The sequence below is a fragment of the Rutidosis leptorrhynchoides genome, chromosome 4 (assembly GCF_046630445.1).
Source record: "Rutidosis leptorrhynchoides isolate AG116_Rl617_1_P2 chromosome 4, CSIRO_AGI_Rlap_v1, whole genome shotgun sequence".
Taxonomy (NCBI): Eukaryota; Viridiplantae; Streptophyta; class Magnoliopsida; order Asterales; family Asteraceae; genus Rutidosis; species Rutidosis leptorrhynchoides.
Window position 1 is genome coordinate 76954731 of NC_092336.1, and position 72089 is coordinate 77026819.

General features: G+C 34.9%; 1 non-coding gene across 1 annotated transcript; it reads right to left on the bottom strand.

The window, feature by feature from the left end:
• Positions 1 to 54437: 54437 nt before the first annotated feature.
• On the bottom strand, positions 54438 to 54544 carry LOC139845775 (small nucleolar RNA R71). Its single transcript, XR_011758533.1, has one exon. It is a non-coding gene; the product is annotated as a small nucleolar RNA R71 (small nucleolar RNA).
• Positions 54545 to 72089: the final 17545 nt, after the last annotated feature.

The window sequence follows — 72089 nt, forward strand, 5'->3', positions numbered from 1 at the left end:
AATAAGTATCTAAGAGCAGAATGGTCGGTATAGACTATTGTTTTTGCTAGAACGAGATATGATCGAAATTTGTCAAAAGCAAAGACAATAGCAAGGAGTTCTTTTTCAGTAGTTGTATAGTTCGTTTGTGCTCCTTGTAACGTCTTACTAGCATAATATATAGGTTGAAATCGTTTTTCAATCCTTTGTCCTAAAACGGCTCCCATTGCAAAATCACTTGCATCGCACATTAGTTCAAATGGTAGATTCCAATTTGGTGTGATCATGATCGGCGCATTAGTGAGTTTTTCTTTAAGAATATTAAAAGATTTGATACACTCATTTGAAAAGATGAATGGAGCATCCTTTTCTAGGAGTTTATTCATAGGAGTGGCAATTTTAGAAAAATCTTTTATGAAACGTCGGTAAAAACCGGCATGCCCTAGAAAACTCCTAACTCCTCTAACATTGGTGGGATGTGGAAGTTTAGCAATTACATCTACTTTAGCTCTATCCACTTCAATTCCTTCTTTTGAAATTTTATGTCCAAGAACGATGCCTTCTTTAACCATGAAATGGCATTTCTCCCAATTAAGAACTAGATTTGATTGTTCGCATCCAATTAGCATTCGTTCCAGATTGACTAGACATGATTTAAATGTATCACCGAAGACTGAAAAGTCATCCATGAAAACTTCCATGCATTCTTCTATCATGTCATGAAAAATCACCATCATACACCTTTGAAAGGTTGTAGGGGCGTTACAAAGTCCAAATGGCATGCGTTTGTAAGCAAAAGTACCATAAGGGCACGTGAATGTGGTTTTCTCTTGGTCTTCGGGTACTATTGGAATTTGAAAATATCCGGAAAATCCATCTAGAAAACAATAGTAACTATTTCCGGCTAATCTTTCCAACATTTGATCTATGAAAGGTAAGGGAAAGTGATCTTTTCTGGTGGCGTCATTTAATTTTCTATAATCAATACACACACGCCATCCTGTTACAGTTCTAGTAGGAATAAGCTCATTTTTCTCATTTGTAATGACAGTCATGCCACCCTTCTTAGGCACGCATTGAACTGGGCTTACCCATGGACTATCAGAAATTGGATATATCAAACCTGCATCTAGCAGTTTAATAATCTCTTTCTTAACTACATCTTGCATATTAGGATTTAGTCTTCATTGGCGTTGCACATACGTTTTATGACCTTCTTCCATAAGGATTTTATGTGTACAATACGAAGGACTTATTCCTTTAATATCATGAATCTTCCATGCAATAGCTGGTTTATGAGCTTTCAACACAGAAATGAGTTGTGATTTCTCATTTTCAGTAAGAGAAGACGATATTATTACAGGTAATTCAGATTCACCATGTAAATAAGCGTATTCCAAATGGTTTGGAAGTGGCTTTAACTCTAATTTCGGAGGTTCTTCTATCGATGATTTGTATCGATATCTGTCTTCTTCTTTTAGCATTTGAATTTCTTCTGTTGTTGGTTCATATCCATTAGCTATTAGTGTAGCTAATATTTCAGCTTCATCAATTGGTTCATTACCTTCTCCTAAAGAACATTCTCCTGTTCCTTGTAATTCTGGAAATTCTTCTAATAATTCTGCATGTGCATCTATAGTTTGAATATAGTAACATGTATCATCTGCAGATTGTGGTTGTTGCATTGCTCTATCAACTGAAAAGGTAACACTCTCATCCTCTATACTCAGGGTCAATTTCTTACCGAACACGTCTATCATTGCTTTAGCCGTGTTTAACAATGGTCTTCCTAATATGAGAGGAACTTGAGAATCTTCTTCCATGTCCAAAACAACAAAATCTACTGGAAATACTAAAGTACCAACTTTAACTAGCATGTTCTCCATTATCCCTCTAGGATATTTTATTGATCGATCGACTAGTTGTATGCTTATTCTTGTTGGTTTCAATTCTCCAAGGTCTAGTTTAGCGTATAGTGAATACGGCATTAAATTTATACTAGGCCCTAAATCTGCCAATGCTTCTATTGAACTAAGACTACCCAGAAAACATGGAATTGTGAAACTTCCTGGATCAGAGAGTTTTTCGGGTATCTTATTCAACAGCACTGCTGAACAATTTGCATTCATAGTAACAGCCGAGAGTTCTTCCATTTTCTTTCTATTCGTGATCAGATCTTTCAAGAATTTAGCATATCTAGGCATTCCTGAAATCACATCAATGAAAGGAAGATTTACATTTATCTGTTTAAACATATCCAAGAATTTGGATTGCTCGGCTTCAAGTTTCTCTTTCTTCATTTTACTCGGGTAAGGAAGTGGTGGTTGGTATGGTTTAACATAAGGTTTATCCTTAACTTTGTTATCTTCATTAACCTTCTCAACTACCGGTTCTTTTTCCTTATCTTGATCAGGTTGTGGTTCTTGTGGAGTAGGAATAGCTTCATCAGAAGTTACAGGTATTTCAGGTGGTTTAAGTGTTGTACCACTTCTTGTGGTAATGGCTTTAGCTGTTTCATTTCGGGGATTAGCATTTGTATTACTAGGTAGACTTCCCGGTTTTCTTTCACCTATTAATCTTGCTAGGTTACTTACTTCTTGTTCCAGATTTTGAATAGAAGCTTGTTGATTTCTAAATGCTTGAGCATTTTGTTCATTGGTTTGTTTTTGAGATGTGAAAAACTGCGTTTGAGTTTCAACTAGCTTCGTCATCATATCTTCTAAATTCGGCTTTTTATCATCGGTTTGTTGTGGTGGTTTGTTTTGAAAATTAGGTCTTTGCTGATTGTAAGTATTATTAGATACTTGTTGATTGCTAGGACCTTGTTGGTTGTTGTATGGAATATTTCGGTTATAGTTCTGATTTTGATTGTAAATAGGTCTTGGCGGTTGATAATTATTCTGATAATTATTTCCAGGCCTTTGATTTATGTATGAAATATTCTCTCTTTGTTCCATTGTTAATTCAATACTGAGACAATCTTTTGTCAAATGTGGTCCTCCACACTGCTCACAACTAATTCGTATTGAGTGAATATCTTTAGTCATCTTTTCCATTTGTCTCTCCACAGCATCTATCTTTGCGGAAATGGAATCTAAGTCATGGCTAGAATCGGCTCTAGCTGCTTTAGATGATCTAATGATATCTTTTTCTTGGTGCCACTCATGTGAGTGGGAAGCAGTGTTATCAATAATTTTGTAAGTATCAGTTTCGGTTTTCTTCATAATAGAACCACCAGCTGCTATATCTATGTCTTTCCTTGTAGTGATGTCGCATCCTTGGTAGAATATTTGTACTATTTGACAGGTGTCTAAACCATGTTGCGGACATCCTCTTAATAACTTTCCATATCTTGTCCACGCCTCATATAGAGTTTCATTTGGTTTCTGTGTAAACGTAACAATTTCTGCTTGAAGTCTTACGGCTTTAGATGCAGGAAAGAATTGTTTAAGAAATTTGTCAACTAAAACATCCCATGTATCGATTGCCCCTTCAGGTAACGATTCCAACCAATCTTTGGCTTCTCCCTTTAAAGTCCAGGGAAATAACATGAGATATATCTGTTCATCCTCAACTTCTCGGATTTTAAATAGTGTGCAGATTCTATTAAAGGTACGTAAATGTTCATTTGGATCTTCCTTCGGCGCACCACTAAATTGGCATTGATTAGTCACCATGTGTAGAATTTGTCCTTTGATTTCATAATCTGGCGCATTAATGTCTGGATGAGTAATTGCGTGACCTTGGCCAGTGCGTTTAGCTCTCATTCGGTCTTCCATACTTAAAGGTTCCAGATTCTCCATAATTGAATTTGTTGAATCGAAATCACTAGAGGATTCTGATTTAATGGTTCGTTCCTCAACAATCTCTGTTTGAATGATTGGTGGTTCCGGAGGAAAGTTTAATGGTTCAGGATCTACGAACCGTTCCTGAATATTCTCCGGATTCTCAATTGTGAGGTCGGATTCAAAAAATGGATTATCGGAAATTTGAACTGAAGTACTTGGTCGACTGGATGACGATTCTAAAGAAAAATCAACGGCGACAATATTTGCTAGATGTCTTGATCGAGTTACAGGTGGTGAACGTACAAAAGGTGGTGAACATCTTGCTCGGTGCATTCACTGAATATCCTATTAGTTTTTAAAAAAGAAAGAAAAATTATATAAGTTATCCAATCAATAGACTTTTCTGATTTTGCCCACGTTTCGAATAGCCAAAAGATGCAGCAGAGGGGCAGGATTCGTTTGGTCTCAATATAATTGAGTACTGTTTGGCTCCAATAACCCGGTCCACGTACAAATCCAACTATTTCTACGAACCAGAAAATTTTGATGTCTATCAATTTAACCACTTAAAATAAATTTTCGTAATTTTAAGAAATTTAGAGAAGAAGTAGAAAAAATTCTAAGTCCTAAAAACTAGAATGGCGAGAAATAAGAGAGAAAAAGAGTGCGCGTCGAAAAGTGTCGAAAAATGAAAAAGACGAAGAGTGGTTTGTAAACACGCGGTTAATCCAACCTTATAACTATCACTATCTTAAAATTAAAACTACAAATAGAGATCACTAATTGGAATTGTAATTGATACATAGGTAAACGGCGTCGAAAGATAAATAAAAATAAGAAAGTAGCACGAAAAATGGCGTCGCAAAATTCTAAAGCGCCTAAAACTTAGTTTAAGGAATAAGCACTTAAGGGATTTTACGGCAAAGCCTAAAAATCTAGAAATAAAAATAACTATGGCAAAACTAAACTTAATACTAAAAGTTGTGACTGAGTCTAAAAAAAACTAAAGGTAATAAAATTTAAATTAAAAACACTTTTTAATTTTTTAGACAAAAACTTGATGTTATGATACCTAAACCTTTAGACAGGGATCTAAATATTAAGTTGTACCTAAACCTACGATTTAAGTTGTAGTATGGTACCAAAAACTTCACGTAGTATGGCGGTAAGTCGTTGATGTATTTAGCTAGTAGCTAAATTATTAAATTTTAGAAAATTTAATAAGGATAATTATTATTAGACTCGATTTTAATATTAGACTCGATTTACCACTACACGATTTTCAACGATTTAATATGACAACTTGATGTTGAAATATGACAACTGGTGAGACACAACTTTGGATCTATCGAGAACGGCCACTTACTTTTAAAACACTTTTTTAATTTATTTTATTTGTTTGCAATGTTTTCTATGGTCTCACTCTCCTATCGTAACTTTTAAGCCACCTCAATCCCTAGACTAATTTATCACAATTTTTATATATTTCTCCAATGTAACAAGTTATGCGGAGTATAACTTTATCATTTGGTTTATGGTATTGTTTTCTTCATGTGTTTCTTTGACCCGACCCTTTTTTAATTATATAAAAATGCCATTAAGATGCTCTATATTATTTTTTTAGTGACTGAAAATGAGTTTGGAAATCGAAGCAGATAAAAAACAAAGCCCAAATTGTTTATTCATAACACTTGTGTTAAATGATACCAACTAATACGGGTCAAGAATGATACCAAAACACAAACTTTTGTTTTTTTTTTTTTTTATATGGCCAAAAAGAATATGAGTTCTCTAAGTCTCTTTTTCTTTTATTATTAAATGTGTTATGTAATTTAGAGAAAAATCGTTGAGTTAGTCAACAAAACCAATGTGCATATGTCTTTATTTATAATCAAGAAAGCAGTTACTTGAAAACAATTTTGGATCTCTTACCTAAAGGTAAACAAATCTCATCTACTTTTTTTTTCTTGTGTTTCCTTTTATTCTCAGCAAATCGGCTCCAAGTAGTACCAAAATCAATTAGTAATTGTTTTTCTCTCCTGCTGGTCCTTGTTGTGATCTACCAAAAGCAACAATTAAATAGCACTTTCTCTTGTCGGGTAATTATATCTCGAATACAAAATAGCCACTTTATTTAATAATCGAAAAGGGATAATAATACCTAACCACTTATTTATTTATTTATTTTTTTACCACTACATCAACTTGAAAATAATCGAATTTCTTGGTAGTACTTTTAATAATATATTTTTCTTTTCTTATTTTTTTTTCGGTTTTTTAGATTTTTATATTTTAATATTTAAAATATGTATTTTTTTATAAAAACTAAATAGAAATTAATAAAAATCTTTTTTTTTCTGTGGCGTTTTTCTTCGGCTGTCCCCGGCAGCGGCGCCAAAAATACTTGATGTCGTAGGGGGTGTATACAAAATAGTATTATTTTTAGTGAGAAATACTATTAAATATGCTACAATTTTACACAAGTTATTTATTTATTTATCGAGTGGGATATACTTAAACCTTGCTACAACACTTATAGGCAGTGTACCTAATCGTATTATAGTATAGTTTTTAGTAAGTCCGGTTCGTTCCACAGGGAAAGCTCGAGAAGTTTAACGCACACAAAATAGAAAAATAGAAAAATGTATATATGTACTAGTAGTATTATTATATAAAAGGGGGGTTTTTACCGTTTAATGACCGGTTTGTCGATTTTTAAGACTTAAATCACAATTAAAACTTAATGTAAGATATAAAAATAACTAAAACTTAATTTAAAGAGTAAGTAAATGACGATAATTTAAATGACAGAAATTAAAGTGCAATAATTAAAAGTGCAATTAAATAACAATAAATAAAAGTGCGATAATTAGAAGTGCAATTAAATATAAAATAAAGGAAATTAAATATGAAATAAAAGAATTATGCTTATTTAAACTTCCGTAATCATGATGTTTGACGTGTTGATTTTAGTTTTATGCCCATGGGTTAATTGTCTTTGTCCTGGGTTATTTAATATGTCCGTCTGGTTTTTGTCCATAACAGTCCATCAGTCATAAATATAAAGTGCGAGTGTCCTCGTCAATTTATCCTTATACCCGAAGTTAAATATTCCAACTAATTGAGGACTTAAACTGTAACAAGATTTTAATACTTTGTTTAATAATTACACCAGGATGTCGACTGAGTGTAACCCAAGGTTTTAATATTTTGTTATCAATTATACCAAGTGTCCTTTTACATAATTTCACCCCTGTTTTAATTATTCTAGTGGCTATTAATCCATTCCCGTGTCCGGTTAAATGAACGATTATTCGTACATATAAATACCCCGCCCATCGTGTCCGATCGAGTGTATATGGTAATTTATAAGGACGCCCAATTGTAAATCTTTATATTAACATTAACAAACTATCATTTAGTTAAACAAATATAAAGCCCATTAATAGCTCATAGTCTAATTTCCACAAGTGTCGTTCTTTTGTCCAAACCCCAATTATGGTACAAAGCCCAATTACCCAATTTTAGTAATTAGCCCAACATCATGATTACTTCGGATTAAATAAGCATAATAATAACTTAGCTACGAGACATTAATGTAAAAAGGTTGAACATAACTTACAATGATTAAAAATAGCGTAGCGTTACACGGACAGAATTTCGACTTACATACTCAAACGATCTCTATCATAAATCTTATTATTATCATAATTTAAACTTAAAATTAAGATTATTGTTATATCTTATTACATTAACATTATGATAGAGAATTATAGATATTGATATTAGATATAGAAAAGGGATCGATATATTTAGAAAGATAGATTTAGGATAGAAAAGGGTGTAATCCTTTCAACGGAATACGTCGCCTTTTATAGGCAAAATGTTAAATTGAATTTTCGCTTACGACCCCTGAACTATGCTCAATTAACAACTTTTTATTATTTAATATTATTCTTATTATGAATTATTTAAATATTATATTTTATTCTTGTGCATAGTTGACTTGTAATTTTTACACCGTTGCGTCGAGCGTTGAGAGTTGACTCATGTCCCGGTTCCGGATTTTCGAACGTCCTTTCGTACAATTTTATATCGTGTACTTTGCGTTTTGTAACTTGTACTCTTGTCATTTTTAGACGTTCTTCATCAATAATTTGAACCTTTTTGATTGTATCTTGTACTTTTGAGCTTTTTGGACCTTTGTGTCTTCAATTCGTCGTTTTCGCCTTTTGTCCTCGCACTTATTTAATATAAACGAATATTACTTGAAAATGGAACAATTGCAACTAAAATCTTGTCTTTCTTGGGGGATAATGCTATGAAATATATGTTCCTTTTTAGCCTTTTCACTGGCTACTTTGAAAAAGAATTGCAAAGTAATTTTCGGTAATAATAATGTCAAAGGATCTAGCACAGTTTTGAAGTCAAAGTATAACTTTGAAAGATGTAGGAATCTAAGAATGATGATATCGATTATATCTCGACTTGGATTCTGATATGTTAAAATCAGAATATGTAATTGAATTTGAATGAGTATGGTTGTTTTGATTTCTATGAAAAAAATATATCTCGTTGTGAAAGTAGTGAGTATAGTTGATGATTGGTTGAATCAGAATCGAAGAATGTAACATATTAATTGAGAATTTATATATCACTCGGGTATTACCTACCCGTTAAAATATTCTCACCATTAACAGTTTGTACAAAAGAATTTTTAATTACAATCTTTATGAAAATATACCTACATATATATTTTCCTTAGATGTAATCATGGATTTGATGAGTTAACATAATACTAATCTCATCTGGTTTTCAATTAGGACTATAATATATAATCTCTAAAGCTTTAGATATTACATAGTTGTCGTAGAATATTTCTCCAATGAAGTTATGAATCAATACTTCATCAATTATTTTTGTTGGTACTCCTTGGTATCTATGGTGCGTATAACGTTGATGCTCGTGGAACATCTTGTGATGTTGAATCATGGGATGTGGATGTTGTTGATGGTAATAATGGTACTATTGGTGTTGATGATGGTGGTACTGTTAATGCCGGTGATGCTGCTGGTGCTTATGGTATTGAGGCTTGTGATGTGGATGTTGTTGGTGGTACTGGTGCTGCTGCTGGTGCTTGTAATCTTTGCACCATATTCTACAACGCCACTATTCGAGCGCGAAGATCGTTGACTTCTTCTATTACACCGAGATGATTGTCGGTTGAAATGAGCGGATGAATAAGATCTAGAAGTTTAGATAATATATAATCGTGGTGAGATACTCTGGAAATGAGAGAGAAAATGGTGTTTCAGACTGGTTCGCCGGTAAGTGCTTCATGTTCTTCGCCAATAGGGCAATTTGGTGGGTGGAAAGGATCGCCTTCTTCTTGTCTCCATTGACTGAGTCGGCTATGAACCCATCTCCAATCCATCCAGAATAGATGATGGCTAATGTGTTGATCCATTCTGGTCACATTGCTTTCGGAGCTCTAGTAGAAATCCATATCGGAATTGTTGTCGGAATCTAAGGAATTTGAACTAGATACGTGATCCATCTTGTATAATCGGGGAATTGATTTTTGATATGAGATAGATTATAGGATTTAGAGTGGTATTCTTCAACACATAATTTACATATGTATATATAATACCAAAATTCCATAAATTACGGAGAAATTTTTGGAAGATGTCAGGAAAAGTTTACAGTAATAGATACGCTAAGATATGAATTTTTTCTATACACTATTCATGCAATAATTACAGGAAAACGTGTCTAGACTTAAGAATGATAAGCATGTAATTTTCGACAAGAAATGATAAGCAAAACTCGGTAAAAACAGATACGGTCATAGTCCAGATTCACTAGTGCATCCTAACAATTACCAGTTAAACACACTAATATAAATTTTGGTTCCCTATGACCTCAAGCTCTGATACCAACTGTGATGATCCATCCAAATCCCTTTAGACGAATACATCATTCATTGATTTCACAGTGAGGTACTGACCTCTACATGATACGTTTTGTAAACATTGCATTCTTTTGAAAATGGCATACCATGATTGAATATCATATTCCAAGGTTTTTGATGTTTAATGATTTCTACATATAGACAATCACCGTAATTAATAGTTTACAATACTACATCCGTTGATAATGCGGTCAAAATAAGATACATGGTGATGATTTTGTGAATGCAACGTTTTCTTGAATAAAGCATGTATGACTCCATGCACATAGCTTGTATAATAGATAAACAAATAGAGAAAGACTTCTAGGAACCTAAGAATAAACATGCTTAAAAATGTCAACACAAAGGTTGGTGAGTTCATAGTTTTAATGTTGCGCATAATCTGTATATAAAGGTGGATCACAAGATTTCAGTTGTTTTATCCAGAAACATTTATCAAAATATTCTACAAGATTGAGCACCCTGGTAACTAAACTTTAACGTATATATAATAAGTACCCCTGTTTTAACATACATGCAACCAACATGTACAATACAAGCAAACCAACGTGTACTAACTCAAATAGCATACATCTGTTTTATAGTTCAGGCTAGGGTTTCTATACCTGGAACAGACGGGGATGTCAAGCCCTATGGATCCATATATAACTACTCGCGCCCACCAGTTCTTATAATCGGCAGTTACTAGTTACCAAAGTTAAGGGATTTTTGGTTCAAACTCGGTGTAGAATTTAGTATGTACTTGTATCCATTGCGTTTAAAATAAAGTGCATGTATTCTCAGCCCAAAAATATATATTGCAAAAGTAATTAAAAAGGGAGCAAATGAAACTCACGCATATAAATATTGTAAAATAGTTAATAAAGCATTTGCATGTATTCTCAGCCCAAAAATATAAAGGGTAAAAAGGGCAAATGAAACTCACCTTAGCAGCACATAAGGTCATTCACCGAAATGTGACCGAAACTCGGAATGCAAAATAACCGTAGATCTCAACCTAGAGAACATATGTTGGTCAATACATGTCTAACAAGCTAGGTCAGGTCATAGTGTATCACAATCCTAATGCTCGAGACCGACATGTAAAAGTTAACAAAAGTCATCTCAAAAGTCAACCTGACCCAATATGATCTTTAAATCTATATATGTTTATTATTTCACATAGTTTTCCAATACTTGTAAAATCAGATTATAGTGTTTATAAAGCTTTAAAACATGATAAGACAGTCAACTTTGACAATTGTTCGACAAAACGAGACGTGTCTTTTAAAAGAGTTCATTTACTCGACTATTAATATCTAAAAATCCAATTTATCAATATTATAAACAAGTTGTTTAAATATTAATTGCAGATTCAAAAGCAATTTCAATTAAATTCAATTATAATTCAGTTGATCATATCTTTTAATTCGTTCATCAAAATCACGCGATTTCTAAATGAAAAGTTATTAATTTTTCGCCAGCTTTCAAATAACATGCATATCATATACCTTATATCATTAGTATATGTATTAAATTCGTGATTCATCATAAAACTATCTAACGATGAAATTTAGCGTACAAGCATGCATAAACATATATACTCAAGCACTAGACATGGATACACTATTAATATATAAAAGATAAGATATGAATGCTCACGTATCAATATTGTGATTCAATATTGCAGGAAAAGTATGCAAACACAACGGAAATGATAAACGCTAGGTTGGCCTCACGAACAAAACCCATGAACTATACTCATAACCTCCATAGTTATAACTCATAATTTCCTTAGCTTTATCCCGCTCGAAAAGCTAGTTTTGAAATAACTCGCTCATGACCTCGTCGTAGTATTTTATGTATAATATTAATAATACTCCGAACTATAAGATTAATAATAATATTAATCTTAATAATAATAATAATAATAATAATAATAATAATAATAATAATAATAATAATAATAACAATAACAATAATAATAATAATAATAATAATAATAATAATATTAATAATAATAATAATAATAATAATAATAATAATAATAATAATAATAATAATAATAATAATAATAATAATAATAATAATAATAATAATAATATATGTAGAGAGATCGAGAGATAGAAGGTGGATGGATTCAGCAAAGAAAATTCGGGCTTTTATAGCCATTTCTGATTTTGACTGCTCCGCGATCGCAGAGTTTTTATGACTTACAGCTCCGCGATTGAGAAGGCGCACTTCCAGCTCAGAAATTTTTATTTGCAAGCTTGTCGACATAATTTTATATTTATATATAATATATATAATTTATTTTAATTAATTATATATTATATTATATTCTCATGCATAGTTGACATGTAATTTTAGCTCCGTTGTCTCGTACATTTAAGCCCGGTTTATGTCTCGGTTCCGGTTTCTCGAACGACCTTTCGTACGCTTAGAAAACTAGCACTTTACGTTTTGCGACGTGTACATTTATCAATAATTAGACTTAATCAATGTTGATTTGCTTCCTTAAATCAACATCTCGTTATCAATTAAAATATAAATAATAATATCAAAACGTTTTATATCTAAATTACTATTATATATTATTACAACGTAAAATATATATTATTTTGAAATACTTATTTAATTATGAAATAATAAACGAGTGCTATAAACCTTTTAAAAAATATATATTTCGAACCCATATGTTGTTGTAAGGTGTTCCCTGTTCGGGTTACCCAGGAAGGGCGAGTAATCTGACCCCATACTCTAGTGTATACCGCCCATCAGGAATACTCCCTGGCTGTTTCCAACCCTTCCCTGGCCACCCCAAGAAATGAACCTGAGACCTCTTGCAAGGATCTCAGGGCCCCAACCACTTGGGCCACCTTGGGATGGTTTCGAACCCATATATATCTATGTATATATACAATATAAACACGTTGCAAGTTATATTATATATCTAATTCCAAATACAATCAAAAGGGAAAGATTTTCTAAATCAAAGTGGACCTCACATCAGAGACCCGTAACAATCGTAATAGCTATGTGATTGTTAGATGCTATCAAAATATCTTCTACTTCGATCATTTGATAATATCCTTTAATTCCGTCGATAAACATATAAAACATATATTGAGACAAATACGTTTAATGTAAAGTATTATACACTTAATACTTTGTTAACGTTTTCAAGTTATAATATATATATATATATATATATATATATATATATATATATATATATATATATATATATATATATATATATATATATATATATATATATATATACACACACATATATATACATATCTTATGTTTACAATCGTTCGTGACTCGTCAAAATTTGGTCGAGGTTAAATGAATACATGAACACAGTTCAAAATGTTTGAGATTTAACTTATCAGACTTTGCTTGTCGTGTCGGAAACATTAAATCATTTAGGGATTAAGTTTAAATTTGGTCAGAAATTTCTGGGTCATCACATTGTGGTAGTGTTGGTATGTTCTAACTCCGAAATTCATTATTTGATTTTGATATTCAAATTAGGGTTTGAGCGTAATTTTGTTAGAAACCCTTTAATGGTTGTGAGATGGGTTTGTTTTGGTTAGTAGATGGGTTTTGACCCGTTATTGGTGAGTTAGGGTTTGATGACGAATTTGGTCATGGTTTTGGGTGTAAATCACTAGATTATAAATGTGTTAGTGTATAGATGTTCATAAGAGCATGTTTGTTGGATTAAATGGGTGTTAACCTTGATTTGGTGTCAAACTAAGTTATGGGTCAAGATTTGATGAACCAAGCATATAAATGTTTGATTCAAGTGTTAATTGGTGTTTTGGAAAGTTAATCACTAGCCGTTAGTGATTAAAGATGTTTTGGGACTTATGTCAAAATGGGTTAACTTTGAATTGGGTCAAAATTGATGATGACACTAGTTTTGGTCAAATGGATGTTAAACACTTTTGTTAAGTGCTAAAGGACATTTTTGGATGTAATAAATCGTTGAAAGTGATTTTGGATTAAAATAGTATTTTAACAATAAGTCAAACGTGGTCGGATGCAATATGGGTCAATATTGCACGTGTTGGGGTTTTGGTGTAAATGGCGTTTGAAATGGTCACCATCTAAGTAGTAACCTAGTGTAGGGACCTAGGTTGGTCTAATTGGTGTTAAGTGTAATTTGAGTTAAATTGTACTTTGTAGAGCAGGTTTGAATTACCACCCGAAGTGGTAATTGGTTTGTGTCCATTAGGTGTTAAATGGGTGAGATTTGGCGAGCAAGGTGTGATCCCTCGGCTAAGGGATAATTGTGTCGGATTCTCTTTTAGAGAATGTATATTTATGTGTATATTGTGCCTATGTGCGATATAGGTTACTATTTACTCGGATATGAGGACGGAGTTCATAATACCCTACGTGTGCGGGCATTCTAAGGAGAGTGGAATAATTATGCATATATGTATATAGTGTATTTATTTGTATGCTATGGCATGATTCACGGAGCCGGAAGTGCTATAGTATGTGCGAGTGTGCTATGATGTGAACCACGAAGTTGGTAGTATCATGGTACGTGTATTGTAGTTTGAACCACAGAGCCGGTAGCACTAAGGTACGTGTGTTATAGTGTGAACCACGGAGCCGGTAGCCCTATAGCACGGAAGTGAGAGATCACGTGTGAAGTTTGAGATCACGGAAGTGAGAGAATGAAGTTGTCGTTGCGGGTGCTCTCATAGTGGAAATCTAGGTTGTCGTGAAACTCTAATACTATTATTGGATCTGTACGAGTTCGTTATCGCTAAGATACTGTATTTTCCCTGTCGGGAAAACGTGATCGTGGAGATCGTCAGTGGATTATTTCACTTTATGGACGATTGTGAGGCGGAGAGTGTCGGTTCCGATTGTCTCACATAGAGACACGCGATTGTTGTTTGTTTGCGTGAGTGTGTTCTCTAGTTATGTGACCCGTTTGTTGCATTGAAATGTCGAGGCCATCCTTAACGGACGGTCTAGGTAGGAGGATTCACCCGGCGTAGGTGAATATTTTTGTGGGCCATGTGGCGAATTGCGAAATTTTGTGATGATAATTCGCTATTGAAGGAATTCTAGTATACGAATAGTTTCCATGTTAATACTAGGAAACCGTCTTGTGTGGCTGTGTTGTAGGCTTTAGAGGAGGAACCCTGCGTCGAGGGTTGATGTATTGTTCAGCACGGGGTGTACTATTGTCGCCCTGGATTAATCTGGAGACTGATGGTCGTGTGCGGATCGATTGATGGGAAAGTTTGTGTCCCTAGTGCGATTATTTGGTGATACCGAAATTTCTTCGTTGAATGAATGACCCGGTGGTGGAGACGGGGAAAGTTGATTCTTGATTCAGAGAACATTCTTGATTGGCTAGTTTACGAGTCTTTTATGCACGGAGTTTTGACGCGGTATAAATCCTTCTCGATTTGGATTTAATGCAAGACTTGGTTCACGGCGTAGTGAATTTAGTAGATCGCGTTGGGTGATACAGTTGTGGTTGTAGCTTGTTGTGAGTTGTAGCCGAGAGAATTTGAAGGAATATATGGTGTTTTCTGTATTTCCTAAGTCCGTATTTTGGACGTTGATCGAATGAGATACCGCTGGTTACGGTAATGCACGCTAGTGATTATTAGCGTGTGGCGAGGTATTCGGGTTAATGGAAAATTTTATGGACATCGAGTTTGGATGTGTGTTGGAGGACCATAGAGTGTGGGTCCGGTTGGTTAAGTGACAGAGATCACGGGGACGTGATCTAGTTTAAGTGGGGGAGAGTTGTAAGATCCTGAATTTTGTGCGTCAGAAAATACTCCTGAAAGTGTCAGTAAATGTGTGTATCAGAAAGTGCCACTGAAAGTGAGCCTAACCCTTATGCATTTTCAGATTTTGCATCAGAATCAGACTTAGTCAATTTCAATCCCTGAACTTCAGAAAGCTGGCTGACTTCGATTTCATTTGAAGTGCGCGGCGCGCAAAACCTGCTGACAGACCCAGTTCGTGATTTTAATATTTTAAAAGGGGCATTTAGGTCTTTTCACTTGAGGGTCGGTTTTTGAGCCACAAAACTGACCCAATGCTTATCCTATCCTCATTTCACCTCCTTCCACACATTTTCCATCTAGAGAGAGAGAGGTTTTAGAGAGAGAATTGGGGATTTGGAGAAGAAGAAGTGTGATTCGGGTCGGGTCTCAAGAGTTAAAGTTGTTCACCTCATTCTCGGCTATGTTGTGGTAGTGTTAGTATGTTCTAACTCCGAAATTCATTATTTGATTTTGATATTCAAATTAGGATTTGAGCTTGATTTTCTTAGAAACCCTTTAATGATTGTGAAATGGGTTTGTTGTGGTTAGTAGATGGGTTTTGACCCGTTATTGGTGGGTTAGGGTTTGATGACGAATTTGGTCATGATTTTGGGTGTAAATCACTAGATTATAAATGTGTTAGTGTATAGATGTTGATAAGAGCATGTTTGTTGGATTAAATGGGTGTTAACCTTGATTTGGTGTCAAACTAAGTTATGGGTCAAGATTTGATGAACCAAGCATATAAATGTTTGATTCAAGTGTTAATTGGTGTTTTGGAAAGTTAATCACTAGCCGTTAGTGATTAAGGATGTTTCGGGACTTATGTCAAAATGGGTTGACTTTGAATTGGGTCAAAATTGATGATGACACTAGTTTTGGTCAAACGGATGTTAAACACTTTTGTTAAGTGCTAAAGGACGTTTTTGGATGTAATAAATCGTTGAAAGTGATTTTGGGTTAAAATGGTATTTTAACAATAAGTCAAACGTGGTCGGATGCAATATGGGTCAATATTGCACGTGTTGGGGTTTTGGTGTAAATGGCGTTTGAAATGGTCACTACCTAAGTAGTAACCTAGTGTCGGGATCTAGGTTGGTCTAATTGGTGTTAAGTGTAATTTGAGTTAAATTGTACTTTGTAGAGCGGGTTTGAATTACCACCCAGAGTGGTAATTGGTTTGTGTCCATTAGGTGTAAAATGGGCGAGTTTTGGCCAGCAAGGTGTGATCCCTCGGCTAAGGAATAATTGTGTCGGATTCTCTTTTAGAGAATGTATATTTATGTGTATATTGTGCCTATGTGCGATATAGGTTACGATTTGCTCGGATATTAGGACGGAGATCATAATACACTACTTGTGCAGGCATTCTAAGGTGAGTGGAATAATTATGCATATATGTATATAGTGTATTTATTTGTATGCTATGGCATGATCTACGGAGCCGGAAGTGCCATAGTATGTGCGAGTGTGCTATAATGTAAACCACGGAGCCAGTAGCATCGTGGTATGTGTATTGTAGTGTGAACCACGGAGCCAGTAGCACTAAGGTACGTGTGTTATAGTGTGAACCACGGAGCCGGTAGCACTATAGCACGAGTGTTGAGGTGTGAACCACGGAGCCGGTATCGCCTCGACAAGAGTATGACTCGAGTTGTGATGTGAACCACGGAGCTGGTTGTAGTGACCCGAACTTTTCCATGTTTATATATATTAATTGAGATTGATATTTACATGATTAAATGTTTCCAACATGTTAAGCAATCAAACTTGTTAAGACTTGATTAATTGAAATATGTTTCATATAGACAATTGACCACCCAAGTTGATCGGTGATTCACGAACGTTAAAACTTGTAAAAACTATATGATGACATATATATGGATATATATATATATATATAGTTAACATGATACTATGATAAGAAAACATATCATAAAGTATATTAACAATGAACTACATATGTAAAAACAAGACTACTAACTTAATGATTTTTAAACGAGACATATATGTAACGATTATCGTTGTAAAGACATTTAATGTATATATATCATATTAAGAGATATTCATACATGATAATATCATGATAATATAATAATTTAAAATCTCATTTGATATTATAAACATTGGGTTAACAACATTTAACAAGATCGTTAACCTAAAGGTTTCAAAACAACACTTACATGTAACGACTAACGATGACTTAACGACTCAGTTAAAATGTATATACATGTAGTGTTTTAATATGTATTTATACACTTTTGAAAGACTTCAATACACTTATCAAAATACTTCTACTTAACAAAAACGCTTACAATTACATTCTCGTTCAGTTTCATCAACAATTCTACTCGTATGCACCCGTATTCGTACTCGTACAATACACAGCTTTTAGATGTATGTACTATTGGTATATACACTCCAATGATCAGCTCTTAGCAGCCCATGTGAGTCACCTAACACATGTGGGAACCATCATTTGGCAACTAGCATGAAATATCTCATAAGATTACAAAAAATATGAGTAATCATTCATGACTTATTTACATGAAAACAAAATTACATATCCTTTATATCTAATCCATACACCAACGACCAAAAACACCTACAAACACTTTCATTCTTCAATTTTCTTCATCTAATTGAACTCTCTCAAGTTCTATCTTCAAGTTCTAAGTGTTCTTCATAAATTCCAAAAGTTCTAGTTTCATAAAATCAAGAATACTTTCAAGTTTGCTAGCTCACTTCCAATCTTGTAAGGTGATCATCCAACCTCAAGAAATCTTTGTTTCTTACAGTAGGTTATCATTCTAATACAAGGTAATAATCATATTCAAATTTTGGTTCAATTTCTATAACTATAACAATCTTATTTCAAGTGATGATCTTACTTGAACTTGTTTTCGTGTCATGATTTTGCTTCAAGAACTTTGAGCCATCCAAGGATCCATTGAAGCTAGATCCATTTTTCTCTTTTCCAGTAGGTTCATCCAAGGAACTTAAGGTAGTAATGATGTTCATAACATCATTCGATTCATACATATAAAGCTATCTTATTCGAAGGTTTAAACTTGTAATCACTAGAACATAGTTTAGCTAATTCTAAACTTGTTCGCAAACAAAAGTTAATCCTTCTAACTTGACTTTTAAAATCAACTAAACACATGTTCTATATCTATATGATATGCTAACTTAATGATTTAAAACCTGGAAACACGAAAAACACCGTAAAACCGGATTTACGCCGTCGTAGTAACACCGCGGGCTGTTTTGGGTTAGTTAATTAAAAACTATGATAAACTTTGATTTAAAAGTTGTTATTCTGAGAAAATGATTTTTATTATGAACATGAAACTATATCCAAAAATTATGGTTAAACTCAAAGTGGAAGTATGTTTTCTAAAATGGTCATCTAGAAGTCGTTCTTTCGATTGAAATGACTACCTTTACAAAAACGACTTGTAACTTATTTTTCCGACTAGAAACCTATACTTTTTTTGTTTAGATTCATAAAATAGAGTTCAATATGAAACCATAGGAATTTGATTCACTCAAAACGGATTTAAAATGAAGAAGTTATGGGTAAAACAAGATTGGATAATTTTTCTCATTTTAGCTACGTGAAAATTGGTAACAAATCTATTCCAACCATAACTTAATCAACTTGTATTATATATTATGTAATCTTGAGATACCATAGACACGTATACAATGTTTCGACCTATCATGTCGACACATCTATATATATTTCGGAACAACCATAGACACTCTATATGTGAATGTTGGAGTTAGCTATACAGGGTTGAGGTTGATTCCAAAATATATATAGTTTGAGTTGTGATCAATACTGAGATACGTATACACTGGGTCGTGGATTGATTCAAGATAATATTTATCGATTTATTTCTGTACATCTAACTGTGGACAACTAGTTGTAGGTTACTAACGAGGACAGCTGACTTAATAAACTTAAAACATCAAAATATATTAAAAGTGTTGTAAATATATTTTGAACATACTTTGATATATATGTATATATTGTTATAGGTTCGTGAATCAACCAGTGGCCAAGTCTTACTTCCCGACGAAGTAAAAATTTGTGAAAGTGAGTTATAGTCCCACTTTTAAAATCTAATATTTTTGGGATGAGAATACATGCAGGTTTTATAAATGATTTACAAAATAGACACAAGTACGTGAAACTACATTCTATGGTTGAATTATCGAAATCGAATATGCCCCTTTTTATTAAGTCTGGTAATCTAAGAATTAGGGAACAGACACCCTAATTGACGCGAATCCTAAAGATAGATCTATTGGGCCTAACAAACCCCATCCAAAGTACCGGATGCTTTAGTACTTCGAAATTTATATCATATCCGAAGGGTGTCCCGGAATGATGGGGATATTCTTATATATGCATCTTGTTATTGTCGGTTACCAGGTGTTCACCATATGAATGATTTTTATCTCTATGTATGGGATGTGTATTGAAATATGAAATCTTGTGGTCTATTGTTACGATTTGATATATATAGGTTAAACCTATAACTCACCAACATTTTTGTTGACGTTTAAAGCATGTTTATTCTCAGGTGAATATTAAGAGCTTCCGCTGTTGCATACTAAAATAAGGACAAGATTTGGAGTCCATGTATGTATGATATTGTGTAAAAACTACATTCAAGAAACTGATTTCGATGTAACATATTTGTATTGTAAACCATTATGTAATGGTCGTGTGTAAACAGGATATTTTAGATTATCATTATTTGATAATCTACGTAAAGCTTTTTAAACCTTTATTTATGAAATAAAGGTTATGGTTTGTTTTAAAAATGAATGCAGTCTTTGAAAAACGTCTCATATAGAGGTCAAAACCTCGCAACGAAATCAATTAATATGGAACGTTTTTAATCAATAAGAACGGGACATTTCAGTTGGTATCAGAGCGTTGGTCTTAGAGAACCAGAAAATTTGCATTAGTGTGTCTTATCGAGTTTGTTAGGATGCATTAGTGAGTCTGGACTTCGACCGTGTTTTCTTTAAAAATGATTGCTTAACATTTTTGTTGGAAACTATATATTTTTAACATATGAATATTATGTGATATATTAATCTCTTAACGTGTTTGATATTATGTGATAGATGTCTACCTCTAGAACAAGTCCCATTGACTCACCTAATAATAGTGAAGAGTCAAATGTAAATTGGAATGATTTGTGGACTGATTCACAAGTTCCCGAAGAGGAACCGGAAGAAGAGTCGGAACCGGAAGAAGAATCGGAACCGGAAGAAGAATCGGAACCGGATGAAGAAATAGAACCGGTGGGGGAAATAATAAAACGGTTAAGTAAAAGAAAATCCTCAACCAACCGACCAAAGTTAATTATGGTCAATGGTGTTTCCGCCAAGGAAGCAAAATATTGGGAGGATTACCAATTCTCCGATGAATCGGATTCCGACGAGAATTCCGATGATGTTATAGAAATTACCCCAACTGAATTTAAAAAGGCAAAAGAAAATAATAAGGGAAAGGGCATAAAAATAGAGAAATCTAATTCCAACCCCGATGAACTTTATATGTATCGTCAACCCCCGAAGTCCTTAAGTTGTAACAATGACCCGGGAACCTCTAAACCACCAGGTTTTTCTAAACCAATGTGGACAACGACGGCTCGTATTAGGGGAACATCATATATCCCTAGAAACTTGGCAAAACGAACCAAAACCGAAGAAGAAGAAACGAGCGAGTCGGAATAAGATAGTTGTATTCGTGTGGTGTAATATATGGAATATAGTGTTCTTATGCTTTATGATATATGTAAAAATTGCTTGTATTAATAAGTATTTTTTTATGAATCTAACTCTTGTCTATTTTACAGTTTAAAAAAACAAAATGGATAGACAACCCAATATTTTAAGAGACCTACCCGGAGACATGATTGATGAAATCTTGTCTAGAGTCGGCCAGAATTCTTCGGCACAACTATTTAAGGCGAGATCAGTTTGTAAGACATTCGAAGAACGTTCCAAGAATGTCTTGGTTTATAAGAGACTTTCGTTTGAAAGATGGGGGATATCACATTGGGAAACCCATAAGTTACGATGTGTTTACTTTGACGCATATATTGCGGGGAACCCAAATGCTATTTTACGCAACGGGTTAAGAAATTATTTTGACTCAATATATCCGAATATTGGACTTCGTGATTTAGAAAAAGCGGCTAACATGCAACATAAAGAAGCATGTTATGCTTACGGATTAGTAATGTTCGCTTCTCACCAAAGTGAGAACAAGAACATCGGGCTACAACTATTAAACAAAACGTTTCCACAAGTGACGGAGTCGGTAATTGGGGTAAGAAATGAGGTTTTTAGATTATTACGGGATTGTTGGACATTACGTAACCCTCGTCCCTTTGATGACGTTACAACACGCTGTCTTATCAACAGCCATAACGGTTATGTTGCACAAGACCAAGGATGGGAAGTAGTCCTAGTAAAACCAGAATGCATGACTTGTTTCTGGACGTATGAATTACGTGTCTTTATTGCCTTTGCTGAACGACTTGTGTACTAGCTAGAATTGTCTTCACAACTATCTTGTATCAAAGTTATTGTGTGCTATATTTCATGCTTTATGTAAAATAAGCGGTATTGTAAGTTTGTAAAATATTGTATAAAAGTTTGAACGCGAAATATTATTATAATCAGTTTTTCATATAGAATTGTAGTAGTTGAATTGTATATTAGCTACTAAGTATGAACTTAACGGGTAGGTACTACCCGAATTTAAACTTATAAAACGCTAATATGAAGAAAAAGCTTTTATAAATGAGTTCATATTATGCTACGAAATACTATTAACTACTCTTAATATTCTGTATGATTAACTTGTTCCATTTAACTATTTTGAAGGAAATGGCACCGACTACTCGACACACCGTGAATATGAATGAAGAGGAATTCCGTACTTTTCTAGCTTCAAACATAGCCGCAGTACAGGCTGCGCTACATACCAACAATAACATTGGATCTAGCAGTACAGGAAATCGTGTAGGATGCACCTACAAAGAATTCACTGCCTGCAAACCTTTGGAATTTGATGGAACCGAAGGACCGATTGGATTGAAACGATGGACCGAGAAGGTCGAATCGGTGTTTGCCATAAGTAAGTGTACTGAAGAGGACAAAGTGAAGTACGCTACGCATACCTTCACAGGTTCTGCGTTAACATGGTGGAATACCTATCTAGAGCAAGTGGGACAAGATGATGCGTACGCACTACCGTGGTCAGCATTCAAGCACTTGATGAACGAGAAGTACCGTCCCAGAACCGAGGTCAATAAGCTCAAGACAGAACTTAGAGGGTTACGAACCCAAGGATTTGATATTACCACGTACGAAAGACGATTCACAGAATTGTGCCTATTGTGTCCGGGAGCATTCGAAGATGAGGAAGAGAAGATCGACGCGTTTGTGAAAGGATTACCGGAAAGAATCCAAGAAGATATAAGTTCACACGAGCCCGCCTCCATACAACAGGCATGTAGAATGGCTCACAAACTAGTGAACCAGATTGAAGAAAGAATTAAAGAACAGACTGCTGAAGAGGCCAATGTGAAGCAAGTCAAAAGAAAGTGGGAGGAAAACGGTGATAAGAATCACCAATACAACAACAACAGCAATTACAACAATAATCGCAACAATTATCCCAACAATCGCAACATCAATCGCAACTACAACAAACGGCCCAACAACAACAACAACAACAACAACAACTACAACAATCATCCCAACAACAATAATAACCGCAACAACAACAACAATCAGAAGCAGCTATGCCAAAGGTGTGAAAAGAATCACTCGGGGTTCTGCACCAAATTTTGCAACAAGTGTAAAAGAAATGGTCATAGCGCGGCGAAGTGTGAGGTCTACGGACCAGGGGTTAATAGAACGAGAGGAACAAATGGTGTCGGAACGAGTAATGGCGGAGCAAGTAGTGTCGGAGCAAGTTATGCCAATGTAGTTTGTTATAAATGTGGAAAACCAGGCCACATTATTAGAAATTGCCCGAACCAGGAGAACACGAATGGACAAGGCCGTGGAAGAGTTTTCAATATTAATGCGGTAGAGGCACAGGAAGACCCGGAGCTTGTTACGGGTACGTTTCTTATGGACAATAAATCTGCTTACGTTTTATTTGATTCGGGTGCGGATAGAAGCTATATGAGTAGAGATTTTTGTGCTAAATTAAGTTGTCCATTGACGCCTTTGGATAGTAAATTTTTACTCGAATTAGCAAATGGTAAATTAATTTCAGCAGATAATATATGTCGGAATCGAGAAATTAAACTGGTTAGCGAAACATTTAAGATTGATTTGATACCAGTAGAGTTAGGGAGTTTTGATGTGATAATCGGTATGGACTGGTTGAAAGAAGTGAAAGCGGAGATCGTTTGTTACAAAAATGCAATTCGCATTATACGAGAAAAAGGAAAACCCTTAATGGTGTACGGAGAAAAGGGCAACACGAAGCTACATCTTATTAGTAATTTGAAGGCACAAAAACTAATAAGAAAAGGTTGCTATGCTGTTCTAGCACACGTCGAGAAAGTACAAACTGAAGAAAAGAGCATCAATGATGTTCCCATTGCAAAAGAATTTCCCGATGTATTTCCGAAAGAATTACCGGGATTACCCCCACATCGATCCGTTGAATTTCAAATAGATCTTGTACCAGGAGCTGCACCAATAGCTCGTGCTCCTTACAGACTCACACCCAGCGAGATGAAAGAACTGCAAAGCCAATTACAAGAACTTTTAGAGCGTGGTTTCATTCGACCAAGCACATCACCGTGGGGAGCTCCTGTTTTGTTTGTCAAGAAGAAAGATGGTACATTCAGGTTGTGTATCGACTACCGAGAGTTGAACAAACTTACCATCAAGAACCGCTATCCACTACCGAGAATCGACGACTTATTTGATCAACTACAAGGCTCGTCTGTTTATTCAAAGATTGACTTACGTTCCGGGTATCATCAAATGCGGGTGAAAGAAGATGATATTCCAAAGACTGCTTTCAGAACACGTTACGGTCATTACGAGTTTATGGTCATGCCGTTTGGTTTAACTAATGCACCAGCTGTATTCATGGACCTTATGAACCGAGTGTGTGGACCATACCTTGACAAGTTTGTCATTGTTTTCATTGATGACATACTTATTTACTCAAAGAATGACCAAGAACACGGTGAACATTTGAGAAAGGTGTTAGAAGTATTGAGGAAGGAAGAATTGTACGCTAAGTTTTCAAAGTGTGCATTTTGGTTGGAAGAAGTTCAATTCCTCGGTCACATAGTGAACAAAGAAGGTATTAAGGTGGATCCGGCAAAGATAGAAACTGTTGAAAAGTGGGAAACCCCGAAAACTCCGAAACACATACGCCAGTTTTTAGGACTAGCTGGTTACTACAGAAGGTTCATCCAAGACTTTTCCAGAATAGCAAAACCCTTGACTGCATTAACGCATAAAGGGAAGAAATTTGAATGGAATGATGAACAAGAGAAAGCGTTTCAGTTATTGAAGAAAAAGCTAACTACGGCACCTATATTGTCATTGCCTGAAGGGAATGATGATTTTGTGATTTATTGTGACGCATCAAAGCAAGGTCTCGGTTGTGTATTAATGCAACGAACGAAGGTGATTGCTTATGCGTCTAGACAATTGAAGATTCACGAACAAAATTATACGACGCATGATTTGGAATTAGGCGCGGTTGTTTTTGCATTAAAGACTTGGAGACACTACTTATATGGGGTCAAAAGTATTATATATACCGACCACAAAAGTCTTCAACACATATTTAATCAGAAACAACTGAATATGAGGCAGCGTAGGTGGATTGAATTATTGAATGATTACGACTTTGAGATTCGTTACCACCCGGGGAAGCCAAATGTGGTAGCCGATGCCTTGAGCAGGAAGGACAGAGAACCCATTCGAGTAAAATCTATGAATATAATGATTCATAATAACATTACTACTCAAATAAAGGAGGCGCAACAAGGAGTTTTAAAAGAGGGAAATTTAAAGGATGAAATACCCAAAGGATCGGAGAAGCATCTTAATATTCGGGAAGACGGAACCCGGTATAGGGCTGAAAGGATTTGGGTACCAAAATTTGGAGATATGAGAGAAATGGTACTTAGAGAAGCTCATAAAACCAGATACTCAATACATCCTGGAACGGGGAAGATGTACAAGGATCTCAAGAAACATTTTTGGTGGCCGGGTATGAAAGCCGATGTTGCTAAATACGTAGGAGAATGTTTGACGTGTTCTAAGGTCAAAGCTGAGCATCAGAAACCATCAGGTCTACTTCAACAACCTGAAATCCCGGAATGGAAATGGGAAAACATTACCATGGATTTCATCACTAAATTGCCAAGGACTGCAAGTGGTTTTGATACTATTTGGGTAATAGTTGATCGTCTCACCAAATCAGCACACTTCCTACCAATAAGAGAAGATGACAAGATGGAGAAGTTAGCACGACTGTATTTGAAGGAAGTCGTCTCCAGACATGGAATACCAATCTCTATTATCTCTGATAGGGATGGCAGATTTATTTCAAGATTCTGGCAGACATTACAGCAAGCATTAGGAACTCGTCTAGACATGAGTACTGCCTATCATCCACAAACTGATGGGCAGAGTGAAAGGACGATACAAACGCTTGAAGACATGCTACGAGCATGTGTTATTGATTTCGGAAACAGTTGGGATCGACATCTACCGTTAGCAGAATTTTCCTACAACAACAGCTACCATTCAAGCATTGAGATGGCGCCGTTTGAAGCACTTTATGGTAGAAAGTGCAGGTCTCCGATTTTTTGGAGTGAGGTGGGGGATAGACAGATTACGGGTCCGGAGATTATACAAGAAACTACCGAGAAGATCATCCAAATTCAACAACGGTTGAAAACCGCCCAAAGTCGACAAAAGAGCTACGCTGACATTAAAAGAAAAGATATAGAATTTGAAATTGGAGAGATGGTCATGCTTAAAGTTTCACCTTGGAAAGGCGTTGTTCGATTTGGTAAACGAGGGAAATTAAATCCAAGGTATATTGGACCATTCAAGATTATTGATCGTGTCGGACCAGTAGCTTACCGACTTGAGTTACCTCAACAACTCGCGGCTGTACATAACACTTTCCACGTCTCGAATTTGAAGAAATGTTTTGCTAAAGAAGATCTCACTATTCCGTTAGATGAAATCCAAATCAACGAAAAACTCCAATTCATCGAAGAACCCGTCGAAATAATGGATCGTGAGGTTAAAAGACTTAAGCAAAACAAGATACCAATTGTTAAGGTTCGATGGAATGCTCGTAGAGGACCCGAGTTCACATGGGAGCGTGAAGATCAGATGAAGAAGAAATACCCGCATCTATTTCCAGAAGATTCGTCAACACCTTCAACAGCTTAAAATTTCGGGACGAAATTTATTTAACGGGTAGGTACTGTAGTGACCCGAACTTTTCCATGTTTATATATATTAATTGAGATTGATATTTACATGATTAAATGTTTCCAACATGTTAAGCAATCAAACTTGTTAAGACTTGATTAATTGAAATATGTTTCATATAGACAATTGACCACCCAAGTTGATCGGTGATTCACGAACGTTAAAACTTGTAAAAACTATATGATGACATATATATGGATATATATATATATAGTTAACATGATACTATGATAAGAAAACATATCATAAAGTATATTAACAATGAACTACATATGTAAAAACAAGACTACTAACTTAATGATTTTTAAACGAGACATATATGTAACGATTATCGTTGTAAAGACATTTAATGTATATATATCATATTAAGAGATATTCATACATGATAATATCATGATAATATAATAATTTAAAATCTCATTTGATATTATAAACATTGGGTTAACAACATTTAACAAGATCGTTAACCTAAAGGTTTCAAAACAACACTTACATGTAACGACTAACGATGACTTAACGACTCAGTTAAAATGTATATACATGTAGTGTTTTAATATGTATTTATACACTTTTGAAAGACTTCAATACACTTATCAAAATACTTCTACTTAACAAAAACGCTTACAATTACATTCTCGTTCAGTTTCATCAACAATTCTACTCGTATGCACCCGTATTCGTACTCGTACAATACACAGCTTTTAGATGTATGTACTATTGGTATATACACTCCAATGATCAGCTCTTAGCAGCCCATGTGAGTCACCTAACACATGTGGGAACCATCATTTGGCAACTAGCATGAAATATCTCATAAGATTACAAAAAATATGAGTAATCATTCATGACTTATTTACATGAAAACAAAATTACATATCCTTTATATCTAATCCATACACCAACGACCAAAAACACCTACAAACACTTTCATTCTTCAATTTTCTTCATCTAATTGAACTCTCTCAAGTTCTATCTTCAAGTTCTAAGTGTTCTTCATAAATTCCAAAAGTTCTAGTTTCATAAAATCAAGAATAATTTCAAGTTTGCTAGCTCACTTCCAATCTTGTAAGGTGATCATCCAACCTCAAGAAATCTTTGTTTCTTACAGTAGGTTATCATTCTAATACAAGGTAATAATCATATTCAAACTTTGGTTCAATTTCTATAACTATAACAATCTTATTTCAAGTGATGATCTTACTTGAACTTGTTTTCGTGTCATGATTTTGCTTCAAGAACTTTGAGCCATCCAAGGATCCATTGAAGCTAGATACATTTTTCTCTTTTCCAGTAGGTTCATCCAAGGAACTTAAGGTAGTAATGATGTTCATAACATCATTCGATTCATACATATAAAGCTATCTTATTCGAAGGTTTAAACTTGTAATCACTAGAACATAGTTTAGTTAATTCTAAACTTGTTCGCAAACAAAAGTTAATCCTTCTAACTTGACTTTTAAAATCAACTAAACACATGTTCTATATCTATATGATATGCTAACTTAATGATTTAAAACCTGGAAACACGAAAAACACCGTAAAACCGGATTTACGCCGTCGTAGTAACACCGCGGGCTGTTTTGGGTTAGTTAATTAAAAACTATGATAAACTTTGATTTAAAAGTTGTTATTCTGAGAAAATGATTTTTATTATGAACATGAAACTATATCCAAAAATTATGGTTAAACTCAAAGTGGAAGTATGTTTTCTAAAATGGTCATCTAGACGTCGTTCTTTCGACTGAAATGACTACCTTTACAAAAACGACTTGTAACTTATTTTTCCGACTAGAAACCTATACTTTTTTTGTTTAGATTCATAAAATAGAGTTCAATATGAAATCATAGGAATTTGATTCACTCAAAACGGATTTAAAATGAAGAAGTTATGGGTAAAACAAGATTGGATAATTTTTCTCATTTTAGCTACGTGAAAATTGGTAACAAATCTATTCCAACCATAACTTAATCAACTTGTATTATATATTATGTAATCTTGAGATACCATAGACACGTATACAATGTTTCGACCTATCATGTCGACACATCTATATATATTTCGGAACAACCATAGACACTCTATATGTGAATGTTGGAGTTAGCTATACAGGGTTGAGGTTGATTCCAAAATATATATAGTTTGAGTTGTGATCAATACTGAGATACGTATACACTGGGTCGTGGATTGATTCAAGATAATATTTATCGATTTATTTCTGTACATCTAACTGTGGACAACTAGTTGTAGGTTACTAACGAGGACAGCTGACTTAATAAACTTAAAACATCAAAATATATTAAAAGTGTTGTAAATATATTTTGAACATACTTTGATATATATGTATATATTGTTATAGGTTCGTGAATCAACCAGTGGCCAAGTCTTACTTCCCGACGAAGTAAAAATTTGTGAAAGTGAGTTATAGTCCCACTTTTAAAATCTAATATTTTTGGGATGAGAATACATGCAGGTTTTATAAATGATTTACAAAATAGACACAAGTACGTGAAACTACATTCTATGGTTGAATTATCGAAATCGAATATGCCCCTTTTTATTAAGTCTGGTAATCTAAGAATTAGGGAACAGACACCCTAATTGACGCGAATCCTAAAGATAGATCTATTGGGCCTAACAAACCCCATCCAAAGTACCGGATGCTTTAGTACTTCTAAATTTATATCATATCCGAAGGGTGTCCCGGAATGATGGGGATATTCTTATATATGCATCTTGTTATTGTCGGTTACCAGGTGTTCACCATATGAATGATTTTTATCTCTATGTATGGGATGTGTATTGAAATATGAAATCTTGTGGTCTATTGTTACGATTTGATATATATAGGTTAAACCTATAACTCACCAACATTTTTGTTGACGTTTAAAGCATGTTTATTCTCAGGTGAATATTAAGAGCTTCCGCTGTTGCATACTAAAATAAGGACAAGATTTGGAGTCCATGTATGTATGATATTGTGTAAAAACTGCATTCAAGAAACTGATTTCGATGTAACATATTTGTATTGTAAACCATTATGTAATGATCGTGTGTAAACAGGATATTTTAGATTATCATTATTTGATAATCTACGTAAAGCTTTTTAAACCTTTATTTATGAAATAAAGGTTATGGTTTGTTTTAAAAATGAATGCAGTCTTTGAAAAACGTCTCATATAGAGGTCAAAACCTCGCAACGAAATCAATTAATATGGAACGTTTTTAATCAATAAGAACGGGACATTTCACTGGTAGCATCAAAGTGTGAACCAAGGAGCCGGTAGCACTATAAAATGAGGTGTGAACCACGGAGCCGGTAACACCAAAGTGTGAACCAAGGAGCCGGTAGCACTGTAAAAGAGTATGACCCAAATGCGTAGTGGCGTGAACCAAGGAGCCTGTGGCATCATAGAATTACGTATGGTGTGAACCAAGGAGCCGATAGCACCATGACGCGAGTATGGTTAACCATATGGTTTGTGTTGTGTTGTAGTGTAGCATATTATATTGTTTTGAATATGTGCTATTGGTTATGCTAGTTGCGGTATTGGAGGTTATTAGCTTTATACTTGGAGTTAGTATGCTAATTATATTGCTAGCATGTATGCGGTATGTGAGTAAGTGATTGCAAGTAGGTATATTATATATGTGTATGTATAATTATTGCATTCACTAAGCTTTATGCGGAGTTTACCTAGTTGCTAGACTAGGGATTGATAGACGTTGCTTAAGCTTGGATGATTAGCTTTTGGATATTAAACGCGGATTGGGGATTTGTTAGTCCCCGGGATTATGCTCTTGGTATCGGGTTGGGTTGTAGAGTCCTAATCCGTCAAAATATATAAATGGGTCGAAATTGACACTTTCATGTAATTATGGGCCGTTGGAGTCCCAAGGGTCGTATCATACTTTTATTGTACAAAACCCGGTAAATTAATGTGTGAAAAGTGTTGGAATCGATTTGGGGGTTTAACGGAACTCGGGTTGGGCGAAAATGGTTTCCATGTACTAAAACGGGCTGCAGTTGATTTCCAGCTTTGGTGCGCGCCGCGCAGGCCATTGTGAAATGTCCCGTTCTTATTGATTAAAAACGTTCCATATTAATTGATTTCGTTGCGAGGTTTTGACCTCTATATGAGACGTTTTTCAAAGACTGCATTCATTTTAAAACAAACCATAACCTTTATTTCATCAATAAAGGTTTAAAAAGCTTTACGTAGATTATCAAATAATGATAATCTAAAATATCCTGTTTACACACGACCATTACATAATGGTTTACAATACAAATATGTTACAACAAAATAAGTTTCTTGAATGCAGTTTTTACACAATATCATACAAGCATGGACTCTAAATCTCGTCCTTATTTAAGTATGCGACAGCGGAAGCTCTTAATAATCACCTGAGAATAAACATGCTTAAAACGTCAACAAAAATGTTGGTGAGTTATAGGTTTAACCTATATATATATATATATATATATATATATATATATATATATATATATATATATATATATATATATATATATATATATATATATATATCAAATCATAATAATAGACCACAAGATTTCATATTTCAATACACATCCCATACATAGAGATAAAAATCATTCATATGGTGAACACCTGGTAACCGACATTAACAAGATGCATATATAAGAATATCCCCATCATTCCGGGACACCCTTCGGATATGATATAAATTTCGAAGTACTAAAGCATCCGGTACTTTGGATGGGGTTTGTTAGGCCCAATAGATCTATCTTTAGGATTCGCGTCAATTAGGGTGTCTGTTCCCTAATTCTTAGATTGCCAGACTTAATAAAAAGGGGCATATTCGATTTCGATAATTCAACCATAGAATGTAGTTTCACGTACTTGTGTCTATTTTGTAAATCATTTATAAAACCTGCATGTATTCTCATCCCAAAAATATTAGATTTTAAAAGTGGGACTATAACTCACTTTCACAGATTTTTACTTCGTCGGGAAGTAAGACTTGGCCACTGGTTGATTCACGAACCTATAACAATATATACATATATATCAAAGTATGTTCAAAATATATTTACAACACTTTTAATATATTTTGATGTTTTAAGTTTATTAAGTCAGCTGTCCTCGTTAGTAACCTACAACTAGTTGTCCACAGTTAGATATACAGAAATAAATCGATAAATATTATCTTGAATCAATTCACGACCCAGTGTATACGTATCTCAGTATTGATCACAACTCAAACTATATATATTTTGGAATCAACCTCAACCCTGTATAGCTAACTCCAACATTCACATATAGAGTGTCTATGGTTGTTCCGAAATATATATAGATGTGTCGAAATGATAGGTCGAAACATTGTATACGTGTCTATGGTATCTCAAGATTACATAATATACAATACAAGTTGATTAAGTTATGGTTGGAATAGATTTGTTACCAATTTCCACGTAGCTAAAATGAGAAAAATTATCCAATCTTGTTTTACCCATAACTTCTTCATTTTAAATCCGTTTTGAGTGAATCAAATTGCTATGGTTTCATATTGAACTCTATTTTATGAATCTAAACAGAAAAAGTATAGGTTTATAGTTGGAAAAATAAGTTACAAGTCATTTTTGTAAAGGTAGTCATTTCAGTCGAAAGAACGACGTCTAGATGACCATTTTAGAAAACATACTTCCACTTTGAGTTTAACCATAATTTTTGGATATAGTTTCATGTTCATAATAAAAATCATTTTCTCAGAATAACAACTTTTAAATCAAAGTTTATCATAGTTTTTAATTAACTAACCCAAAACAGCCCGCGGTGTTACTACGACGGCGTAAATCCGGTTTTACGGTGTTTTTCGTGTTTCCAGGTTTTAAATCATTAAGTTAGCATATCATATAGATATAGAATATGTGTTTAGTTGATTTTAAAAGACAAGTTAGAAGGATTAACTTTTGTTTGCGAACAAGTTTAGAATTAACTAAACTATGTTCTAGTGATTACAAGTTTAAACCTTCGAATAAGATAGCTTTATATGTATGAATCGAATGATGTTATGAACATCATTACTACCTTAAGTTCCTTGGATAAACCTACTAAAAAAGAGAAAAATGGATCTAGCTTCAACGGATCCTTGGATGGCTCGAAGTTCTTGAAGCAGAATCATGACACGAAAACAAGTTCAAGTAAGATCATCACTTGAAATAAGATTGTTATAGTTATAGAAATTGAACCAAAGTTTGAATATGATTATTACATTGTATTAGAATGATAAACTACTGTAAGAAAAAAATATTTCTTGAGGTTGGATGATCACCTTACAAGATTGGAAGTGAGCTAGCAAACTTGAAAGTATTTTTGATTTTATGTAACTAGAACTTGTAGGATTTATGTAGAACACTTAGAACTTGAAGATAGAACTTGAGAGAGATCAATTAGATGAAGAAAATTGAAGAATGAAAGTGTTTGTAGGTGTTTTTGGTCGTTGGTGTATGGATTAGATATAAAGGATATGTAATTTTGTTTTCATGTAAATAAGTCATGAATGATTACTCATATTTTTGTAATTTTATGAGATATTTCATGCTAGTTGCCAAATGATGGTTCCCACATGTGTTAGGTGACTCACATGGGCTGCTAAGAGCTGATAATTGGAGTGTATATACCAATAGTACATACATCTAAAAGCTGTGTATTGTACGAGTACGAATACGGGTGCATACGAGTAGAATTGTTGATGAAACTGAACCAGGATGTAATTGTAAGCATTTTTGTTAAGTAGAAGTATTTTGATAAGTTTATTGAAGTCTTTCAAAAGTGTATAAATACATATTAAAACACTACGTGTATATACATTTTAACTGAGTCGTTAAGTCATCGTTAGTCGTTACATGTAAGTGTTGTTTTGAAACCTTTAGGTTAACGATCTTGTTAAATGTTGTTAACCTAATGTTTATAATATCAAATGAGATTTTAAATTATTATATTATCATGATATTATCATGTATGAATATCTCTTAATATGATATATATACATTAAATGTCTTTACAACGATAATCGTTACATATATGTCTCGTTTAAAAATCATTAAGTTAGTAGTCTTGTTTTTACATATGTAGTTCATTGTTAATATACTTAATGATATGTTTACTTATCATAGTATCATGTTAACTATATATATATCCATATATATGTCATCATATAGTTTTTACAAGTTTTAACGTTCGTGAATCACCGGTCAACTTGGGTGGTCAATTGTCTATATGAAACATTTTTCAATTAATCAAGTCTTAACAAGTTTGATTGCTTAACATGTTGGAAACATTTAATCATGTAAATATCAATCTCAATTAATATATATAAACATGGAAAAGTTCGGGTCACTACAGTACCTACCCGTTAAATAAATTTCGTCCCGAAATTTTAAGCTGTTGAAGGTGTTGACGAATCTTCTGGAAATAGATGCGGGTATTTCTTCTTCATCTGATCTTCACGCTCCCAGGTGAACTCGGGTCCTCTACGAGCATTCTATCGAATCTTAACAATTGGTATCTTGTTTTGCTTAAGTCTTTTAACCTCACGATCCATTATTTCGACGGGTTCTTCGATGAATTGAAGTTTTTCGTTGATTTGGATTTCATCTAACGGAATAGTGAGATCTTCTTTAGCAAAACATTTCTTCAAATTCGAGACGTGGAAAGTATTATGTACAGCTGCGAGTTGTTGAGGTAACTCAAGTCGGTAAAAGTATTATGTACAGCTGCGAGTTGTTGAGGTAACTCAAGTCGGTAAGCTACTGGTCCGACACGATCAATAATCTTGAATGGTCCAATATACCTTGGATTTAATTTCCCTCGTTTACCAAATCGAACAACGCCTTTCCAAGGTGCAACTTTAAGCATGACCATCTCTCCAATTTCAAATTCTATATCTTTTCTTTTAATGTCAGCGTAGCTCTTTTGTCGACTTTGGGCGATTTTCAATCGTTGTTGAATTTGGATGATCTTCTCGGTAGTTTCTTGTATAATCTCCGGACCCGTAATCTGTCTATCCCCTACTTCACTCCAACAAATCGGAGACCTGCACTTTCTACCATAAAGTGCTTCAAACGGCGCCATCTCAATACTTGAATGGTAGCTGTTGTTGTAGGAAAATTTTGCTAACGGTAGATGTCGATCCCAACTGTTTCCGAAATCAATAACACATGCTCGTAGCATGTCTTCAAGTGTTTGTATTGTCCTTTCGCTCTGCCCATCAGTTTGTGGATGATAGGCAGTACTCATGTCTATATGAGTTCCTAATGCTTGCTGTAATGTCTGCCAGAATCTTGAAATAAATCTGCCATCCCTATCAGAGATAATAGAGATTGGTATTCCATGTCTGGAGACGACTTTCTTCAAATACAGTCGTGCTAACTTCTCCATCTTGTCATCTTCTCTTATTGGCAGGAAGTGTGCTGATTTGGTGAGACGATCAACTATTACCCAAATAGTATCAAAACCACTTGCAGTCCTTGGCAATTTAGTGATGAAATCCATGGTAATGTTTTCCCATTTCCATTCCGGGATTTCGGGTTGTTGAAGTAGACCTGATGGTTTCTGATGCTCAGCTTTGACCTTAGAATACGTCAAACATTCTCCTACGTATTTAGCAACATCGGCTTTCATAACCGGCCACCAAAAATGTTTCTTGAGATCCTTGTACATCTTCCCCGTTCCAGGATGTATTGAGTATCTGGTTTTATGAGCTTCTCTAAGTACCATTTCTCTCATATCTCCAAATTTTGGTACCCAAATCCTTTCAGCCCTATACCGGGTTCCGTCTTCCCGAATATTAAGATGCTTCTCCGATCCTTTGGGTATTTCATCCTTTAAATTTCCCTCTTTTAAAACTCCTTGTTGCGCCTCCTTTATTTGAGTAGTAAGGTTATTATGAATCATTATATTCATAGATTTTACTCGAATGGGTTCTCTGTCCTTCCTGCTCAAGGCATCGGCTACCACATTTGCCTTCCCCGGGTGGTAACGAATCTCAAAGTCGTAATCATTCAATAATTCAATCCACCTACGCTGCCTCATATTCAGTTGTTTCTGATTAAATATGTGTTGAAGACTTTTGTGGTCAGTATATATAATACTTTTGACCCCATATAAGTAGTGCCTCTAAGTCTTTAATGCAAAAACAACCGCGCCTAATTCCAAATCATGCGTCGTATAATTTTGTTCGTGAATCTTCAATTGTCTAGACGCATAAGCAATCACCTTCGTTCGTTGCATTAATACACAACCGAGACCTTGCTTTGATGCATCACAATAAATCATAAAATCATCATTCCCTTCAGGCAATGACAATATAGGTGCCGTAGTTAGCTTTTTCTTCAATAACTGAAACGCTTTCTCTTGTTCATCATTCCATTCAAATTTCTTCCCTTTATGCGTTAATGCAGTCAAGGGTTTTGCTATTCTGGAAAAGTCTTGGATGAACCTTCTGTAGTAACCAGCTAGTCCTAAAAACTGGCGTATGTGTTTCGGAGTTTTTGAGGTTTCCCACTTTTCAACAGTTTCTATCTTTGCCGGATCCACCTTAATACCTTCTTTGTTCACTATGTGACCGAGGAATTGAACTTCTTCCAACCAAAATGCACACTTTGAAAAATTAGCGTACAATTCTTCCTTCCTCAATACTTCTAACACCTTTCTCAAATGTTCACCGTGTTCTTGGTCATTCTTTGAGTAAATAAGTATGTCATCAATGAAAACAATGACAAACTTGTCAAGGTATGGTCCACACACTCGGTTCATATGGTCCATGAACACAGCTGGTGCATTAGTTAAACCAAACGGCATGACCATAAACTCGTAATGACCGTAACGTGTTCTGAAAGCAGTCTTTGGAATATCATCTTCTTTCACCCGCATTTGATGATACCCGGAACGTAAGTTAATCTTTGAATAAACAGAAGAGCCTTGTAGTTGATCAAATAAGTCGTCGATTCTCGGTAGTGGGTAGCGGTTCTTGATGGTAAGTTTGTTCAACTCTCGGTAGTCGATACACAACCTGAATGTACCATCTTTCTTCTTGACAAACAAAACAGGAGCTCCCCACGGTGATGTGCTTGGTCGAATGAAACCACGCTCTAAAAGTTCTTGTAATTGGCTTTGCAGTTCTTTCATCTCGCTGGGTGCGAGTCTGTAAGGAGCACGAGCTATTGGTGCAGCTCCTGGTACAAGATCTATTTGAAATTCAACGGATCGATGTGGGGGTAATCCCGGTAATTCTTTCGAAAATACATCGGGAAATTCTTTTGCAATGGGAACATCATTGATGCTCTTTTCTTTAGTTTGTACTTTCTCGACGTGTGCTAGAACAGCGTAGCAACCTTTTCTTATTAGTTTTTGTGCCTTCAAATTACTAATAAGATGTAGCTTCGTGTTGCCCTTTTCTCCGTACACCATTAAGGGTTTTCCTTTTTCTTGTATAATGCGAATTGCATTTTTGTAACAAACGATCTCTGCTTTCACTTCTTTCAACCAGTCCATACCGATTATCACATCAAAACTCCCTAACTCTACTGGTATCAAATCAATCTTAAATGTTTCGCTAACCAGTTTAATTTCTCGATTCCGACATATATTATCTGCTGAAATTAATTTACCATTTGCTAATTCGAGTAAAAATTTACTATCCAAAGGCGTCAATGGACAACTTAATTTAGCACAAAAATGTCTACTCATATAGCTTCTATCCGCACCCGAATCAAATAAAACGTAAGCAGATTTATTGTCAATAAGAAACGTACCCGTAACAAGCTCCGGGTCTTCCTGTGCCTCTGCCGCATTAATATTGAAAACTCTTCCGCTGCCTTGTCCATTCGTGTTCTCCTGGTTCGGGCAATTTCTAATAATGTGGCCCGGTTTTCCACATTTATAACAAACTACATTGGCATAACTTGCTCCGACACTACTTGCTCCGCCATTACTCATTCCGACACCATTTGTTCCTTTCGTTCTATTAACCCCTGGTCCGTAGACCTCACACTTCGCCGCGCTATGACCATTTCTTTTACACTTGTTGTAAAATTTGGTGCAGAACCCCGAGTGATACTTTTCACACCTTTAGCATAGCTGCTTCTGATTGTTGTTGTTGTTGCGGTTATTATTGTTGTTGGGATGATTGTTGTAGTTGCTGTTGTTGTTGATGTTGTTGTTGTTGTTGGGCCGTTTGTTGTAGTTGCGATTGATGTTGCGATTGTTGGGATAATTGTTGCGATTATTGTTGTAATTGCTGTTGTTGTTGTTGTATTGGTGATTCTTATCACCGTTTTCCTCTCACTTTCTTTTGACTTGCTTCACATTAGCCTCTTCAGCAGTCTGTTCTTTAATTCTTTCTTCAATCTGGTTCACGAGTTTGTGAGCCATTCTACATGCCTGTTGTATGGAGGCGGGCTCGTGTGAACTTATATCTTCTTGGATTCTTTCCGATAATCCTTTCACAAACGCGTCGATCTTCTCTTCCTCATCTTCGAATGCTCCCGGACACAATAGGCACAATTCTGTGAATCGTCTTTCGTACGTGGTAATATCAAATCCTTAGGTTCGTAACCCTCTAAGTTCTGTCTTGAGCTTATTGACCTCGATTCTGGGACGGTACTTCTCGTTCATCAAGTGCTTGAATGCTGACCATGGTAGTGCGTACGCATCGTCTTGTCCCACTTGCTCTAGATAGGTATTCCACCATGTTAATGCAGAACCTGTGAAGGTATGCATAGCGTACTTCACTTTGTCCTCTTCAGTACACTTACTTATGGCAAACCCCGTTTCGACCTTCTCGGTCCACCGTTTCAATCCGATCGGTCCTTCAGTTCCATCAAATTCCAAAGGTTTGCAGGCAGTGAATTCTTTGTAGGTGCATCCTACACGATTTCCTGTACTGCTAGATCCAAGGTTATTGTTGGTATGTAGCGCAGCCTGTACTGTGGCTATGTTTGAAGCTAGAAAAGTACGGAATTCCTCTTCATTCATATTCACGGTGTGTCGAGTAGTCGGTGCCATTTCCTTCAAAATAGTGAAATGGAACAAGTTAATCATACAGAATATTAAGAGTAGTTAATAGTATTTCATAGCATAATATGAACTCATTTATAAAAGCTTTTTCTTCATATTAGCATTTTATAAGTTTAAATTCGGGTAGTACCTACCCGTTAAGTTCATACTTAGTAGCTTATATGCAATTCAACTACTACAATTCTATATGAAAAACTGATTATAATAATATTTCGCGTTCAAACTTTTACACAATATTTTACAAACTTACAATACCGCTTATTTTACATATAGCATGAAATATAGCACACAATAAATTTGATACAAGATGGTTGTGAAGATAATTCTAGCTAGTACACAAGTCGTTCAGCAAAGGCAATAAAGACACGTAATTCATACGTCCAGAAACAAGTCATGCATTCTGGTTTTACTAGGATTACTTCCCATCCTTGGTCTTGTGGAACATAACCGTTATGGCCATTGATAAGACAGCGTGTTGTAACGTCGTCAAAGGGACGAGGGTTACGTAATGTCCAACAGTCCCGTAACAATCTAAAAACCTCATTTCTTACCCCAATTACCGACTCCGTCACTTGTGGGAACGTTTTGTTTAATAGTTGTAGCCCGATGTTATTGTTCTCACTTTGGTGAGAAGCGAACATTACTAATCCGTAAGAATAACATGCTTCTTTATGTTGCATGTTAGCCGCTTTTTCTAAATCACGAAGTCCAATATTCGGATATATTGAGTCAAAATAATTTCTTAACCCATTGCGTAAAATAGCATTTGGGTTCCCCGCAATATATGCGTCAAAGTAAACACATCGTAACTTATGGATTTCCCAATGTGATATCCCCCATCTTTCGAACGAAAGCCTTTTATAAACCAAGGCATTCTTGGAACGTTCTTCGAATGTCTTACAAACTGATCTCGCCTTAAATAGTTGTGCCGAAGAATTCTGACCGACTCTAGACAAGATTTCATCAATCATGTCTCCGGGTAGGTCTCTTAAAATATTGGGTTGTCTATCCATTTTGTGTTTTTATACTGTAAAATAGACAAGAGTTAGATTTATAAAAAAATATACTTATTAATACAAGCAATTTTTACATATATCATAAAGCATAAGCACACTATATTACATATATTACACCACACGAATACAACTATCTTATTCCGACTCGCTTGTTTCTTCTTCTTCGGTTTTGGATCGTTTTGCCAAGTTTCCAGGGATATATGATGTTCCCCTAATACGAGCCGTTGTTTTCCACATTGGTTTGGAAAACCTGGTGGTTTAGAGGTTCCCGGGTCATTGTTACAACTTAAGGACTTTGGGAGTTGACGATACATATAAAGTTCATCGGGGTTGGAATTAGATTTCTCTATTTTTATGCCCTTTCCCTTATTATTTTCTTTTGCCTTTTTAAATTCAGTTGGGGTAATTTCTATAACATCATCGGAATTCTCGTCGGAATCCGATTCATCGGAGAATTGGTAATCCTCCCAATATTTTGCTTCCTTGGCGGAAACACCATTGACCATAATTAACCTTGGTCGGTTGGTTGAGGATTTTCTTTTACTTAACCGTTTTATTATTTCCCCCACCGGTTCTATTTCTTCATCCGGTTCCGATTCTTCTTCCGGTTCCGATTCTTCTTCCGGTTCCGACTCTTCTTCCGGTTCCTCTTCGGGAACTTGTGAATCAGTCCACGAATCATTCCAATTTACATTTGACTCTTCATTATTATTAGGTGAGTCAATGGGACTTGTTCTAGAGGTAGACATCTATCATATAATATCAAACGCGTTAAGAGATTAATATATCACATAATATTCACATGTTAAAAATATATAGTTTCCAACAAAATTTGTTAAGCAATCATTTTTCAAGTAAACACGGTCGAAGTCCAGACTCACTAATGCATCCTAACAAACTCGATAAGACACACTAATGTAAAATTCTGGTTCTCTAAGACCAACGCTCGGATACCAACTGAAATGTCCCGTTCTTATTGATTAAAAACGTTCCATATTAATTGATTTCGTTGCGAGGTTTTGACCTCTATATGAGATGTTTTTCAAAGACTGCATTCATTTTAAAACAAACCATAACCTTTATTTCATCAATAAAGGTTTAAAAAGCTTTACGTAGATTATCAAATAATGATAATCTAAAATATCCTGTTTACACACGACCATTACATAATGGTTTACAATACAAATATGTTACAACAAAATAAGTTTCTTGAATGCAGTTTTTACACGATATCATACAAGCATGGACTCCAAATCTCGTCCTTATTTAAGTATGCGACAGCGAAAGCTCTTAATAATCACCTGAGAATAAACATGCTTAAAACGTCAACAAAAATGTTGGTGAGTTATAGGTTTAACCTATATATATCAAATCATAATAATAGACCACAAGATTTCATATTTCAATACACATCCCATACATAGAGATAAAAATCATTCATATGGTGAACACCTGGTAACCGACATTAACAAGATGCATATATAAGAATATCCCCATCATTCCGGGACACCCTTAGGATATGATATAAATTTCGAAGTACTAAAGCATCCGGTACTTTGGATGGGGTTTGTTAGGCCCAATAGATCTATCTTTAGGATTCGCGTCAATTAGGGTGTCTGTTCCCTAATTCTTAGATTACCAGACTTAATAAAAAGGGGCATATTCGATTTCGATAATTCAACCATAGAATGTAGTTTCACGTACTTGTGTCTATTTTGTAAATCATTTATAAAACCTGCATGTATTCTCATCTCAAAAATATTAGATTTTAAAAGTGGGACTATAACTCACTTTCACAGATTTTTACTTAGTCGGGAAGTAAGACTTGGCCACTGGTTGATTCACGAATCTATAACAATATATACATATATATCAAAGTATGTTCAAAATATATTTACAACACTTTTAATATATTTTGATGTTTTAAGTTTATTAAGTCAGCTGTCCTCGTTAGTAACCTACAACTAGTTGTCCACAGTTAGATGTACAGAAATAAATCGATAAATATTATCTTGAATCAATCCACGACCCAGTGTATACATATCTCAGTATTGATCACAACTCAAACTATATATATTTTGGAATCAACCTCAACCCTGTATAGCTAACTCCAACATTCACATATAGAGTGTCTATGGTTGTTCCGAAATATATATAGATGTGTCGACATGATAGGTCGAAACATTGTATACGTGTCTATGGTATCTCAAGATTACATAATATACAATACAAGTTGATTAAGTTATGGTTGGAATAGATTTGTTACCAATTTTCACGTAGCTAAAATGAGAAAAATTATCCAATCTTGTTTTACCCATAACTTCTTCATTTTAAATACGTTTTGAGTGAATCAAATTGCTATGGTTTCATATTGAACTCTATTTTATAAATCTAAACAGAAAAAGTATAGGTTTATAGTCAGAAAAATAAGTTACAAGTCATTTTTGTAAAGGTAGTCATTTTAGTCGAAAGAACGACGTCTAGATGAGCATTTTAGAAAACATACTTCCACTTTGAGTTTAACCATAATTTTTGGATATAGTTTCATGTTCATAATAAAAATCATTTTCTCAGAATAACAACTTTTAAATCAAAGTTTATCATAGTTTTTAATTAACTAACCCAAAACAGCCCGCGGTGTTACTACGACGGCGTAAATCCGGTTTTACGGTGTTTTTCGTGTTTCCAGGTTTTAAATCATTAAGTTAGCATATCATATAGATATAGAACATGTGTTTAGTTGATTTTAAAAGTCAAGTTAGAAGGATTAACTTTTGTTTGCGAACAAGTTTAGAATTAACTAAACTATGTTCTAGTGATTACAAGTTTAAACCTTCGAATAAGATAGCTTTATATGTATGAATCGAATGATGTTATGAACATCATTACTACCTTAAGTTCCTTGGATAAACCTACTGAAAAAGAGAAAAATGGATCTAGCTTCAACGGATCCTTGGATGGCTCGAAGTTCTTGAAGCAGAATCATGACACGAAAACAAGTTCAAGTAAGATCATCACTTGAAATAAGATTGTTATAGTTATAGAAATTGAAACAAAGTTTGAATATGATTATTACCTTGTATTAGAATGATAACCTACTGTAAGAAACAAATATTTCTTGAGGTTGGATGATCACCTTACAAGATTGGAAGTGAGCTAGCAAACTTGAAAGTATTCTTGATTTTATGTAACTAGAACTTGTAGAATTTATGAAGAACACTTAGAACTTGAAGATAGAACTTGAGAGAGATCAATTAGATGAAGAAAATTGAAGAATGAAAGTGTTTGTAGGTGTTTTTGGTCGTTGGTGTATGGATTAGATATAAAGGATATGTAATTTTGTTTTCATGTAAATAAGTCATGAATGATTACTCATATTTTTGTAATTTTATGAGATATTTCATGCTAGTTGCCAAATGATGGTTCCCACATGTGTTAGGTGACTCACATGGGCTGCTAAGAGCTGATAATTGGAGTGTATATACCAATAGTACATACATCTAAAAGCTGTGTATTGTACGAGTACGAATACGGGTGCATACGAGTAGAATTGTTGATGAAACTGAACCAGGATGTAATTGTAAGCATTTTTGTTAAGCAGAAGTATTTTGATAAGTTTATTGAAGTCTTTCAAAAGTGTATAAATACATATTAAAACACTACGTGTATATACATTTTAACTGAGTCGTTAAGTCATCGTTAGTCGTTACATGTAAGTGTTGTTTTGAAACCTTTAGGTTAACGATCTTGTTAAATGTTGTTAACCTAATGTTTATAATATCAAATGAGATTTTAAATTATTATATTATCATGATATTATCATGTATGAATATCTCTTAATATGATATATATACATTAAATGTCTTTACAACGATAATCGTTACATATATGTCTCGTTTAAAAATCATTAAGTTAGTAGTCTTGTTTTTACATATGTAGTTCATTGTTAATATACTTAATGATATGTTTACTTATCATAGTATCATGTTAACTATATATATATCCATATATATGTCATCATATAGTTTTTACAAGTTTTAACGTTCGTGAATCACCGGTCAACTTGGGTGGTCAATTGTCTATATGAAACATTTTTCAATTAATCAAGTCTTAACAAGTTTGATTGCTTAACATGTTGGAAACATTTAATCATGTAAATATCAATCTCAATTAATATATATAAACATGAAAAAGTTCGGGTCACTACACATTGCGCGCCGCGCAAATGGCCAGAGTTTCGTAGTCAGCCCAATTGTCAAGTTCCGACCTGGTTCCACGTTGTAAAGCGCGCCGCGCAACCCGATGCGCACCGCGCATTTGGTCTGGGACAGGAATGCTGTTTTAAAAAAAACGCGTCGTGTTTCGGTAATCGAGGTTGGGTCGTTACAATTTTGAGTGGTAATTGCCCAATCGGCCATGCGGATTCTCCTGCGAAGCCAGATAGCTAAACTGTAGTAGGTATTAACTCTGCCTTGATACTTTCTAGTAACTTGCCAAAACATTGTTCACATATGATTTCCACGCTACTTCGCGTGTCCACATGTACTTTCAAAAATGTAATTCCAGTGTTTGCTATTTTACAGGATACAATTACTGGCGCATCAATCATGTCCACTGTTGTAAACGGCGTTCGTTGCATCCGTTGCGACGCCCGTTGCGGCGTTTTGGTGACTAAACCGTTTCGACCCCGTCCCGTTTTCTTATAAGCCGGTCAACGGTAAAAAGTCAGGTCAAATGCAGGAAAAATTGGGTCAACGCCGGTTAAAAGTCAGAAATTCTGTCAAAATCGGTTATAAGTCGGTCAAATCAATCAAAATTGACTTAGTTTAGTATTCCATTTTGTATTATATTAACGCTAATAGCAATTATATGTAAAAACTTGTCAACGAAGGTTTTTTAGCTCTAAAATATGTGTAAATATATATTTATATATATAAGTCAACATTAGTCAACATCCGTTTCGACCCCGTCTCGGCCCCGTTTTTTCCGTTGCGACGTTTTGAGGTCGCTACCGTTTCGGCCCCGTCTCACGTCTTTTTCAACCTTGATCATGTCATCGTTTTGCGTTGGCGGAAACGTTATTGTCGCAAGTTGCCATTTTTCAAGCATTTCCGCGGCTTTTCTTTTGTGAGTCTTCTTTCGTTTATGACCATGCCTATCATTTTTGCTTCTTGCGTCTGTTGCGTCATTACATTTGCATTTGTCGCATATTTGCACTGTTTAACTCATTGCTGAGCGAACTAGGGTCTGCTAACCCTTTTCGCCTTAATTGTATGAGATCTTTATTCTTTGAATCATTTTTTAAATTTGTTATTCTGTCGACATTGAAGTTTTTTCAATTTCGCAGCTTTCTTAGCAGCCGCGTTATTATTCAACCTTTTCATTTTCTGTCCAAATCAGAAAATCAAGCACTGTAGATGTGTAGACCTGCAATTCATTAAACAAGAACACGATTACAATTGAATTTCGAGTTAAATCATTCGATTACGCGAAATAAATTTATTGAATTCAATTTTAATTCGTGTCCCACGGATGGCGCCAATTGATCAATCCTAAATCAGATGCTAGGATCTAGTTTAGGAATTGAGTGCAATGAGGGGTGGATGATGGTGTTGATAATGTTTTTGGGACCTTATGATCGTCTTTCAATTAGATTCAAGTGATCAATCACCATCTCCCGGTGTTTATTGGATTACCTTGGTTCAATTATGATTGGTACTTGGGCGTAGTCACAAGTGAATCATAAAGACGGGAGCAATTGCACAAAATCAACAACCTAAAATGAGATGCCAAGCTCTCTATTTATAGGTTAAGGATATTCGCGGGACCAATGTTCGCGCACAACTTACTAATCCACAGAGTTTATGCGGGACATCTTCGCAATCCCAAGTTATGCGGGCATCCGCGATGTTATAGCGCATTTGGCAATTGCTATTTATTACTGCGGTTCTGTTTGAACTTGGTTTTTGGATTGTCTTTTGCACTTAAAATATGCATATACATGTCTATGTATATGATCAAACAAAACTTTTACATTGAATGATTTATTAATTCTTCAGAGGATATTTAAGTAATTCATATTCCAAAAGCTAGTATCTTTATGTGAAACGCTTGTTTCACTCGCGTTTGAGTTTTGGAGCTTTTTCTCACCTAAAAACTAGAAGCTATTTTAAATCAAACAAAGTTTTCATTAGTTAGTAACTTTTTATTAGTTATGAACTTTTTTATAAAAGCTAAAAACTAAAAGTATTAAAAAGCTCCATAAATCTATGTGCCAAACATGACCTTAATAATTTTGGATTAATTGAAATTTGTGGTTCCATTACAAAAATAATGAATATTTCCGCTTTGATTAACTTAATCGTCTCATATTATATATTGCATGTATAAATAATACTAACGAGGGAGATTCGCCCGCGTTTTGTAGCGTGACTGTATTTTGCATTTGGTCATTTCGGTAATATATAAAATGTTAGTTGCTACAAAAGATTTCTTGTTGCCCACTATATTATTTGTTACAAAAGAGTACTTAGAGTGCTAGTTTATAGTTAAACAATATGTGTAATGACTAATGATTCAATCTTACGGTAAGTAGGCGATGCAATTTCAGGAGAAGATCGTTACAACCGATAATCCAATTCATAGTCCGGCTCGCTATATGGATGTAACAATAATGAATTATGAAATGATTTTTGATCCATAAGACTATAACTATGTGGAAGCTTATTAACAGAATTAAGAACAATAAATTTAACGAATAAGATATTGATACATGCAATTAAAAATATCAACAAAACTTATACGAATTGAATAACATATATTGTTATTGTAATCTACTTACCCAAATCGATGAATTAATCATCATTTTTCTGGCGAAAAAACGTAATAACATTGCTCGAATCTGAAGATCAACAGTTACGATCGACACAAAAGAAATTCACAACCTAGCCAAAACAAACGGCAACAACTACTAACCTAAATCAAATTTCAGCCAACATGGCGGAACGACAAGACTAGAAATCTATCTATCTATACAATATTATAAATCGTGTGCATGCATCCGACGTGTCACCTCCTCCTTCTTCCTGTCCACGTGTCATCCTACATGTCATTATTTCATTGGTCAGTCTCTTTTCTGCATGTTCCGCTTGGCCATAATTTGAATTCAAAATCAATATACTCAGCGGTTAGAGGTAAAAAATTAGGATCTCACATAATTATCAAATAAAACCTAAATCGGTAGTTTTCATTCAACCGCTCCATTTTCTTCAACCTCAATTCCAATCGTCGTTCTATTTTCTTCTTCTATTAACCCTAATTACAAATACAAATTACTCTTCTGCATTTTCTTCTTCAAAATCAACCGCCATTTCAACCACAACTATTTAATCCCATAATTAGGGTTCTAATTCGTTAATTAGGGTTCCACAATTCTGGTATCATCGAATGAAGATGATTAACTCAAACGAAATCGGCATCTGAATCAATCGATATTCTGGTAACGAATGAAGATTAACAACCCAATTCTTTCATGTATGCATCCGATTTCGTTATTTTCACCAACCTTCATCAGCTTATGATCGGAATCGTGTTTAATGTACTGGTATATACTGTTAGAAACCTCTTAATATCAATTTATGTTGTTGCCTAACAATTAATTTGTTTGGCACGTACAGATTACAGATTGCAGTCTCCGTTTAAACTATTATGGATTTATAATCGAAAGTGTTGCTGATGATAAAGAGGTTTTCCTACTCATCGATGATAAACTCTATGGTAAGCAGACTATTCTTAACCATGAATACAGTTTTTCGGTTTACCTCCGAAAATTAAACATTTTTTGACCAGGTTTTTTCGATGAATACAGTTTGATGATACAATTCGATTTAAATAAATTTTGGTTTGTATTATATCATGATGATTAGTTTTATTCCGTATTATTAGATGATTTTTATGTTGAAATAAAAATATAAATGGTTGTTGGTAGATGTTGTTGGTGGATGTAGTTGGTAAAATAAGTGGATGGTTGTTGGTGAGTTGTAGGTAAGACTTTTCATTACCTAACTTGCCTAACTCTCACCAAATCTCAATCCTTACTACTATAAATAGAGCCATAAGCAAGCATTCAAATCATCCCAAAACACATTCTTCTTCTTATATTCTAAGAGTGTAATAGAGAGTTTGAGTTTAGTCTCCTAATTACAAGAGATATAAGCATTAGTAATTATCCTTGTAATTAGAGAGAAGTTGTAATTCCTATTATTCTTATTAGTGAAACGTTTCTTTCCTTGCCCGTGGTTTTTACCCTATTGGGGTTTTCCACGTTAAATCTTGGTGTTCCTTTATTGTCATTATTACAATTATTACTAGCGGTTTGCTATAATTCGGTGTCGCTTTTCTCAACAAGTGGTATCAAGAGCTAAGGTATAATATCTAGTGTGTATTAATCTACTTAACGCATGCTCTGTGGTTGCCACGGGAGTAGATCGTCCACATCAGAAAATAAGTAAGATTAATTTCACTCGATAAAAGTTCTCAGGTACTATTTCTCTGAAAAATAGTATTGTCGAAAAGAAGATTGTGATTATAGCAATGTCTACGAAATTCGAAATTGAAAAGTTCAACGGGAGTAACTTCTCGTTATGGAAACTAAAGATGAAAACTATCCTGAGAAAGGATAAGTGTTTGGCGGCCATCAGTGGACGTTCCGCCGAAGTCACTGATGAAAAATGGGAAGAGATGGACGGCTAGGCTATCGCAAATCTTCATCTGGCACTAGCAGATGGCGTTTTGTCTAGCATAGAAGAAAAGAAGACGGCGAAAGAGATTTGGGATCACCTCGTAAAATTGTACGAGACCAAATCACTCCACAACAAGATATTCCTTAAGAGGAAACTTTATGCGCTACGCATGAATGAATCTACTTCAGTTAATGAGCACATTAATTATTTGAATACTCTATTTTCTCAACTCGCTTCATTAAGTTGCAATATAGAGCCAAAAGAACGTGCTGAACATTTACTTCAGAGTCTACCTGACTCGTATGATCAACTCATTATTAACTTAACCAATAATGTTCTCTCGGAGTATCTAGTCTATGATGAAGTTGCGGCTGCTATTCTAGAAGAAGAAAATCGGCGCAATAACAAGGAGGACAAACAGGCTGGTTCATGACAAATGGAGGCCTTGGTGGTGTCAAGAGGGAGATCAACGGAACGTGGCCCAAGTGGGAGTCACAATCATGGTAAACCAAAGTCTAAAAAGAAGAAGACCTATACATGCTACAATTGTGGCAAGAAAGGTCATCTGAAGAAGGATTGTCGGAGTTTAAATAACTCTAATCCTCAAGGAAATACTGCAAGCATTTCAGAAGATGGGACTGCTTTGGTTAGTGAAGTAGTAATAGCAAATGAAGGCAGAAAGATATTTGTTGATGTCTAGTTATTTGACTCAGGAGCTACTTTTCACATGATCCCTAGAAGAGAATGGTTCAAACAATATGAACGTATCTCGGGAGGATCTGTATACAGTTGCAGTGATCACCAACTAAAGATAATTGAAATTGGAGATATCATTCTGAAGATGAATGATGGTACAGTTCGTACTATTCAAGGTGTATGACACGTGGAGGGTTTGAAGAAGAACTTATTGTCTTTAGGACAATTAGATGATCTTGGTTGTAAGATGGTGATACATGAGAAGATCATGATAATCAAGAAAGACGCGATTGTACTTATGAAAGGAGAAAAGGAGGGTGCTAATCTATACTTTCTGAAAGGTGAGACAGTACAGGAATCGGAAGCATCTGTTGCTTCGAATAGTTCAGGTGATAAGTTGCTATGACATGGCATAAAAAATTGGACACATGTCTGAACAAGGTATGAAGATTCTTGTCGAAATAAATCTTATTCCTGGTCTTACAAAGGTATCGCTACCTTTCTGTGAGCATTGTGTAATCAGCAAGCAGCATCGCCTGAATTTTAACATGTCAAATTCTAGAAGTAAATTGGCTCTAGAATTGGTTCACTCTGATGTGTGGCAAGCACCAGTTCAATCCCTAGGAGGAGAAAAGTATTTTGTATCATTTATGATTACACTAGGAGATGTTGGGTGTACCCAATCAAGAGGAAGGCAGATGTGTTTGAAGTTTTTAAAGTTTACAAAGCGCGGGTTGAACTTGAATCTGGTAAAAAGATCAAGTGTTTGATGACAGATAATGGAGGAGAATACACTGGTGATGAATTTGATAAGTTCTGCAAACAAGAAGGTATCAAAAGGCAGTTCACAACAGCTCCTCAACAAAATGGAGTGGTAGAGCGAATGAACAGAACCTTGTTAGATAGAACGAGGGTGACGTTGGCAACTGCAAGCTTGGGGAAATCATTCTGGGCAGAAGCGGTCAGTACTGCCTGCTACGTTATAAATCGGTCACCGTCAACTGCAATTGAGTTGAAATCGCCAATGGAGATGTTGAAACGACTCGTCCATATTACTATAAACGCAGTACGCTATTCATTGGTCTCATAGCGAGGTATTTGATAATGCTAAAAACGAACATATATTTCATAGCATTATCCCTCAAGAAAGACAAGCTTTTAGTTGCAATTGTTCTATTTACAAGTGATATTCGTTTAAAGAATAAAAGGTGAAGACAAAAGACAGATTCGATGAATTGAAGACACAAACGACCAAAAAGCTCAAAAGTACAAAGTACAATCAAAGAGGTTCCAATTATTGATAAGAAACGTCTCAAAATTACAAGAGTACAAGACGCGAAACGCAAAGTACAAGATATTAAATTATACGCAAGGACGTTCGAAAAACCGGAACCGGGACCAAAGTCAACTCTCAACGCTCGACGCAACGGACTAAAAATTACAAGTCAACTATGCACATGAATATAATAAAATATATAATTAATTCTTAAAATTAATATATTTATTATATTATATAATAAAAACCGTCGGCAGAAGAAACAAAGACATGTGAGCTGAATTCCAGGGCCATGCGATCGCAAGGCCTGGAAGGCAAAAAGCTATGCGATCGCATGGCAGTAGGTAGCAGCTGACATGCCTATAAATTTCGAGCTTTGGTGCATCATATATCATATATCCATCTCTCTATCTATACGTAAATATATTTATATTTATATTATAATTTTAATTTTAATTTTAAATTCTAATAATAAGGGTATGTTAGCGAATGTTGTAAGGGTGTAAGTCGAAATTCTGTCCGTGTAACGCTACGCTATTTTTAATCACTGTAAGTTATGGTTAATGTTATTTTTAAATTAATCTCTCGTAGCTAAGTTATTATTATGCTTATTTAAGACGAAGTAATCATGATGTTAGGCTGAAAATATTAAGATTGGGTAATTGGGTTTTGTACCATAATTGGGGTTTGAACAAAAGAACGACGCTTGTGAAAATTAGACTATGGGCTATTATGGCTGATGGACTATTATGGACAAATCCGTATGGACATATTGAATAATCCAGGACAAAGAACAATTAACCCATGAGAATAAACTAAAAATCAACACGTCAAACATCATGATTCCGGAAGTTTAAATAAGCATAATTCCTTTATTTCATATTTAATTTCTTTTATTTCATATTTAATTGCACTTTTAATTATCGCACTTTTATTTATTGTTATTGTATTTAATTGCACTTTTAATTTTCGTACTCTTTAATTATCGCAATTTTATTTTATCGCACTTTTATTTATCGTAATTTCATTATCATTATTTACTTTACACTTTAAATTAAGTCTTTTATTTATTTAATATTTTACATTAGGTTTTAACTGCGACTAAAGTTTTAAAAATCGACAAACCGGTCATTAAACGGTAAAAAAACCCCTTTTTATAATAATAATATTACTTATATATATATATATATATATATATATATATATATATATATATATATATATATATATATATATATATATATATATATATATATATATATATATATATATATATATATTTGTATTTTTATAAGTTAAACTAATATAGCGTTAAGCTTGTTTAAGTGTATCCCTGTGGAACGAACCGGACTTACTAAAAACTACACTACTGTACGATTAGGTACACTGCCTATAAGTGTTGTAGCAAGGTTTAGGTATATCCATTCTATAAATAAATAAATATCTTGTGTAAAATTGTATCATATTTAATAGTATTTCGTTGTAAAAATAACACTATTTCCTAGTACCCCTCGCACATATCAAGTATTTTTGGCGCCGCTACCGGGGAAATTCTGCTTAAACGCCGGAAGCGCAACGCTATTAAAAAAAAGGTTTTTTATTAATTTTTAGTTTACTTTAACAAAAATACGCTTTTGTAAAAAAAATGTACGTTTTAAATTTTAAAAACCGAAAATATAAAAAGAAAAACAAAAATATAAATATTTTTAAGAGTTTGTTAAATATATAAGTTTTATAAAGTTTCTTTATTTTTATTTTTTTTAAAAAAAATATATATAAGTTTTATATAAATATTCTATATATTTAAAACAAACAAAAAAAAATTATAAAAGTATCGGGCCTGGTACTGTAGCAGCCCAAAGTCTGGCCCGAATTTGCAGACCATGCGATCGCATGGTATTATAACGTACAGCTCATGCGATCGCATGAGCTGATTTAACAGGACTGGTAACCTCAGCCGCCGAGTTTAGGGTTTAATTAATTAATAATTATTATTATAAAAACCCTAATTAGGGTTTAGTATTTAATTAATATAGTTTAGTTTTTAGATTTAATTTATTTTATTTAGTTTATTTAGTTTTATTAAATTATAAAATTAATAGTTTTATAAAATAAATAATATAAAAATAATATTTTTTATAAAATTGTACTTTTTACAACTTTAAGTATATTTTTATATTTTATTTCTTTTTATTCGTTTTAGCGTAATATTTGTACTTTTCGCTCGTATTTAATTTTAAGTCATAGTTTTTGCCATAGTTATTTTTATTTCTAGATTTTTAGGCTTTGCCGTAAAATCACTTAAGTGCTTTTTCTTTAGACTAAGATTTAGGTGCTTTAGAATTTTGCGACGCCTTTTTAAGTTTTAGTACCTTTTTAAGTTATTGTCATTTGGGATATAATTTTTCTTTTAAGCTTTAATATTTTTAGACGCAACTTTTAATTTTTAGTTTTTAGTTCCTTTTTAAGTTTCGACGCGCTACATTCTTATTTTTATTTTTCAACTTTTTATTTTTTCGACGTTTTTCGACGCGCTCTTTTTCTTTCTTATTTCTCGACATTCTAGTTTTTAGGACTTAGATTTTTTCTATTTCTTCTCTAAAATTTCTTTAAATTACGAAAAATTATTTTAAGCGGTTAAATTGATAGACATCAAAATTTTCTGGTTCGTAGTAATAGTTGGATTTGTACGTGGACCGGGTTATTGGAGCCAAACAGTACTCAATTATATTGAGACCAAACGAATCCTGCCCCTCTGCTGCATCTTTTGGCTATTCGAAACGTGGGCAAAATCAGAAAAGTCTATTAATTTGATAACTTATATAATTTTTCTTATTTTTATAACTAATAGGATATTCAGTGAATGCACCGAGCAAAACGTTCACCACCTTTTGTACGTTCACCACCTGTAACTCGATCAAGACATCTAGCAAATATTGTCTCCGTTGATTTTTCTTTAGAATCGTCATCCAGTCAACCAAGTACTCCAATTCAAATTTCCGTTAATCCATTTTTTGAACCCGACCTCAAAATTGAGAATCCGGCGAATATTCAGGGACGATTCATAGATCCTGAACCACTAATCTTTCCTCCGGAACCACCAATCATTTAAACGGAGATTGTCGAGGAACGAACCATTAAATCAGAATCCTCTAGTGATTCAGATTCAACAAATTCAATTATGGAGAATCTGGAACCTCTAAGTATGGAAGACCGAATGCGAGCTAAACGCATTGGCCAAGGTCACGTAATCACTCAACCTGACATTAATGTGCCAGATTATGAAATCAAAGGACAAATCCTACACATGGTAACTAATCAATGCCAATTTAGTGGTGCGCCGAAGGAAGATCCAAATGAACATCTTCGTACCTTTAATAGGATCTACACTCTATTTAAAATCAGAGAAGTGGAGGATGAACAGATATATCTCATGTTATTTCCCTGGACTTTAAAGGGAGAAGCCAAAGATTGGTTGGAATCGTTACCTGAAGGGGCAATTGATACATGGGACGTTTTAGTTGAAAAATTTCTTAAACAATTCTTTCCGGCATCTAAAGCCGTGAGACTTCAAGGAGAAATTGTTACGTTTACACAAAAGCCAAATGAAACTCTATATGAGGCATGGATAAGATTTGAAAAGTTATTAAGAGGATGTCCGCAACATGGTTTAGACACTTGTCAAATAGTACAAATATTCTACCAAGGATGCGACATCACTACAAGAAAAGATATAGATATAGCAGCTGGTGGTTCTATTATGAAGAAAACAGCAACTGACGCTTATAAAATTATTGATAACACTGCTTCCCACTCACATGAGTGGCACCAAGAAAAAGATATCGTTAGATCATCTAAAGCAGCTAGAGCCGATTCTATCCATGACTTAGATTCCATTTCCGCAAAAATAGATGCTGTCGAGAGACGAATGGAAAAGATGACTAAGGATATTCACTCAATACGAATTAGTTGTGAGCAGTGTGGAGGACCACATTTGACAAAAGATTGTCTCAGTATTGAACTAACAATGGAACAAAGAGAGAATGTTTCATACATAAACCAAAGGCCTGGAAATAATTATCAGAATAATTATCAACCGCCAAGACCGATCTACAATTAAAATCAGAACTATAACCGAAATGTTCCATACAACAACCAACAAGGTCCTAGCAATTAACAAGTATCCAATAATACTTACAACCAACAAAGACCTAATTTTCAAAATAAACCACCACAAACCGATGATAAAAAGCCAAATTTAGAAGACATGATGTCGAAGCTAGTTGATTCTCAAACTCAGTTTTTCACATCTCAGAAACAAACGAATGAACAAAATGCTCAAGCATTTAGAAATCAACAAGCTTCTATTCAAAATCTAGAACAAGAAGTAAGCAACCTAGCAAGGTTAATAGGTGAAAGAAAACTGGGAAGTCTACCCAGTGATACAAATGCTAACCCCCGGAATGAAACAGCTAAAGCCATTACCATAAGAAATGGTATTACACTTAAACCACCTGAAATACCTGTAATCTCTGATGAAGCTGTTCCTACTCCACAAGAATCACAACCTAAACAAGATAAGGAAACAGAACCGGTAGTTGAAAAGGTTAAATAAGATAACACAGTTAAGGATAAACCTTATGTTAAACCATACCAACCACCACTTCCTTACCCGAGTAAAATGAGAAAAGAAAGACTTGAAGCCGAGCAATCCAAATTCTTGGATATGTTTAAACAGATAAATGTAAATCTTTCTTTTATTGATGTGATTTCAGGAATGCCTAGATATGCTAAATTTCTGAAAGATCTAATCACAAATAGAAAGAAAATGGAAGAACTCTCGGCTGTTACTATGAATGCTAATTGTTCTGCAGTGCTGTTGAATAAGATACCAGAAAAATTATCTGATCCCGGAAGTTTCACAATTCCATGTTTTCTGGGTAGTCTTAGTTCAATAGAAGCATTGGCAGACTTAGGTGCTAGTATAAATTTAATGCCGTATTCACTATACACTAAACTAGACCTTGGAGAATTGAAACCAACACGAATAAGCATACAACTAGCCGATCGATCAGTAAAATATCCTAGAGGGATAATGGAGAATATGCTAGTTAAAGTTGGAACTTTAGTATTTTCAGTAGATTTTGTTATTCTGGACATTGAAGAAGATTCTCGAGTACCTCTCATATTAGGAAGACCATTCTTAAACACGGCCAAAGCAATAATAGACGTGTTTGGTAAGAAACTGACCCTAAGTATAGAGGACGAGAGTGTTACCTTTTCAGTTGATAGAGCCATGCAACAACCGCAATCTACAGATGATACATGTTATTATATTCAAACTATAGAATCACATGCAGAATTGTTAGAAGAATTTTCAGAATTACAAGGAACAGGAGAATGTTCTTTAGGAGAAGGAACTGAACCAATTGATGAAACTGAAATGTTAGCTACACTTATGGCTAATGGATATGAACCAACAACAGAAGAAATTCAAATGCTAAAAGAGGAAGACAAATATCGATACAAATCATCGATAGAAGAACCACCGACATTAGAGTTAAAGCCACTTCCAAACCATTTGGAATACGCTTATTTACATGGTAAATCTGAATTACCTGTAATAATATCGTCTTCTCTTACTAAAAATGAAAAATCTCAACTCATTTCTGTGTTAAAAGCTCATAAACCAGCCATTGCATGGAAGATTCATGATATTAAAGGAATAAGTCCTTCGTATTGCACATATAAAATCCTTATGGAAGAAGGTCATAAAACGTATGTGCAATGCCAATGAAGACTAAATCCTAATATGCAAGATGTTGTTAAGAAAGAAATTATTAAACTGCTAGATGCAGGTTTAATTTATCCAATTTCTGATAGTCCATGGGTAAGCCCAGTTCAATGCGTACCTAAGAAGGGTGGCATGACTGTCATCACAAATGAGAAAAATGAGCTTATTCCTACTAGGACTGTAACAGGATGGCGTGTTTGTATTGATTATAGAAAATTGAATGACGTCACCAGAAAAGATCACTTTCCCTTACCTTTTATTGATCAAATGTTGGAAAGATTAGCCGGAAATAGTTACTATTGTTTTCTTGATGGTTTTTCCGGATATTTTCAAATTCCAATAGCACCCGAGGACCAAGAGAAAACCACATTCACGTGCCCTTATGGTACTTTTGCTTACAAACGCATGCCATTTGGACTTTGCAACGCCCCTGCAACCTTTCAAAGGTGCATGATGGCGATTTTTCACGACATGATAGAAGAATGCATGGAAGTTTTCATGGATGACTTTTCAGTCTTCGGTGATACTTTTGAAACATGTCTAGTTAATCTTGAACGAATGCTTATTAGATGCGAACAATCAAATCTAGTTCTTAATTGGGGAAATGCCATTTCATGGTTAAAGAAGGCATCGTTCTTGGACATAAAATCTCAAAGGAAGGAATTGAAGTGGATAGAGCTAAAGTAGATGTAATTGCTAAACTTTCACATCCCACCAATGTTAGAAGAGTTAGGAGTTTTCTAGGGCATGCCGGTTTTTACCGACGTTTCATAAAAGATTTTTCTAAAATTGCCACTCCTATGAATAAACTCCTAGAAAAGGATGCTTCATTCATCTTTTCAGATGAATGCATCAAATATTTTAATATAATGAAAGAAAAACTCACTAATGCGCCGATCATGATAACTCCAAATTGGAATCTACCATTCGAACTTATGTGCGATGCAAGTGATTTTGCAATGGGAGCCGTTTTAGGACAAAGGATTGAAAAACGATTTCAACCTATATATTATGCTAGTAAGACGTTACAAGGAGCACAAAACAAATTACACAACTACCGAAAAAGAACTCCTTGCTATTGTCTTTGCTTTTGACAAATTTCGATCATATCTCGTTCTAGCTAAAACGGTGGTCTATACCGACCATTCTGCTCTTAGATACCTATTTTCGAAACAAGATGCCAAACCAAGATTAATCCGTTGGATCTTACTCTTACAAGAGTTCGATATTGAAATTCGAGATAAAAAGGGAGCAGAAAATCTCGCCGCTGATCATCTTTCTCGTCTAGAAAATCCCGAATTAGAAGTTCTAAATGAATCAGCCATACAAGACAACTTTCTTGATGAATATCTATTGAAGATAGATTATAATGAAATTCCATGGTTTGCAGACTATGCAAACTACTTAGTATGTGGATTCCTTGAAAAAGGGTTGTCGTACCAAAGAGGAAAGAAATTCTTTAGTGATATAAAACACTATTTTTGGGAAGATCCACATATGTTTAAAAGTTGTCCCGATGGAATAATACGCCGATGTGTATTCGGAGATGAAGCTAGTAAAATCTTAAACCATTGTCACACAGGACCAACAGGAGGGCATTATGGGCCTCAACTAACAGCAAGAAAAGCTTACGATGCTGGATTCTATTGGCCTACAATTTACAAAGACGCACACCTTCTTTGCAAATCCTGTGATGCATGTCAAAGGGCCGGAAAAATAAGTCAACGTGATGAAATGCCACAAAATGTCATTCAAGTATGTGAAGTATTTGATATTTGGGGTATTGACTTTATGGGTACATTTCCAAAATCTCATAATAATCTCTACATTCTCGTTGCCATTGATTATGTATCTAAATGGGCGGAAGCACAAGCTCTCCCGACTAACGATGTACGAGTTGTAGTCAACTTTTTAAAACGTCTTTTTGCAAAGTTCGGAACACCGAAAGCTTTAATAAGTGATCGGGGTACTCATTTTTGTAATAATTGTAACACCGGCCATTTTTTTTTTAAACACACAGCGGAAGACTTTATTAACAAACACAATATAAGTCATGTCATTACATTAATCCGTGTAATTATGTTTAAGTTTACACAACGGTGTTACGTTATTACAAAACATTATTTATACGAAAGTCCACATCAGAGTAGGGTTGTCAAACATATCTTCTGCATCAATACCCATCCCGACTAGCAGTATCTAAACCTACAAAGGGGAAAACATGTGGGGGATTAGCGAACACTGTAGCAACCCGGGGGCACTGTAGCAAATAGTGACACTGTAGCAAATACCGAACACTGTAGCAAATAGTGACACTGTAGCAACTCGGTACTGTAGCAAATAGTGACACTGTAGCAAATACCGAACACTGTAGCAAATAGTGACACAGTAGCAACTCGGCACTGTAGCAAATAGTGACACTTTAGCAACTCGGATACTGTAGTAAAATACTGTAGCAACTGGTTTCGAACACATTCGCTGATTTCGTGATTTTTTTCCCCAAAAACTCGATTTTTGAGTGATTTTGATCAAATTTTAAGCACATGGAAGCTACTAAACATACATATAACCTATTTCTAACATCTATTGATGTTTTTATACATCAAACAACTAGATTTGAGCTAATTTCTATCAAAAACCCATTTAACACAAAAACCCAATTAGAGCAAGAATCAAAGCATGAATCTATGAAACACTTACCTTGTGAGGATCACAATGACACAAGGAACGTTTTGACACCAAAATCAAGCTTCAATTCGAGATCAAATGATTTAGGGTTTGAGATGATGAGGAAGAAGAGAGTACGGGGTGTTTGGTGAAGATTCTAGAGAGATGGAGAAATTGGTAACAAAAGCAGCTCACTACACTTATTTGGGGTTAAAATCCCATACCCCATCACACACGGGTATTTACCAGTTATTTAAAATCTTTCGCACAAGATTAGGTAGCCCAAATGAGGTCCAAATAAAATAAACAAACCTGTTCTGGGACCCTTGTCACAAACTGGTCACAACACAATTATAATAAAACACTAATAAAATAATTAAAATAAAAGCACTTAAGACTAAGCACAAACCGTAAGGGCAAAATAGGCAACTTACAACTAGCCCGGGTTTCAGTCTGTTACAAATCCACCCCCCTTAAGAAGATTCCGTCCTCGGAATCTGATCTTGGTCAAACAAATGAGGGTAGCGTTTTCTCATCAACTCTTCCGTTTCCCACGTAAGATTAGAACCCAAACTGTGTTTCCACTCAATCAACACCATCAGAATCTCTTTCTTTCTCAGCTTAGTCACCTTTTGGTCAACCACACGGACCGGCTCTTCCACCAATTTCTTATTCAAATCGACCCTTAAATCTTCTAAAGGAAGAAGTTGTGTTTCATCGTCGACTTTACACTTACGAAGATAACACACGTTGAATGTATTATGAATACCGGCTAACTCTGACGGAAGATCTAACACCACAGTCTGATCATTCAACACTTCACTGATCGGAAACGGACCAATAAATCTCGGTGCTAACTTACCATGTTTACCGAATCTGATAACCCCTTTCCACGGTGAAACTTTCAGATACACTCGTTCACCCACATTAAAGGTTACTGGACGTCTACGCGGATCAACATACATTTTCTGCCTATCTCTAGCGGCTTTCAACTTTTCTCTCGCAATTGCAACTTTTTCGGCTGTCATTTGAACAATTTCGGGACCTGCAAACTGTTTCTCCCCGGCTTCTAACCAACAAGTCGGAGTTCTGCAACAACGACCGTATAACATTTCATAGGGCGGCATCCCTGAAAGGACCCGTCCTAATCCACCTGGACGAAGTCATCAACATTTTGTCCCATTGCGATGATCGGCTCCAAGTAATGTCCTTATATTGAGCAAATGCACAGCGGAAGACTTAATTCGTACCTGAGAATAAACATGCTTTTAAGTGTCAACCAAAAGGTTGGTGAGTTCATAGGTTTATCAAAACAATCATTTCAATATGTTAATAGACCACAAGATTTCATAATCATAAACATAATACACTCGCAAGTGTATGTAAAGCATTCTAAGTAGTTGAGCACTTGGTAACCATACTTAACATTTAATCAACGTCGCATATTCCCTTTATTATGAAATCTCACTACACCGTACCAAGTGTAGTCACCAAAACGAAGTACTGTGCAACCGTTAAATACTGGTCGTCCAGTCCGGTTGGGGTTGTCAGGCCCGATAGATCTATCAACAGGATTCGCGTTTACAATACCGCATGTAAATGGTAGTTACCAAGCTACAGGGAAATATGCCAGTGGTACAACTCAACGTAGAATATATTTTTAAGTACTTGTGTCTATTTTGTAAACATTTATAAAAGCAGCACATGTATTCTTAGCCCAAAAATATATATTGCAAAAGCAATTAAAAAGGGAGCAAATGAAACTCACTTTTGCCTTGAAGGTATTTAATTCAACTTGGTCTCCGATAGATATCATGAACCTAACCATATATATAATATATCAACATATTTTCTTTTTAAGTAATCGTTACATATATATATACTTTTAATACTTTTAATATTTTCTTAGTCCGTAATTAGCAGTCCGATGTTAGTGGTCCACAATTAGTTGCTTAAATAAAATAAATAAAGACCCCATTGTATTCGTATTGATCAGAATTAATCTCGACCCATGGTACCATGTTGTCAAATGACGTGTTGCGTACATAAAGTACCGTGTTGTCAAATGACGTGTTGCGTACAATCATGAGGTCTTATGATTAATCTTCTCATGTTGTTTACGGGTGGTCCTGAAATATATAAAATCAAATCATAAGTAATTATATATAAAATATCATATTAATTAGAAAAGATATGATTAATTTACTTTTTCTCCAAATATTTTCGTAGCTAAACTAGCTTCGGATACCCAATCTTGTTTTAGTCGTAGTTTCTTCATTACAACTCCGTTTTTGTTGGTTCAACTTGCCACTTCCTTGGATCGAGTCAAATTTTAATAATATGAACGGAAAATACCTTAGTTTGTATTCGAAATCATAGGTTATAGGTTAAACTTTGGTGAAACTTATGAAAGTGATCATTTTCCATCATAAAAACAACATTTAATGATCATTTTTCTAAAAATACTTACACTTTGAGTTAAACCATGAAATTTTTATGTGTTAACATATTCATAAGAAACATCATTTTTCCAGAACATGAACTTCTAATTCAAAGTTCAAGATGGTTTTTAATTATCCAACCCAAAATAGCCCACGGTTGCACTCTGACGACGTAGATTCAGTTTTTAAGATGTTCTTTGTAAAACCAAGTTATATTTTGTTAGGTTAGCATATCATTATGATATATTACAGGTCTTGAAGTGTTTTAAAAGTCAAGTTAGAAGGATCTATTTAGTTTGCGAACAAGTTTGAAATCATTCAAACCATGTTCTTGTTGTTAAAATTTTATACCACAAAATAAGATAGCTATATGAATATGAATTGAATAAGATTATGAACAAGGTTACTATGTAGTGACCCGAACTTTTTCATGTTTATATATATTAATTGAGATTGATATTTACATGATTAAATGTTTCCAACATGTTAAGCAATCAAACTTGTTAATACTTGATTAATTGAAATATGTTTCATATAGACAATTGACCACCCAAGTTGACCGGTGATTCACGAACGTTAAAACTTGTAAAAACTATATGATGACATATATATGGATATATATATAGTTAACATGATACTATGATAAGTAAACATATCATTAAGTATATTAACAATGAACTACATATGTAAAAACAAGACTACTAACTTAATGATTTTTAAACGAGACATATATGTAACGATTATCGTTGTAAAGACATTTAATGTATATATATCATATTAAGAGATATTCATACATGATAATATAATGATAATATAATAATTTAAAATCTCATTTGATATTATAAACATTGGGTTAACAACATTTAACAAGATCGTTAACCTAAAAGTTTCAAAACAACACTTACATGTAACGACTAACGATGACTTAACGACTCAGTTAAAATGTATATACATGTAGTGTTTCAATATGTATTTATACACTTTTGAAAGACTTCAATACACTTATCAAAATACTTCTACTTAACAAAAATGCTTACAATTACATTCTCGTTCAGTTTCATCAACAATTCTACTCGTATGCAACCGTATTCGTACTCGTACAATACACAGCTTTTAGATGTATGTACTATTGGTATATACACTCCAATGATCAGCTCTTAGCAGCCCATGTGAGTCACCTAACACATGTAGGAACCATCATTTGGCAACTAGCATGAAATATCTCATAAGATTACAAAAATATGAGTAATCATTCATGACTTATTTACATGAAAACAAAATTACATATCCTTTATATCTAATCCATACACCAACGACCAAAAACACCTACAAACACTTTCGTTCTTCAATTTTCTTCATCTAATTGAACTCTCTCAAGTTCTATCTTCAAGTTCTAAGTGTTCTTCATAAATTCCAAAAGTTCTAGTTTCATAAAATCAAGAATACTTTCAAGTTTGCTAGCTCACTTCCAATCTTGTAAGGTGATCATCCAACCTCAAGAAATCTTTGTTTCTTACAGTAGGTTATCATTCTAATACAAGGTAATAATCATATTCAAACTTTGGTTCAATTTCTATAACTATAACAATCTTATTTCAAGTGATGATCTTACTTGAACTTGTTTTCGTGTCATGATTTTGCTTCAAGAACTTTGAGCCATCCAAGGATCCATTGAAGCTAGATCCATTTTTCTCTTTTCCAGTAGGTTCATCCAAGGAACTTAAGGTAGTAATGATGTTCATAACATCATTCGATTCATACATATAAAGCTATCTTATTCGAAGGTTTAAACTTGTAATCACTAGAACATAGTTTAGTTAATTCTAAACTTGTTCGCAAACAAAAGTTAATCCTTCTAACTTGACTTTTAAAATCAACTAAACACATTTTCTATATCTATATGATATGCTAACTTAATGATTTAAAACCTGGAAACACGAAAAACACCGTAAAACCGGATTTACGCCGTCGTAGTAACACCGCGGGCTGTTTTGGGTTAGTTAATTAAAAACTATGATAAACTTTGATTTAAAAGTTGTTATTCTGAGAAAATGATTTTTATTATGAACATGAAACTATATCCAAAAATTATGGTTAAACTCAAAGTGGAAGTATGTTTTCTAAAATGGTCATCTAGACGTCGTTCTTTCGACTGAAATGACTACCTTTACAAAAACGACTTGTAACTTATTTTTCCGACTAGAAACCTATACTTTTTTTGTTTAGATTCATAAAATAGAGTTCAATATGAAACCATAGCAATTTGATTCACTCAAAACGAATTTAAAATGAAGAAGTTATGGGTAAAACAAGATTGGATAATTTTTCTCATTTTAGCTACGTGAAAATTGGTAACAAATCTATTCCAACCATAACTTAATCAACTTGTATTATATATTATGTAATCTTGAGATACCATAGACACGTATACAATGTTTCGACCTATCATGTCGACACCTCTATATATATTTCGGAACAACCATAGACACTCTATATGTGAATGTTGGAGTTAGCTATACAGGGTTGAGGTTGATTCCAAAATATATATAGTTTGAGTTGTGATCAATACTGAGATACGTATACACTGGGTCGTGGATTGATTCAAGATAATATTTATCGATTTATTTCTGTACATCTAACTGTGGACAACTAGTTGTAGGTTACTAACGAGGACAGCTGACTTAATAAACTTAAAACATCAAAATATATTAAAAATGTTGTAAATATATTTTGAACATACTTTGATATATATGTATATATTGTTATAGGTTCGTGAATCAACCAGTGGCCAAGTCTTACTTCCCGACGAAGTAAAAATCTGTGAAAGTGAGTTATAGTCCCACTTTTAAAATCTAATATTTTTGGGATGAGAATACATGCAGGTTTTATAAACGATTTACAAAATAGACACAAGTACGTGAAACTACATTCTATGGTTGAATTATCGAAATCGAATATGCCCCTTTTTATTAAGTCTGGTAATCTAAGAATTAGGGAACAGACACCCTAATTGACGCGAATCCTAAAGATAGATCTATCGGGCCCAACAAGCCCCATCCAAAGTACCGGATGCTTTAGTACTTCAAAATTTATATCATATCCGAAGGGTGTCCCGGAATGATGGGGATATTCTTATATATGCATCTTGTTAATGTCGGTTACCAGGTGTTCACCATATGAATGATTTTTATCTCTATGTATGGGATGTGTATTGAAATATGAAATCTTGTGGTCTATTGTTACGATTTGATATATATAGGTTAAACCTATAACTCACCAACATTTTTGTTGACGTTTAAAGCATGTTTATTCTCAGGTGAATATTAAGAGCTTCCGCTGTTGCATACTAAAATAAGGACAAGATTTGGAGTCCATGTTTGTATGATATTGTGTAAAAACTGCATTCAAGAAACTGATTTCGATGTAACATATTTGTATTGTAAACCATTATGTAATGGTCGTGTGTAAACAGGATATTTTAGATTATCATTATTTGATAATCTACGTAAAGCTTTTTAAACCTTTATTTATGAAATAAAGGTTATGGTTTGTTTTAAAAATGAATGCAGTCTTTGAAAAACGTCTCATATAGAGGTCAAAACCTCGCAACGAAATCAATTAATATGGAACGTTTTTAATCAATAAGAACGGGACATTTCAGTTGGTATCCGAGCGTTGGTCTTAGAGAACCAGAAAATTTGCATTAGTGTGTCTTATCGAGTTTGTTAGGATGCATTAGTGAGTCTGGACTTCGACCGTGTTTTCTTTAAAAATGATTGCTTAACATTTTTGTTGGAAACTATATATTTTTAACATATGAATATTATGTGATATATTAATCTCTTAACGTGTTTGATATTATGTGATAGATGTCTACCTCTAGAACAAGTCCCATTGACTCACCTAATAATAATGAAGAGTCAAATGTAAATTGGAATGATTCGTGGACTGATTCACAAGTTCCCGAAGAGGAACCGGAAGAAGAGTCGGAACCGGAAGAAGAATCGGAACCGGAAGAAGAATCGGAACCGGATGAAGAAATAGAACCGGTGGGGGAAATAATAAAACGGTTAAGTAAAAGAAAATCCTCAACCAACCGACCAAGGTTAATTATGGTCAATGGTGTTTCCGCCAAGGAAGCAAAATATTGGGAGGATTACCAATTCTCCGATGAATCGGATTCTGACGAGAATTCCGATGATGTTATAGAAATTACCCCAACTGAATTTAAAAAGGCAAAAGAAAATAATAAGGGAAAGGGCAAAAAAATAGAGAAATCTAATTCCAACCCCGATGAACTTTATATGTATCGTCAACCCCCGAAGTCCTTAAGTTGTAACAATGACCCGGGAACCTCTAAACCACCAGGTTTTTCTAAACCAATGTGGAAAACGACGACTCGTATTAGGGGAACATCATATATCCCTAGAAACTTGGCAAAACGAACCAAAACCGAAGAAGAAGAAACAAGCGAGTCGGAATAAGATAGTTGTATTCGTGTGGTGTAATATATGTAATATAGTGTGCTTATGCTTTATGATATATGTAAAAATTGCTTGTATTAATAAGTATTTTTTTATGAATCTAACTCTTGTCTATTTTACAGTATAAAAACACAAAATGGATAGACAACCCAATATTTTAAGAGACCTACCCGGAGACATGATTGATGAAATCTTGTCTAGAGTCGGCCAGAATTCTTCGGCACAACTATTTAAGGCGAGATCAGTTTGTAAGACATTCGAAGAACGTTCCAAGAATGTCTTGGTTTATAAGAGACTTTCGTTTGAAAGATGGGGGATATCACATTGGGAAACCCATAAGTTACGATGTGTTTACTTTGACGCATATATTGCGGGGAACCCAAATGCTATTTTACGCAACGGGTTAAGAAATTATTTTGACTCAATATATCCGAATATTGGACTTCGTGATTTAGAAAAAGCGGCTAACATGCAACATAAAGAAGCATGTTATGCTTACGGATTAGTAATGTTCGCTTCTCACCAAAGTGAGAACAAGAACATCGGGCTACAACTATTAAACAAAACGTTTCCACAAGTGACGGAGTCGGTAATTGGGGTAAGAAATGAGGTTTTTAGATTATTACGGGACTGTTGGACATTACGTAACCCTCGTCCCTTTGATGACGTTACAACACGCTGTCTTATCAACGGCCATAACGGTTATGTTGCACAAGACCAAGGATGGGAAGTAGTCCTAGTAAAACCAGAATGCATGACTTGTTTCTGGACGTATGAATTACGTGTCTTTATTGTCTTTGCTGAACGACTTGTGTACTAGCTAGAATTGTCTTCACAACTATCTTGTATCAAAGTTATTGTGTGCTATATTTCATGCTTTATGTAAAATAAGCGGTATTGTAAGTTTGTAAAATATTGTATAAAAGTTTGAACGCGAAATATTATTATAATCAGTTTTTCATATAGAATTGTAGTAGTTGAATTGTATATTAGCTACTAAGTATGAACTTAACGGGTAGGTACTACCCGAATTTAAACTTATAAAACGCTAATATGAAGAAAAAGCTTTTATAAATGAGTTCATATTATGCTACTAAATACTATTAACTACTCTTAATATTCTGTATGATTAACTTGTTCCATTTAACTATTTTGAAGGAAATGGCACCGACTACTCGACACACCGTGAATATGAATGAAGAAGAATTCCGTACTTTTCTAGCTTCAAACATAGCCGCAGTACAGGCTGCGCTACATACCAACAATAACCTTGGATCTAGCAGTACAGGAAATCGTGTAGGATGCACCTACAAAGAATTCACTGCCTGCAAACCTTTGGAATTTGATGGAACCGAAGGACCGATCGGATTGAAACGGTGGACCAAGAAGGTCGAATCGGTGTTTGCCATAAGTAAGTGTACTGAAGAAGACAAAGTGAAGTACGCTACGCATACCTTCACAGGTTCTGCGTTAACATGGTGGAATACCTATCTAGAGCAAGTGGGACAAGATGATGCGTACGCACTACCGTGGTCAGCATTCAAGCACTTGATGAACGAGAAGTACCGTCCCAGAACCGAGGTCAATAAGCTCAAGACAGAACTTAGAGGGTTACGAACCCAAGGATTTGATATTACCACGTACGAAAGACGATTCACAGAATTGTGCCTATTGTGTCCGGGAGCATTCGAAGATGAGGAAGAGAAGATCGACGCGTTTGTGAAAGGATTACCGGAAAGAATCCAAGAAGATATAAGTTCACACGAGCCCGCCTCCATACAACAGGCATGTAGAATGGCTCACAAACTAGTGAACCAGATTGAAGAAAGAATTAAAGAACAGACTGCTGAAGAGGCCAATGTGAAGCAAGTCAAAAGAAAGTGGGAGGAAAATGGTGATAAGAATCACCAATACAACAACAACAGCAATTACAACAATAATCGCAACAATTATCCCAACAATCGCAACATCAATCGCAACTACAACAAACGGCCCAACAACAACAACAACAACAACAACAACAACAACAACAACAACCACCACAGCAACTACAACAATCATCCCAACAACAATAATAACCGCAACAACAACAACAATCAGAAGCAACTATGCCAAAGGTGTGAAAAGAATCACTCGGGGTTCTGCACCAAATTTTGCAACAAGTGTAAAAAAAATGGTCATAGCGCGGCGAAGTGTGAGGTCTACGGACCAGGGGTTAATAGAACGAAAGGAACAAATGGTGTCGGAACGAGTAATGGCGGAGCAAGTAGTGTCGGAGCAAGTTATGCCAATGTAGTTTGTTATAAATGTGGAAAACCAGGCCACATTATTAGAAATTGCCCGAACCAGGAGAACACGAATGGACAAGGCCGTGGAAGAGTTTTCAATATTAATGCGGTAGAGGCACAGGAAGACCCGGAGCTTGTTACGGGTACGTTTCTTATTGACAATAAATCTGCTTACGTTTTATTTGATTCGGGTGCGGATAGAAGCTATATGAGTAGAGATTTTTGTGCTAAATTAAGTTGTCCATTGACGCCTTTGGATAGTAAATTTTTACTCGAATTAGCAAATGGTAAATTAATTTCAGCAGATAATATATGTCGGAATCGAGAAATTAAACTGGTTAGCGAAACATTTAAGATTGATTTGATACCAGTAGAGTTAGGGAGTTTTGATGTGATAATCGGTATGGACTGGTTGAAAGAAGTGAAAGCGGAGATCGTTTGTTACAAAAATGCAATTCGCATTATACGAGAAAAAGGAAAACCCTTAATGGTGTACGGAGAAAAGGGCAACACGAAGCTACATCTTATTAGTAATTTGAAGGCACAAAAACTAATAAGAAAAGGTTGCTATGCTGTTCTAGCACACGTCGAGAAAGTACAAACTGAAGAAAAGAGCATCAATGATGTTCCCATTGCAAAAGAATTTCCCGATGTATTTCCGAAAGAATTACCGGGATTACCCCCACATCGATCCGTTGAATTTCAAATAGATCTTGTACCAGGAGCTGCACCAATAGCTCGTGCTCCTTACAGACTCGCACCCAGCGAGATGAAAGAACTGCAAAGCCAATTACAAGAACTTTTAGAGCGTGGTTTCATTCGACCAAGCACATCACCGTGGGGAGCTCCTGTTTTGTTTGTCAAGAAGAAAGATGGTACATTCAGGTTGTGTATCGACTACCGAGAGTTGAACAAACTTACCATCAAGAACCGCTACCCACTACCGAGAATCGACGACTTATTTGATCAACTACAAGGCTCGTCTGTTTATTCAAAGATTGACTTACGTTCCGGGTATCATCAAATGCGGGTGAAAGAAGATGATATTCCAAAGACTGCTTTCAGAACACGTTACGGTCATTACGAGTTTATGGTCATGCCGTTTAGTTTAACTAATGCACCAGCTGTGTTCATGGACCTTATGAACCGAGTGTGTGGACCATACCTTGACAAGTTTGTCATTGTTTTCATTGATGACATACTTATTTACTCAAAGAATGACCAAGAACACGGTGAACATTTGAGAAAGTTGTTAGAAGTATTGAGGAAGGAAGAATTGTACGCTAAGTTTTCAAAGTGTGCATTTTGGTTGGAAGAAGTTCAATTCCTCGGTCACATAGTGAACAAAGAAGGTATTAAGGTGGATCCGGCAAAGATAGAAACTGTTGAAAAGTGGGAAACCCCGAAAACTCCGAAACACATACGCCAGTTTTTAGGACTAGCTGGTTACTACAGAAGGTTCATCCAAGACTTTTCCAGAATAGCAAAACCCTTGACTGCATTAACGCATAAAGGGAAGAAATTTGAATGGAATGATGAACAAGAGAAAGCGTTTCAGTTATTGAAGAAAAAGCTAACTATGGCACCTATATTGTCATTGCCTGAAGGGAATGATGATTTTGTGATTTATTGTGACGCATCAAAGCAAGGTCTCGGTTGTGTATTAATGCAACGAACGAAGGTGATTGCTTATGCGTCTAGACAATTGAAGATTCACGAACAAAATTATACGACGCATGATTTGGAATTAGGCGCGGTTGTTTTTGCATTAAAGACTTGGAGGCACTACTTATATGGGGTCAAAAGTATTATATATACCGACCACAAAAGTCTTCAACACATATTTAATCAGAAACAACTGAATATGAGGCAGCGTAGGTGGATTGAATTATTGAATGATTACGATTTTGAGATTCGTTACCACCCGGGGAAGGCAAATGTGGTAGCCGATGCCTTGAGCAGGAAGGATAGAGAACCCATTCGAGTAAAATCTATGAATATAATGATTCATAATAACATTACTACTCAAATAAAGGAGGCGCAACAAGGAGTTTTAAAAGAGGGAAATTTAAAGGATGAAATACCCAAAGGATCGGAGAAGCATCTTAATATTCGGGAAGACGGAACCCGGTATAGGGCTGAAAGGATTTGGGTACCAAAATTTGGAGATATGAGAGAAATGGTACTTAGAGAAGCTCATAAAACCAGATACTCAATACATCCTGGAACGGGGAAGATGTACAAGGATCTCAAGAAACATTTTTGGTGGCCGGGTATGAAAGCCGATGTTGCTAAATACGTAGGAGAATGTTTGACGTGTTCTAAGGTCAAAGCTGAGCATCAGAAACCATCAGGTCTACTTCAACAACCCGAAATCCCGGAATGGAAATGGGAAAACATTACCATGGATTTCATCACTAAATTGCCAAGGACTGCAAGTGGTTTTGATACTATTTGGGTAATAGTTGATCGTCTCACCAAATCAGCACACTTCCTACCAATAAGAGAAGATGACAAGATGGAGAAGTTAGCACGACTATATTTGAAGGAAGTCGTCTCCAGACATGGAATACCAATCTCTATTATCTCTGATAGGGATGGCAGATTTATTTCAAGATTCTGGCAGACATTACAGCAAGCATTAGGAACTCGTCTAGACATGAGTACTGCCTATCATCCACAAACTGATGGGCAGAGCGAAAGGACGATACAAACGCTTGAAGACATGCTACGAGCATGTGTTATTGATTTCGGAAATAGTTGGGATCGACATCTACCGTTAGCAGAATTTTCCTACAACAACAGCTACCATTCAAGCATTGAGATGGTGCCGTTTGAAGCACTTTATGGTAGAAAGTGCAGGTCTCCGATTTGTTGGAGTGAGGTGGGGGATAGACAGATTACGGGTCCGGAGATTATACAAGAAACTACCGAGAAGATCATCCAAATTCAACAACGGTTGAAAACCGCCCAAAGTCGACAAAAGAGCTACGCTGACATTAAAAGAAAAGATATAGAATTTGAAATTGGAGAGATGGTCATGCTTAAAGTTTCACCTTGGAAAGGCGTTGTTCGATTTGGTAAACGAGGGAAATTAAATCCAAGGTATATTGGACCATTCAAGATTATTGATCGTGTCGGACCAGTAGCTTACCGACTTGAGTTACCTCAACAACTCGCGGCTGTACATAACACTTTCCACGTCTCGAATTTGAAGAAATGTTTTGCTAAAGAAGATCTCACTATTCTGTTAGATGAAATCCAAATCAACGAAAAACTTCAATTCATCAAAGAACCCGTCGAAATAATGGATCGTGAGGTTAAAAGACTTAAGCAAAACAAGATACCAATTGTTAAGGTTCGATGGAATGCTCGTAGAGGACCCGAGTTCACCTGGGAGCGTGAAGATCAGATGAAGAAGAAATACCCGCATCTATTTCCAGAAGATTCATCAACACCTTCAACAACTTAAAATTTCGGGACGAAATTTATTTAACGGGTAGGTACTGTAGTGACCCGAACTTTTTCATGTTTATATATATT